We start from the raw sequence: 72089 nt of genomic DNA, 5'->3' as shown, positions 1-72089 counted from the left end.
TATTCTTTTATAATGCTCCAACTCGAATAGACCAAAAGAAATGTGGCTGGAAACATTACTTTAGGCCCCTACTCAATCACAGTCGAAAAACACGTTAAAACTTTAGGAGTAATTTTCTCAGAAAACATGTCCTGGAATGAATATATTAACGCTATGTGTACAAAAAATCGCAAATCAGTTGGCGTGCTTAACAAAACCCGGCATTCACTTCCTGTCGGCATAAAAAAACTCATATACCATTCTCTTTTCCATTCTCATCTCTGTTACTGTGTGTCAGTTTGGGGAAATACGACGTCCCAAAACCTGCATAAACTGACTATTTTACAAAAGAAAGCAGTACGAGCCATACAAAATGCACATTTTCTTGAACATACGGAAGGATTTTTTCAGACACTTAAAATACCTAAAGTGGCAGACGTGTATAATAACAAACTACTAAGATGCTATAAAAGTGCAGTCCATGGAAAACTGGACTCATTTTTACCAAATGCCAACCTCAAACGCTCCCACTACGTGTACCCATATAGACACCAACCCCCATGGCAAATACCATTCTCACGCACAGAGTACGGTCGGCAACGGGCAAGTTGTACTCTACCTAAACTAATAAACTACTTTGATCAACTAGGTATCGATGTATTTACACTAAATAATCGGCGCCTTACAGAATTATTCTTGTAGGTAATATGCATCACATTTTACTAGACAAAAATGAATGAAATATTCAATTACAAGTGCAATCGTGTTTTTCTGTGTCTCTTGTGTACTGCATGCATGTGCCTTCCAAGATTTACATATTTGATAACCATGTGCTATTTCGTCACAGTTTTCTGTTCAACATATGTTATCACAAATGACAGATCTGAGTGGTATTTCTGTCTTTGTAACTCTTGATCAGCATCGATTACATGCTTTTTTCTTTTCTTATCAGTGTGTGTGCATGCGCGTTTTTTTTACATGTACTATAGCCTGTCGCTGCTCGAGGGGCGGACGGGGCTTTTGTCAAGCTGCGAAACTTGCAGCTTTTTCTCCGCCGCCCTTTTTCACCACCTGTACACTTTGTTGGTGAAATAAATGCTCGTTGATTGATTGAAAGTGGGGCGAGCGCTGCAAGCATTTAATAATTCAGATTCTGCAGCGCGCAGAAAGAGTAAGCCATCAGTATCAGCATCCTCGCGCATTATCTCACAGCCCGCTCTTTAGTTTTCGCTCAATAATAAATGAAAATATTGCCACAGATTTGCGCTGTGTTCACTACTGGTGGCTGACGGATGGCCTGGCCCTAACTGGTGACGCAACGGGAAACACGGGAAGCTCAGAGTGTGATGCTATGAAGAACGCCTGACGGAAGTGGACGATAAAATGTTGTCAACACAAGGGTGCAAGTTCAAGATTAAAGATTGGCAAAAACTATAAAGGTCAGTGTAATTTGTATTTAAAGAAAATTCGCAGATTTATAGATAATACCGTTAAATTTGACAGATAGCTTAGATAAATGCAAAGAAAAATGTCGAGCATGGTGGCATCTCCCAACACAAAGGGGACGCTCCATCCATCCATCCATCCATCCATCCATCCATCCATCCATCCATCCATCCATCCATCCATCCATCCATCCATCCATCCATCCATCCATCCATCCATCCATCCATCCATCCATCCATCCATCCATCCATCCATCCATCCATCCATCCATCCATCCATCCATCCATCCATCCATCCATCCATCCATCCATCCATCCATCCATCCATCCATCCATCCGTTGCAAATGGTACGACCGCAACATCATCATCATGCGGATAAATGGCGTGATTGCTTGTCTGTTGATTTCAGCAAAAAAGAAATTAAATCTTAAGTAGAGACAGGTGACTAGAACTTTCATGATTTAGTCATCGCATGACCGGTTTACGCTGCCGCAGCGAAAGTCGTTCTTCTGATCTGCCCTACATGAATATCTGATTTGCCCTTCAACTTTCAGCGCAGCCTATTGCTCCTGAATAAATAAAATGTGATCTGTCGCATCAAACCAATACACTTTAGTCCCTATATACCCGGTTTTTGCAGTGCCACGTCATGTTCAGCGTTTCGTGTCAGCGCTGTATGCCGGACCTCTATACCATCACTAAAATAGAGAGTTTAACATCGTCGTGCGGTAAATACGCTAACTACGGTAATTGTGACCATAAGGCGAACACGGCTAAGCAAGCACTGCAACAGCAGCAACGGCAACGTATAGTGCACGTTACCGTATTTGCCGTACTCGCCGTACAGCTGTGCTAAATCTCTCCAATGTCGGGTTGCTAAAGGCCTATAGGCTTACATGTTAATATGGAGCTGTCTCACCGAGGCAATAGAAAACTACATACCCATATACACTGCATACTTTAAGTGTTCTCATATCAACCTGTAATTCCGCTCGTTAAAAGCGAATATCTGTCTTCTGAGGCAGCTTGAACAAGTCGCATTGCGAAGCGAAAAATTCCCTCGCCTGATTGTCAGCACAAACGATGAAAGACGAAATAGGGACGCAGAGCACTTGGCGTCTGCCTTCGCTTTCAGGGGTTTCGGTTAGAGTCCATAGATGTTCACACTCCAGGGACGGCGTGTATATATATATATATATATATATATATATATATATATATATATATATATATATATATATATATATATATATATATATATATATATATATATATATATATATATATATATATAAAATATATATATATATATGTGTGTGTGTGTGTGTGTGTGTGTGTGTGTGTGTGTGTGTGTGTGTGTGTGTGTGTGTGTGTGTGTGTGTGTGTGTGTGTGTGTGTGTGTGTGTGTGTGTGTGTGTGTGTGTGTGTGTGTGTGTGTGTGTGTGTGTGTGTGTGTCGAGGGCTACGTTTAATCGACCGCCGCTCGACGAGGTATATACGACACTCAACCGTGGAACTTAACTCGCCGTTCCATCTCCGCGAGCATGTGCGCAACTGCATCTGAGAGGGAAAAGCCAAGTGCGCGCTGGGGTCAAGGGCACCCGCACGAGAAGGAAAGCAAGAACCGCAGGTTGTCGCACAAACCAGGAAGAGCGCCACGCTTCCCGGGCATGTGGCGCGTCCTGTCCTCGAGAACGGCGCGAACAAGTGTACATTGACGCTACATTGAGTAATTTCACCGATGCTCAGATTAAGGCTCCAGTATTCGAAATTGAGAGGAAGGTGTGTGAAAGAGGCGGTAATCCGCAAAACAATAGAGACATTAAGAGAAACCCCAAAATAAAATGTGCAGAATGCAGGTAAATCCCTTCGCAGCAATTTTTATTTAATGCATGGTATACAGAAGCGCGACGGCGAGAAGCCAGAAGCTGAATGTTACCTTCCGTGCCGCCGCGGTGGCTCAGTGGTCATGGCGCTCGGCTGCTGCCCCGAAAGATGCGGGTTGCATCCCGTCCGCGGCGGTAGCATTTCGATGAAGGTGAAATGCTAAAGACCCGTGTACTTTGCGACGTCAGAACACGCTAAAGAACCCCAGGTGGCGAAAATCTCCGGAGTCCTTCACTACAGCGTCCCTCATAGCCCGAGTTGCTTTGGAACGTTAAACCCCATAAACCAACCAAACCACTTGAGCTCCGCCTTAACGGTGTGACGCGATAGCGATAGTGGGTTGATGCCCATCCCAACACAAAACCTCCTCAAAATCTCCCAGAAATATCCCATGAGGACATTTGGAATCTCCCCAGGAGGGGCTCATTTTTCCCGAAGACATCCAAAAAACGTCCCCACAACTAGCCGTGTCCAAAGAGTTGTGCGTCCCGGGGACAGCCCCAAAAGGTTAATGCTCGCTATCTCCGTGCTGGCTCAATAAAACTATTTATTCTTTTGCATGCAGACTTCAGACATCCAAGCGCACATATGTACCAAATTTCAGGCACATGCTTACGTTACAGGTGGTGTAATACATCTGTCCCCTCGCGTGAATGCTTGCTGGCTAGGCCATTCAGACTTACTTGTTTCCATGAAATGTGCTTTAACAAGGTAAAAATTTGGGCTGGTTGGTGCATGATCTTGTGACGGGAGCAGCGCAGCACGAGACAAAGAGAGAGGCAGGACACGACGCTGAATAACAACCAGATTTTTAATGCATGTTCGTCGAATACATACATCTCGCTCGTATAAGACGGAAAAGAAAGAAGCATGAAAAACACATAAGATGTACACGTGGTGAAATATTAAGACATCGCACGCAGATAATCGATTTCTCTGTCACGAAGCGCTATTGAAGGTATGCAGACGCATACATCGCTCTTTTGTCGGATGTTAAAGGCTTCTTCAATCTACCTGGTTCGTTGTTCTAAATATGACGGGATGAACATTGTGTTGATAAGCTGCTGAGCGCATTCATGCTCTCTGCAATGTTTTGCTAATTCACTGTTGATGGCGCCCTTTATGGATCTTTTGTGCTCTGGAAGCCGTTTATACAAACAGCGCCCTGTTTGACCAATGTAGGTGCGTCCGCATGACAGAGGTATTTCATAAACCCCGCTTTTCACACATTTCACATGCTTCTTCCTGTGTTTTTTCTTGCATTGATTTTTTTCTTTGCTCGCTGCTGACTTTGGCGCAAAGCCTTCTTAACTTGTTGGTTGCGGACATGAGCACTTTTACACCAGCTCTTGCTCCTACCTTTTTGAGACGTTGGGAAAGGACATTAATGCAAGGAATGACCGCGTACGGCTTCCTTCATTCTGATGTGGTTGTGACATATTTTCTGCCTCTAAGTACTTGCAGAATCCCTTCTGCGACACTGGATAGCAGTCTTGTCGGGCAACCTGCTGCTTTCAGCCGACGGTTCTGTGTGTCAAAACTGCCTTGAACTTCATGATGACATGATCTCGTCCATGCGGCTCTCATTGCTGTTTTTTTCTACCCCTTCTTGATGATCTTGGAGTGCACAGATGTGTAGGGGAGCAGTCCCTTCTAGCTTCGTGGTCCGTACCGCCAGCATATGTGAGCGCCTAGAAAGGCTAGCGTCAAGTCAAGAAATCGCATAACGTTGTTTTCTGGGAGTTTACTCGTTATTTCTAGTCCTAGTTTTTCTAGTCCTTTAGTCATTAGCAAAAACTGCAATGAGATCCGAATTGACGAGATCCTGTCATCATGAAGTTCAAGGCAGTTTTGACGCCCAGAACAGTCGGCTGAAAGCAGCAGGTTACCCGACGAGACTGCTGTCCAGTGTCGCAGAAGGGATTCTGCAAGCACTTAGAGGCAGAAAATATGTCACAACCACATCAGAAGAAAGGAACCCGTACGCTGTCATTCCTTACATTAATGGCATTTCCCACAGTCTCAGAAAGGTAGGCGCAAGAGCTGGTGTAAATGTACTCATGTCAGCACCCAACAAATTAAGAACCCTGTGCGCCAAAGTCAACAGCGAGCAAAGAAAGATTAATGCAAGAAAAAGCACCGAAAAAAAAACATGTGAAATGTGTGAAAAGGGGGTTTATGAAATACCTCTGTCATGCGGACGCACCTACATTGGTCAAACAGGGCGCTGTTTGAATGAACGGCTTCGAGAGCACAAAAGATCCCTAAACGGCGCCATCAGCAGTGAATTTGCGAAACATTGCAGAGAGCATGAATGTGACCTGCAGCTTAGCAACACAATGGCCATCACGTCATATTTTGAACAACAGACCAGGTAGATTGAAGAAGCCTTCAACATCCTACAAAAGAGCGACATATGCGTCAGCATACTTTCGATAGCGTTTAGTGACAGCGAAATTGATTATCTGCGTGCGTTTCCCTAATATTTTACCACGTGTACTTCTTATGCGTTTGTCATGCTTCTGTCCTTTCGTTATAGCCCGAACGAGATGTATATATTCGACGAACGTGCATTAAAAATCTGGCTGTTAGCGTCTATTCCCGCCTCTCTCTTCTTTGTTTCGTGCTGCGCTGCTCCCGCCACAAGATGAAATGTGCTAGAATTTTACACACAAAGAAAATATAAATTCAAAAAGTCGTTCGATCCCGCCCATACAACAGGGAATAGCAGAGCAATACAGATGTAATTTCAGATTATTAAATGTGCTCTTTGCATTTAAATGAATACAAACAGGAGACGCATATGTATGCACCATTTAACACAAAATGTACGGAGCACTACGGCACCAGCATATAATAATGACCAAATTTTTCTCTAGCTCTGAGAAATCTGAAAAAATTAAGCAATAAAAGCATAACACAAGCTGAAAGTTGATGCACCTTAAGCAAACACTCTAAAGGGTACAGAAGAGTATATGCACACGCAAAAGCAAGCGCATGTAACGGGCAACCTGGGTGCCAAAAGAAAAGATATGGGCGTACAATACAGATACGCGGTTTCAGGTCACAGATTTTCTGCAGGGTGAAACCTCCCTCTCGTTTTACCTCTCGCATGAGCCTCGGAGTAAGCTTGAGCGTGTTATCAAATCAGGAAAAAATTAATTCTACTAGACGAAAATAAAAAACGAGCATAAACCAACATACCTTGACGACGTTGCCAACGGAAACCCGCAACTATATATATATATGACTTCAACGCAGCCTTCTTCTGTCCTGCGCCTTCTCACGGCACAGCGAACGCTAAAACATACGCGTTACACCCCCGTTTTATTTTCTTGTGTCTAAGTGTGGAGATAAGACTGCTTGGAGCCGGATGGAAAGGGGGGACGTCTTGAGGTAGGAGCCCTGGCTCGCCGCACCCATGGTACAGCAGACCGCGCGTGCGGCACAATACGGCGTGGAAGGCGAGATCAAGGTGATCAAGGCACAAGTAATCCGGTGGGGGTGGGTTGGGAGTCAGCGACGCGAACACAACACAAACTATACCGCTGCGACAGGACGGCAATGTAGGTAGAGCAGATTAATCCATGGGCACACGCAGCAAAAGTCTGGTGGGCCTTCGAAGATCTCTCCCGCCTATGACCGCAGTGGACGGCCACGCTGCCACCAACAACACGCCACAGTCGTCGGAGGCGCTGAGGGATGCAGAGTGCGCGCTAGGAGTCGCCCATTGCCTTGAAATCCGCTGCCGCGAACGACGCCTGTAAAAGCGCCATTATGCTGTAGGGCCGTGAAGCTACGCAAAAGACTTGCGATGCGCCGCGCGCCGCTGCATCAGTTCCAAAAGGAATTATGGGGGCACGCCGAGGTGTGAGGGAAAGCTGCCATGGATCCGTAGCTACGAAGTTCACGTCAGCCCAGTGATGAGAGCAAGAGCAGCCGCTCGTTGGGGCTTGCGCGTGAGCGGCTAGGGGCTGCGCGAATACGTGTGCGCAAGATGGCTTCCGTACAGCGAGGAAGCCGGGCGAGCGACGGGAGGCCACTACTGCGCCTCTGCTAGACAGTGGCGCAACGAGGACTGCTGGTAGTTGGAGATGCCTGCAGCGACCGCCGCACTGTGCTGAAGTTGGAAACACTATAGAAGACGGGCACGTTGGTGACCGCCGCTTCCGGCGGTGCGATGAAAAGGCAGACCGCCGTCACCTGCCTGCCTGCAGCATGGAGCCGACGGCCCACGAGAGAGATGCGGGGTGAACTGCGCTTCCTTCGGCTGTTCGAACAAAACTGTTTGATCTCTCAAAACGGCGAGTGCAAGAGCAAAATCCTCTCCCCGTAGCTTGTGGCACGAGAGAGAGGGAAAAGGGAGCGAGGAGTCAATTTGTATTTTTTATTGAAAAGCATTGGTCCCAAAAACGTTCTCCCAGTTACCTTTCTGGGACCAAAATGCTATGATTTGTTTTTGTTTCTGCTTAACACCCTCGAAAAAACGTTACTAGGTCATTAGTGGGCGCACTGCTCTTTTGCTTGTGTCTGTGTCCTGCCTCTACGGCCTGGAAATGTTCGATAAATGTTGTGCTGGGACTGGGACATTCCATCCTTTCTGGGCGCACGTGGGGAGGTACGTTGTTTGCTGGTATATATGCGGAATTGGTCATTCTCTGCATTACATTCATAGATCCCTGGGAGTCCTCATACCACTTCTGGTGCAGTGTTGCACTGGTTATGCTATGCTCCACTGCACTGCAATAACAGCTGCTGCCTTGCCATCGGTGGGGCTTGTGCGACCCAGGCTGCACTTCCAGAGCAACCTCTCGCGAGAAATCATTAATTTAACTGCCACCCCCTGTGGTGGCCAGTGTGCTCACAATGCGGTGGGCTGGTTGTGATTACGTCACAAGGTCACGTGACGTAACTGGCCCACCTGCTACCTGGGTTACATCTCTGGGGATTTTTCGGAAATTTTTCGCTCGCGGCCAACGACGCCGACGCTGGCGTTTCTGCGACACAGGAACCTTAACGCTGTCATGTTAAAAACTGGCTAAAAAAAAGAATTCTTCAAACGAAGCCGCCCTTCGCTGTTTGTACGCGGTTTTAGCTCATGTCGACAAAGAGAAACATGAAGGGAGCTCGTGCCACTCTCGCCCACTTCGGGGCATAGGTGCCGCCGAATCGCCTTTGGCGCAGGCTGCGCAGCGAAAGTTCCGGTCCCTTCCTAAGCCTTGCTGTACCACTGTGCACCATGAAATGATGTTCCATCTCCCTATCTAGCTCTACGCGAAGACGTTTCAGCAACCTGTTGATGCGAGTACCGAAATTGGAGCCGTCGGCGGTATTCATGGACGGCAAAGGGGGTTTGAACGGCTCCGGATCATTTGCGGTTATGGCCGGCACTTCACAAGAGATCAAGGTTTTCTCCGTTAGCCGTGCGCTTCCGATACTGTGGTAGCTGGTGTACGAGCGATCGTCGGTGCGGCACTCAACGTCCTGCTATTCGCCACGGCCATAGAGCGCCGTTAAAATTTTACGCAGCTGAGCGCCGTCATCGATGGTATCTCCAAGTACAAAAACTCTATACTTGACACCAAATAACACGCTGGTGACAGAGAGGAGCTAGTGAAATCTACAGCGCAGGTCGGGTACGAAGCCATCGTTGCCTACGACCGGGAAATTTTGGTACTCGTGGTGCACAGACCACCACCGTTATGGTAAAGGTGACCGCCTCATACCCGTCCTGATTCTTCACTGTGCTGTCACTCATGTTTTGCATCTTACGACGGACCCTTTTCTAAGGCCCCGTATGTGTTTGCGACGCCTGGCTATCGTCGAGGACTGTGCCGGTATCTTTCGTCTCACGAAAACCCTTGGTCTTGACGCGCGTGATTCACTTGCAACACCTTCCAGCTGTGTCATCGAAGGCGCACACGAACTCACGGACCAGCTTCAACACCTGCTTAGCAATATTGTCCGAGTCATCTGCCTCACGGTGCAGCCTACTGATGATAAATATTCAGGGCTTGAGCCATATGGCCAGCGCGATGTTGAAAGACACGCGAAAGAACTGCCGCTGCCCAAGGCTGCTACTCGACTCTTTCGTGCTACCTTCCGACTCTGCTGCCAACACAACCGCTGCGCTCTTGACACCTGGCCTCCGTGGTGCTATAGAATACAAGGAAGAACTTGTGCACCACCCAGAGAAGACGCGCCACGGCGGTGGTTCTGTTCTGGACGTGTTCGATTCTGACCTGCTCTGCTCTGCTGGGAACGATCAGCTAAGTTTCGGGTGGCTTCTCGTTTTGTGGGCTTTAAGCGCGTGGTAAGGCGGTAAGCCCGGGCAATGTCTACCCAGTCTCCCGGCCAGGGGAGCTCCCCCTGGTCGGCTTCTCTATCCCCTGATCTCCTGCCTTTGGAAGCTTTTTTTGCGCAGCGGCGTCGGCAGTATCCCTGTTGCGCTGGTGCCTCAGGATGGCGGTGCAATCAAGATGACCAACCCTGCAGCTGTTCGGGCTGCTGTCCAGTCAGCCACTTCTCATTATGAGTCAATCTCAGAGGTGCGCTAGTTTGGACGCGGCGGGATTCTGTGTAGATCGCCAGACCTCGGCTATGGACTCTTCCCTGTCTCCAGCAGAGATCTCTGAGCTTCTGTCTGTTGCAGGTGTTGTTGCTGTGCACCGCTGTAGCCGGGATGTAAACAACATGCGGGTGCCTACCGAATCTGTGATTGCCACCTTTGTCGGAACTTTCTGCCCCTCTGAAATCAAGGCATGGCCTCTAATTTTTCGGGTAGACCCTTTGCCATCTAGGCCTCTGCAGTGCAACAACTGCTGGCGCTATGGCCATAGCGCCGGTGGTTGCAAATCCAACTTGCGGTGCTGCAACTGTGGGGATGGTCATGCAACGAGCACCTGCACTGAGCAGAACGAGAAGTGTTGCCTTTGCGGTGGGGCCCACTCGGCAAACTACTCAAATTGTCCCTCCCGAGCGCAGGAAATCCAAATTATAGAGATAATTGACAGAAAACGGTGTTCGCGCCGTGACCCTATTACACAGTTGAAAGAACGTGCCCACGGTTATGCAGGTGTGACCGCTCGTCAAGGAGCCATGTTAGACTCGACGCTGTCAAACGCAATTGCGGCTGCTGTGGAGGCTTCCATGTCTAAAATGGTAGAAAGGATTGTCGCAAGTGTATCGGAGTGCTTTACAAACGTTCTAGCGACTCAGCTTACACATGCCGTGCAGGCCGGTTTGCCCCCTCTCTCTACAGCAATTCCCTCTACTCTTACCCGGTCTACAATTCCTGAAGCACCTCAGCCCCATGAACGTACTACAGCCCCTTCCGCGGCACTTACCTCGGGTACTTCGAGTGATGATGGCATCATCTATGATTCCGAGATGATGGAGCCTGATTGGCGGGTTCTCAAGCGCAGCGGGTCCCCCATATCTCATTCGTCGTCTCCACGTGTCCAGCCCAAACCAAAGAAGCAACAGCTCGACACCAAGCCCAAGGATACCATTTTGGGACAGGCAGTTGCTGCTGCTAGGCTTTCGCAACCATAGCGTCGTTGCGAGTTCTACAGTAGAACTGTCGCTCTATTTCAGATTCCACAGATTTACTCTGCATTTCTACCCAGCTTAATCCGGATGTCATAATTCTGCAAGGAACCTGGCTTTCAACCGACAACCATTTTCATTTTAAAAATTACCGTTCATTTCGCATAGATCGCCGGTCAAGAGGAGCTGGTTTACTAACTTAAGTCTCTTCAAAATTTTGCCACTGCAGGGCTAAGGTATCTTTTCAACAAATGTCTCCTGACTGTGAGATTTTGGCACTAGACTTGGTACTTCCTGGGTGCTCTCCGTTTTCCATAGCAAATTGTTATTTCCCCAATGGAGTCCAGGATGTTAGACCTCTGGATTTTTTACTCGTAAACTGTAAAAACCCAGTTCTCGTGGCTGGGGACTTCAATTCTCACCATGTGTCTTGGGGTTTTAGGACTAATTCATGTGGCAAGCGCCTTTGGGACTGGGTTTCTGATCACAACCTGATGTGCTTAAATTCAGGATCGGCCACTTATCTTCGCGCACGGACTCAATCCGTTTTAGATCTCACGTTCACTAGTCCTGGATTTGGTGTGACGGATTGGTCGACTGTTGATTGCGGCACCTCAAGTGATCATATACCTATTCATTTTGATATCGTATGTCGTGTAACTCCTGCGTCTTCTCAGTTGCTGCCACATATAAATTATGACAGATTTCGGACGGCGTTGCGCTCTGCCCTTGCGTCAGTGTCTAGCATCGCCGAGGCCCACCAGTCAACAAGCATATGTCTGGCTATAGAAGAATGCCGTAAAAAGACGGAGTTTCTGGTGCGGCCAACAAAAGGGAATTCTTCTAACTGGTGGAATGCGGACTGTACAAGAGAGAACAGGCGGAGGAAGGCAGCATGGAAAAGTTTCTTCATAACCAATGCCCAAATAACTAGTGATTATAAATTTTTTGCAGCCACCTTTAAACGCACAGTTTCTCGTGCGAAGGAAAAATATGACTCAGAACATTTCGATTATCTTTCGAAGTCAGGCAACCGACGTGCACTATTCGGCTTTCTACGGTCCATAAAACTGCTCACGTCCTCTAGTTATTTACAGTCGTTAGTTATGTCACCTAAAGAAGCTATCCAGGCGGATGAATTAATTTACACGGGCCTGCAAACGCGGCTTTCGTCTCTACTGCCTTTGCGACCAATATTGTTTGCGTCAGTGGTGCCAAATAATAATGCCTCACAAGTTAATCTATCGCAGCTTTCCCAAGTTGTACAGAGATTACTAGCGGCTGCTCCTGGCCCTGATGGTGTCACTACAAAGATGCTCAAGATTCTAAGAGGAGTCCGCTGACTTCTTATTGCACCTCATAAACTACTCTATCAAACACGCTTGGATGCCTCCTGAGTGGAAGCTGGCCAAGGTGATCCCTTTACATAAAAATCAGGGGGGAGGCTATGAATTGGATAATATTAGGCCAATTTCTTTAACAGAAAACGTGGTAAAATTAATAGAAAGGGTGTTACTAATTGGGGTGTCTGCCTTCGTGGACAGCAAAAATGTACTCAGCCCGTGTCAACTCGGATTCCGGCCACGGTGTTCGATATGGAATGCACATGCTGATCTTGAGAGCAGAATTCTCCTTGCTCGTCGTCAACGCCAGGTCACGGCTTTGGTTGCGTTAGACGTCGCCAAAGCTTACGACAGTGTAGAACACTCCATCCTAATGCATAGGCTACAGTCTCTCCAGTTTCCAGATTATATAGTTGCTTGGATATCTGCATTTCTTTATAATAGGGAATTCTTTTGCGTCCATAATGGTGTCCATCCAGAGAGGTAGAAACAAACGAGAGGTGTACCGCAAGGAGCTGTTCTTTCTCCTGTGCTCTTTAATATTCTGTTGAGCTCAATTCCTCTCCATCAACATGTACGCACTTACTTCTATGCGGACGGCATTGCGTTTTTTGCGGCTGCGCCGGATATACATTCCCTGCATGGTCTGTTGCAGTCATATCTGAGTACACTTGAGCGCTGGCTGAGCAGCTGACACCTGAATTTTAATGCTAGCAAGTGTGCCATCCTTGTTTTCCCTCTACAGAATCCTGTAGTGGTCTCTCTCACTTGCCACTTACAACCAATACTGCAGGTTCAATCCCTAAAATACCTAAGGGTCATTTATGACGAGAAACTCACCGGGCGACCCAACATTGACCATGTCGCGGTGAAGGGGCCTCGGGCCGTGGGCATGTTGCGTAGATTGTGTAGTCACCGGTACGGCATGCGAAGAGATGCGCTATTAAAGATCTACAAAATGTATGTCAATTTTGGATTTTAGATCTGTGTTGTTTTCAGGCTCGGCTACATACAACTTCGTCCTCTCGTCCTTTTGGAGAGGGAAGCACTTAGGATGTGCCTCGGCCTCCCAAAATTTGTGGCTACCAATGTGCTGTACCTTGAAGCCCGCATTCCCTCTCTCTTATCTCGACTTCAATTTTTAACTGTGCAGACTTACCTAAGAATCCACGAATCTCATTTCCACCGTTCACAAAGCATTTTCTGTTGCCAGCCGACCTCCTTTTTTAGTGCCCTCTGGTCTCGTTTTCATATCCCGCAGGTAGTGTTTGTGCAAAGATCACTTGAGCCTTTAGATGTGAAGATTTATGACATCCTTCCTGCGCTATACAGAGTGCCCGCTGTCCACATTGTTTTCGACGATATTTACCCCCAAAATGCAAAACTTTTGCCACCCTGTATTCCAAATGGTCTACTGAACGATCATCTAAGGACCCTACCTACAAAAATTGCAATAGCAACCGACGCAGTGCAATGAAAAGGCAAGTGTGGGAATATTCTGTTCGCATTTAGACTGGTCTTTTTCACGGCGGCTTCCAGATTTCACCCCTATTTTTCAAGCAGAGTTTCTGGCAGTAGTACTTGCTCTACGCAAGCTAGACCCCTCTATTACCGCAGTTGCAGTAATTACCGATTCTTTATCTCTGTGTTCGTCCCTCGCTGCGCATGTTGACGCTTCCATTTTCAACACATTCTTGTCCCAGCTTCCACCGCATTGGAGTCTTGTTCATTTAGTATGGGTTCCCGGTCACAGCAGTATGACAGTTCATGAGATAGCTGATACTCTCGCGAAGGCTTCCCTAAGCGGCCCCGTGTTGCCTATCATCCCGGCTACAGCCTATATGACAGCATCTAGGTTTCGGCGACGTGCGTTTTTAAGCACGCAAGACACAAAACTTATAACATCGGCGGATTATCAGCACCTCAGATATTCTTGGAACAGGCAAGTTTGTCGATCTCGGCAGCTTGAAGTATCTCTGACAGGCTGCGGTGCCGTATACCTCCTCTAAATTTCTATTTCACAGGTTGGGTTTGGCGCTCTCTCCACTTTGTGCATTTTGCCATGAGCTTGAATCCATTGAGCATTTTTTGCTTTATTGTCGCCGATACACCTGATTGAGAAGAAGGTTGCCGGAGGAGCCCTTGCGGCCCCTTGGTCTTAGTTTAAGCAGCCCGCTCTTGCTATCATTTGGCGCCACCTTATTTGGGTTCATGCACAGATGTGTTTGTACCGCTGTTATAAATTTCCTGCTAGAATCTTACCGACTTCCATGCTAAGGGTTACAAAATTTTCTTTCCTCTCAATTAGTAAATTTTGACTCAATGACTATTTCCAGTCCCTGTCTTTATTATTATTATTATTATTTATTATTATTATTATTATTATTATTATTATTATTATTATTATTATTATTATTATTATTATTATTATTATTATTATTATTATTATTATTATTACTACTACTACTACTACTAATTTTGAAATCAAAACTTTAATCCCTTTTCTGTTCATGAGGAAGAATCCTCCAGTGTTGCTTTCCAGCGTGCTTTTCATTTTAATTACCTGAATACACGTGAATAGTCACCCGATTCTTGGCCGATCCCCCAGTGTGGTTATGTGCCATCCTCTGATAGGCTAACAACAACAAGAACAACAAGAAGACGCGCGCCACGGTCGCCTTCATTCATGGCCAGCGGGGCGTTGGAGGCATGACGCAACGGCTGCATCATGACGTTGAGTTGCAGCCGGTGTCCCGTCTTCCTCGCAGAGACTAGCCAACGCAGAGTGACGGGAAGACGAACGTGAGGAGTGGCCGCATGTTGTGTTATTTTCGAAAAACATTGTAGTCTTATGTCATATCCTTGCCTCCACTCACCCTCACCAATGAACTTGGACTTTGTCATCGGCAAACTAATACTACTTTCTTTTTTCGTTAATTGATCATATGTTCCCCTTCTATAGCCAGACTTCTTTTTCAAATATGTGCTTGAAATTTTAGGGCCAGGGTATACGTCCTGGCCTTCTAACTTTTTTTTTTGCTTTTTGCTCCGCTAAGTTTATTTCTGCCGATAAGTATTGACAACATCTGCTCCGACAGTGAGCAGCAGAGTGCACCGCCTAATAAATCATTGTGGAGTAGCTATGGAACGGTATTTACTCGCTTCCGAGCGCTGTCTGACGATAGAAATCTCGCGTGATGTAAAGTGATGCGATCACGTCCAGAAAAGCCTCGCAGATCATTTGAAAATCTGCGAAAGTTAGCCTCCCTCAACATGAAGACCTCCTTTACCATGGCGGCGCGGCTTGTCCCAAGCAAGGGCAGAAGTTGGGTGCAGGGCTGGAGACAAACAGAAAGACTTATGCCGTGCACGCACCTGGCGAGCAGCAGCTTGACACAATTGCTCTTCCCTCCGTCGCGAGTGCAACACGCGGCAGGTGGGTTGCACCTGCCAAGCAGTGACTTGCCAAAAGAGCGCATAACCCCTTCACTGCGAATACAGCACACTGCAGAAGTGTGCACGAGAGACCCGCGGAAATATTTTGTGACCAGAAGTTGCTAGAGCTGCACCTAATTTCTGTCCGAAAAAAAGAGGCCGGGTTGCCATGTTGAAGGGGTTCTCGCTGTGCAGGGAAACTGACATCCAGAGTTTTGCAAAGGGTCCATTATTGACACGTGGATTGGAATCGGAGGTGCAGGTTCGCAAATGTCGTTGATGTGTTCTCTTTGATGTGTTTGATCGGCCCGTGAGGACTTCTAGCGATAGGCACTTATCCAAAAGCTTGGAAAATTAGAAATTGCATAGCACTTTTTTAACACCTGGCCTGTGCATTGAATTTAGGCGCGAAAGTACAGATGCCTAATAAATTTAGAAATGTCCGCGCAAAGGCAAGCTTTGAATAATTCTACTTGATCTTCATTCAGCCCCACCAGGTGACCTCAACGGATGTTCATTTGCGAAACAATGTTGCGTGAATATCTGAGCTGTTCCTTTCAACTTTCAAAGAATTCTATAACACGTGCATTAAGCGTGTTTTTCTTGGTGTGCAGACATCTAAGAGTGCTGCGGCTGTACGTCACCTCTTCCGGTGTCGAGGGACAAAAGATATACAGGATGTTATTATATATATATATATATATATATATATATATACATATTTCTCGTGTTTCAAACCCGTGAATTTTACTTTGCATTGTATACGCGCGACAAGATCATTTAACTGTTACATACCTTTTTTGTTTTGTTATTGTTCTCTTTTGTCAATTTATTCTTTCTCTTTTGACCTTGATTTTGCTCCCCCCTTATGTAATGCCTTCGGGTCTTTAAGGGAAAAAATAAATGAATGGAAATGAAACATTTCCATCCTCAGAATGCGGCAATGGTGCTTAAATCAATTTTGAAATCTGCGGTTATTAACAACTCGCAGCTTATACTAGCTGAAACACTCTTCATATCGAGTATACAAGCAGGAGCATGTAGGTTTAGGGCAGGAGATTGTATGGCTGTAACTTAAGCTGTGTAGTAGTGCGGTCTCCAAGTGCCTGTTACTTGCTGCTTTCGCAATGCTGGCAGAAGGTATTTGCTGTAAACTTTGGCGATCCCGGTTATAAAATGTTATTCAAAGCTTAAAAACGCATCATAGAGAGCGTGAATTATGTTTCAGCGAGATCAGGAATATGACGGACGGCATATATTATGAATTTGTACCAAAATAAATAATTTTATAGCATTCCGGTAACGTTTCAGCGCCAAGCTGTAGGCTGCTACCATTCAAGGTCAGTGAGTTAAGGTACTGGATAGACATTAAATTTTCGTTCGAAAGAACGAATGAGCTCAGTTGAGTCTAACTGCCACTCTGCATTTTGTTTCAGTTTTAACGCGGTGGCCAATTTGCTATCGTAAGTCAATAGAAAAATTCAAAACCTAGTCAATTTATTATCAAAGGGCTCTAATGAGAAAATTGAATTAAGCGTCAACTTAAACTCAAAATATTTTTGCAAGGGCTGTCGCCGATGAAGCAAGGATGCGCCTCTGCAATAGTGCACGTTAAAGCACTCAATTGGGCGACTTCTTTCTCAATTCAAGTGGCTTTCTCAATTCATTATTACAAGCGTAATAGTAGATACAGACAGAAAACGATAATACTAGCCACTGTCCTGACGTTTTGCCTCCTGAACGCGCCTACCATTTCGCTGCTACTCATTGATTTAGAATGCTGCAGTGAAGTAAAATATATAGATCCCATATATTCTAGGTAGCTTACTTTGCCGCTGCCGAAGTGTGGACATTGGAAAAGAAGGTTGTCGCGTAAGCGCTTGCGACAGAAGCCTGCTGTTCGTATTTGCTTGCTTCTGTTGAAGCAAAGCACTGCCCCTGATTGCACACAACGAATGTTTTAACTGTTTCTATGCTGTATTCGCATCATAATAATTTTTAGGCACTGTTTTCATAAACAGCGCTTGTAAACGGCCGTATAAAACGTCTTCTGGACAAAACTGTGTCAAGCGCAGAGTTCCACATTGCAAAGAGTCAAATCCAAAGTTTACATGCTCATATTGACTATATTATTTGCATATATTTCAATACATCGTTGTGTAGAGCTTCTGTAACATGTAAACCATACCATATAACATCTTGGATAGCGCTACTGTTTGTGCAGATAACCAAATCTCGTCCCTTTCTCGGTTTTCGTATAGGTGGATCTGGCTCATTTGGAAAAAAAAATCTTCATATGCTTTCGCACATTGAGTCTTGCAATGAAGAAATTTGCCTGCAACACTCAAAAATGCGGACAACTGGCTTTCGTTTGCAGCAGCAAGAACACAGCTACCTTTTCTCCCTCTATACATAAGCACAGTTTATTCACAAGTGCGTGATCACGTGATGTGCTCTTGACAACAGGACGAGGTTACGCACGCGGTGCTGGCAAGGGTCAGCAAGGGTTTATTTCTTACTCAAGAAGTCGCTGGCAGCTATAGCGTCAGGTCTGCTTCATCGCATTTAACTGCGTGGAAGTCAATACGATGGTTGAAACCAGAGCAGGCGCGTACTTTATTACGGCTGATTGGTTTTTACATGCCAAGACAACACTGTTGGTCACCGGTATAATTTCGTCCCCTTAAATTTCATTAAAGGGTCATTCCACGCCAGACGCGCCAGAGTTCGTGCTCTACCCTCACCGATTTCTTCCAGAAAATTTATGGCTCTTTATTGCACCGTCGAAAGTGAATATTTTTGCGGAAAAAAATTCGGTCACATGACAGCCCTTTGAATTTTCCAGATAAAGGCAAAACCGTAGGTAACATTAAAAAATTAACAAAATAGTTATTTTTCTTTCACAGCTCAAAATTTTCCCGAACGATGTATAAACATTGTACCTCAGTATCAGCTAGCAATAAACTGCCAGAAGAAAATTTTTTTAGGTACGTTTTGTTCATTATTTTAGCACAAAAATTACCATTTTTAGATTTTTTTTTTCAAAAAGTAGGCGACATTTGTGCGCAACATAAACCGTTTCTTCGGCTGTAAGGTTGATGCAATATTCTTTTATAATGCTCCAACTCGAATAGACCAAAAGAAATTTCAGAAAAAATTCTGAATTTGCAACAAAGCGCGTTTTGCCGCATACTCAGCCCGAAAATCTATGCTGAGGTGCCACTGAGGCGAAATGAGGCGCAAATTGCACCTAATTTCACAGTAATATCATTTCAGTTTCGATCAGCGATTGTTATTGCGGTGGTCTTTGTTTTAGGCAGGAAAAAAAATTTTGATTTGAACGCCACCTCACTGCACAATACGGCAATGGCACTGCTCGAAATCCTAATCTGCCGCGCACTCACGGTGTGCCGTGTTGTCGTTCGGGCGTTCCTGTTCCCACGCTCTGATCGCAGCAGGCACCGGCGCTCCTCACGTGCTGTTTACACGGGCAGTGGTATGCGCGCCTGGCATCAAGTGACTCGGCATCTGGCGCAGCGCGTCTGGCCTCCGCTCTGCTCTGCTTTCGCTTGCTCTCTCCCTCTTCGATCGTCCGGAGCCGACATATTTCGTCGGGCTCCCATAATACGCAACAGCAGTTGTTCGCCTATTGCAGAGCAGACGCAGTCCAGCTCTTATCCCAAATATAAAATAAGGCAGTTTGCTGCTGAGGCATGTTGTACTATAGCTAAGTTACAACTAATAAACCTTCCTCAATGCCACTAGTTCGGTCGTAGTGAAGTAATAAAGTCGCCCCAGCAAATATGAAGAATATCATGCGCCGAACAAGCGGTCGTTGGATGATCGTCCGGAAATTTATTGCGAGTCTTTCATTTCATAAAATTTCATAATAAATTTCATAATAAATTTAAAGCCCACTTTTTGAAACAACATGCGAGTCGACAGCTAAAGATGTGCACGAAAGTAGCGAAACGGCCGGTTAATGCTGACACTCTCAAATCACACGAACCAATCTTCTTCGATGGTCAAAGTACGCAGCGTATGACAGCCACATTGCTGCCATTATCAGAGGGCCGCTTCAGGGGCACAACTCGCGCTTGGCCCGCGCAGTTTTGGCTCCAATACGCTTACTCCTCTTCACTGCGCCATGTTTACTCAGTTGATGCGATAAACCGATGCGCCGTGAGTCACGCCTGATTTTTATTTTTTTCCGCTGGCCCACACGTTTGCACGTTTGATTGCCGAAACAGAACCCGCGAACTTTTCCTCTCTGTTCAGCAATTGCTGCGTGCACTTGCCATGGGATGTGGCGCCCAGAAAAGTAAACTTCTAGCCGTAAGTTACAGAGGCAGAAAGACGCAACCAGGTTTGTTATATAAACGCGCAAACATGCCACCTCTATATCCAATCTGGCGGAGCTACCACTATTTCTGGGAGCAGCCTATAGGTAGAATCTTGCTTGTTTTCAAACGTCACAACCTCGCGCTTTTTTGTTAATGTTGGCGACCTCCTGTGAGCCAGTCCTCCGTTACTCGCGACGACGGTGCAAAGCGACTAGACAGAGATGAAGAAGAAATCGCCGCCTGGCACGTAAAAACGGCAGGCGTGATTGCGGAGCCATGGACTTGGACGCGCACTTTGGAAGAAGTTTAAAATAATTAACATCGTCATTGGAGACTTGTACAATGGGTGAATGACAAAACTAGAAGCGTATTTTATTTTTATTTTTTGCCTCTAGCACTTCTGGTAAGCAAGACGTACTGAGCTACTGCCATGCGGCTTGCGCAGAAAATAAGGCAGAGACATTCCCATTGTCGCATAAGTTTTAACTGCTAAAACTTCCTCTGCTTCGCGTTTTTTCGTGCTCATAAATTTCAATGACAACGTGATACTTCAGATATGAATACATATTTTTAATCACGTCTACTGTGGAAAGCGAGAACAATATGATCGCCTTCCCCGCGCACTATTTATCTCGGAACAACCACGCCTTGCGCTCTCTATTTGTTCATAAGCAGTGGATGCAAGGCACGTAATTGATAAGGTCACTCTGGCACAATCTTTTCGTACGACTATATTAGGTTCTTACCATCCACCCGTCCGAGTGCTTGCTTCCAGTCACAGCGAATGCATGAGCCAATAACGAAATACAAAAAGAATTACAAAAAGAATCAATATATCATCCCCTTCCCCTTTCTCTCTACGGAAATAACAAATCCTCATACACGCACGCCGCAATAAGGCCTTCCATTACACGGACATTCATGCATAAAACACCTCGCGCTCCCCTTGGTTGCGTGCGCGCAGCAATGGCTGTTTACAAACAGCGCCTCGTATTTACATAGGTCCACGCAAGTCGTCTTTAGAAATAGTAGCTGACGACAACTGCTCTGTCGTATGGTGCTGTAAGCGCTCCACTGCACATTGTGCAAACTTCCTGTCCCCATACTCTCTGCATTGCTGACAAGCAGTGACATCATGCGGACATCCACGTATAGCAGGGCTCCTAAGATATATTTTTGCAGCAATACCCTGACAACAACGTACCAGTGTACCGGCGAACCACTCACGTAACGGAGGAAACAGCCTATTCGCAGCCGCAGCGAAGGAGAAATTGAAGTTGGCTTGCGTCAATAGAATGCCAGCTCCTGAACACAAAAAGACCACTCTTACTGAAAACAAAGCTCTCGTAAGGTAGGAAAGGGCAAGAACTAACATACAGCTATCGCCGTATCGCCTCCACAGGCCAATCTCGCAAGCACAAGGTACAAACGCGATGGTAAAATAGCCGAAACACAGCACGGATCTCTGAGGCTGACAAACGTGCATGAAGGTTACACGTTTGGATACTGAAGTATACAGGGTGTCCAGGCCAACTTTAGCCAAGAGTTAAAAAAGAAGATATTTTAGATAGGTCAGGGAAACCACTTACATACACCTACCAACCGGCTTGCGCATCATAGGCAATTTTTTGTATTGCAATTAATTAATTAGCAATTAAGATCATTTTCCTAAATGCGTAAATATTGACTTTAGAAAGCAGATGTGAATAGCAAAGTTAGCACCGTCAGAAAACCCCCATTCCATTTATTTGCGATAACGAAAGCCTCACGTGTACCTTTTTTCTGAGCTCAAAAGAAAGCCCGCGAAATACCAAAAAATCACGTGACAAGCGCATCCGAGCGCCACGATTGTGGTGCTCTCAATCCTGGCTTGAGTGAATGAAATCAGCTGCTGGCATGACGCGACGACACCATTGCTCCGGCAGACCGATATGTCGACGGTGGTTGCACCGTCACGACCCCATTGTTCCGGCAGGCCGATATGTCGACGGTGGTTGCACCGTCACGACCCCATTGCTCCGGCAGACCGGTATGTCGACGGTGGTTGCACCGTCACGACCCCATTGCTCCGGCAGGCCGATATGTCGACGGTGGTTGCACCGTCACGACCCCATTGCTCCGGCAGGCCGGTATGTCGACGGTGGTTGCACCGGTCTGCCGGAGCAATGGCGTCGTGACGGTGCAACCACCGTCGACATATCGGCCTGCCGGAGCAATGGGGTCGTGACGGTGCAACCACCGTCGACATATCGGTCTGTCGGAGCAATGGTGTCGTCGCGCCATGCCAGCAGCTGATTTCATTCACTCAAGCCAGGATTGAGAGCACCACAATCGTGGCGCGCGGATGCGCTTGTCACGTGATTTTTTGGTATTTCGCGGGCTTTCTTTTGAGCTCAGAAAAAAGGTACACGTGAGGCTTTCGTTATCGCAAATAAATGGAATGGGGGTTTTCTGACGGTGCTAACTTTGCTATTCACATCTGCTGTCTAAAGTCAATATTTACGCATTTAGGAAAATCACCTTACTACTTAATTAATAGCAATACAAAAATTGTCTAGATGCTCAAGCCGGCTAGTAGTTGTAAGTGGTTTCCCTGGCCTACCTCAAATATCCTATTTTTTAACCCTTGGCCAAAGTTAGACTGGACAGCCTGTATAAGTATCGTTATGAAACAGCTAGAGAACTTTTATCACACGAGAAAGGCGGTAAAAAGTTAACCTGAATGTTGAAGCCAAAGAAAACCTATACTTGGCGGCACAACAGGTGCAATAAAATTGCGACCCATTAATGTTTTTTTTGTCGTTAAAATAAAAATGGACTTGTACTTTCGATTCTGGTACTAGTATTGTAAAAGGCATTGGTTAAAATCTGAGAAAATTTTTATTTGCTTACGCCTAATAGTTCTTGAGAAAAAAGTACACGAACTTCCAGAAATGCTATTTTGAGAAAAATGCGGATGAAGCACATCTGAAAACTCGCACCTTTCCGTTCGACACGATCACGAAAAAAGATCCAAAAGCATTTCCGAAGTCGCAAATAGCCAAGTGTAATATATTTGCTGAACGCTAATAACGTGCTCCGTTAGAAGGCCGCCAAACCTAAAAATTGCAAAGAAAGTGAAGTGAGAAAAATGCGAATAAAACCTCTAAAAACTTCCACCTTTCCGCTAGACATGACCACAAAAAGGATTTAAAAAGCATCTCTGAAATCGCGAACACACAAGTGTAATATATTTTATGAAAGCTAATTAAATGCTCTATCATCAGGGTGCAAAATCTAAGAGTTGATAATATTTTGAAAAAACAGTCTCTTCCCAACTCAAGCAGTGGAAAAAAAATTGAAATCGTAAGTACCTAGCAGACGATTTTTCCATAATTCTTTGCATTGTCTTCGGAAACGCATTTCACCCGTACCGACATTGAACTCGAATCTTCACATGCACAGGAAGGAACGAACTTTTTTTCTGGAGCACAAAACAGCCGGCCTGTGCCTCTTAGGATCTGACGAGTGTGCCATGTGGCGTAGTGGCAATATGGGACAATTGCTGGTGGCATTGAACTTCAAATATTCGTTTCTCGCCTAAAACAAAAACAACAAACACTTCGATAAATAACGCTGAGCGAAATTACGATAACATCAGCTATCAAAGGGACCACAGTCTGTATTTTTACCTGGACCACTCAGTGTGGAATTTAAGGTGAAAACGCGACAAATCGCATCATTTGCAACTTCCAATTTTTTTTCGTGAGATTTATTCTGTTCTATTCGAGTACAAACATTTTAACAGAGTAATGCATGTTTATGTCCAAGAAATCTGATAAAGCGGTTTATATTGTTCATGAATGTCGCCTACGTTCCTGAGGAAAAAAATGATAAAAATGATGCTTTTCGGGCTATATTAATGAACTGAAAACACATCAAGGTTTTCTGCTGGCTGTTTATTGCTGACTGATACTAAAGTACAATGCTTCTGCATTGTTCGCAAAAACTTGAACCACAAAAGAAAAATTTCTTGTACATTTTTTTAATGAGTTCTAGTCTTGCATTCGTCTGGAAAGTTCAAAGGGCTGCCGCATGACAGGAAAAATTTCCGCAAAACTATAGAGGGAAATTACTTTCGACAGAGCGATAAAAAGCCGTAAATTTTCTGGAATAAATCGGGAGACAGTTTGGCGTGGAATGACCCTAAAGTGCGCAGAAATATTAGCACATGAACGTTTTCGCGTTTCGCTTCCCTCAAAATTCGTTCGCGGTGCACGGCCGCGATCACAACCCGCGACCTGCTATTTTCGTACCATCTCCGCTGAATGAACGGTTCGGGTATAAAAGCATGTCGCCTTTCGGGTATAAAAGCATGACCCCCGAATGGGCAGAAATGACACCTTGCCCCGTCTTCAAAAGAAAACTCAAAAACGGATATCTGCCGCCTTCGTAACAACGAAAGCTTCCGTCTGCGGTGTTCGGCGTATCACCCCACACGCACAGGTCATCTGATCGCGTGCGTGTCACGTGCTCTGTGTCGCAGACCAAGTGACATACGCCGCCGTGTTGGCAATGCGCGCTTCGAATCACCGGTTTCGGTTTTACGCGTCGGGAGGCCAAAAATTCCTTGCGCCGCAGCGGCTTATGGCTATTACTAACAGCAAGCTCCAAAATTCTGATTAACAGCAGGACGCCTAATATTTAAGATGTTAGCTACCACATTTTGCAACTTAACATGCCCCGACTGTTTTCTGATGTCATCCGTCGGGCATACTATGGCGAAGAAAGCGTCCATTTAGTAAACAAGCAATTTTTTGTATATTACCAAACTAAAATAAAAATACCCAGTTAAAATATAAAATAAAATAAATAATTGAAATAAATTAAAAACAAACGAAATATAAAAATAAAAATAAATTAATGAAAATCCCCAGTTTTCCGATGCCGCTCGGACACACCTGCGGAAACGTTTCGACGTATTGCCACTTCAAGCGCGAAATCTGCTCTCGGCACTGAACACTCCGGTTGTGTTGAATGCTATATATTTAGTATAACACGCTGACATCAGAAAACGCACTTTACCAAAGCAAGGTACCGCACGTATATGCCGCGTCACGCTGGAATATTGTAAACGGTCTTTTGGCAATACAACGCCGCAGATGCTTGTGCACAGTAAGTGCAGCCTGTTTATACCGAACAACCTAAACCTGCAGCGACACGAGGCTGAAGGAAGAACACTTGTGCTGCGCCAATGGTCCGCGGTACTGTACCACCACCTTAACAATCGCTAATCCCTACCTTTACCACAGCGTACGTTTTGAAAAAAAAAAAAAAACCTTTGGAATCACTGGAGTCCCTGGAAATAGAGCGGGGAGCGGCGTTACAGCGCGATGGGGCATGGAAGAGAATCGAGCGAAAACGACACGCACAGCGCGTGAGTCGATGCGAGTCGACCTTCAAGAAACTGCGCAGAAACCACGAAAGGAAATGTGAAAGAACTAGGTCGTGAATCAAGAAAGTCTACTGAAGAATTTCAGTGAACAAGGAAAAAAAAACGGCATGCCATGTCCAAAATCTCTTACAGTCAGTGTGTGGTCAACAAAGAGTGCGAAAGAGAAAAGAATAGGAATAGCAAATGAAGGGGGATAGGTAGCAGGCAGCGAGGTCTCACTAAAGTGCGAGGTGCCGTGGCAGGGTTGCTCGCGTGCAAGAGTCCTCCGCTCTATTGAATAAGTAATTCCAAAACTAATGGACTCGCGTGTAGGCAGGCGGCAGCAGCCCAGTACTGGAGGGCAAAGCTCTCACATGCCCAGCCACCTGAACGATCCAAGAAATTATACCGATCGGCCTGCTGAATTGATCGCCCGAAATTCGGCAAAGTCGATACAACGCGTGTGCGCAGTTTTCAATAATGGATTTTATTTTTCTTGAGCTCTGTAATTTTTCTGAATGCCTGCGCTTATGCAGCATAAACTCGTAATCAAACTATGGACTGCAACCTCAGCAGGTGGCCTGTAATCCAACTCCCTGCACAACCATAACCAAGCTCCCACACCATCCATTCGGCAAATAAGTCAGTTTTATGCACGGAACCTAGTTAGTTAGGCAACGTAAACTACAGGATAAAAATAAATAATAAAGCCAGCACACACTAAGGAAATACAGCTGGGATAATACAGCGGGCAGCGATCTAAAGCAAGCAGAAGCATTTTTTCATTTCACACCAACTTATTAGTAAGGATTTTTTCAAACCACTGGAGAAATGTGCAAACTGCTGATTAGTAAGTTGCAGACCAGTACAAGACACTGCAAAATGGTGCCACGTACTCTATATTTCTACAAATACAGGATTATTCCGGATCTATCTTGTTTTTGAAGGAAATGCGTGAAACCCCAAAATGAAAGAAAGGTGTGGGAGCCCCGCAGTAGCCAGTGTGGCTGGGCAAACTTGAGCGCGCCATGTCGGCAGCCACCAGGGCAGTGCTGCCAGTTGCACAGCCCACACATTGGGCACTTCGACCAGAGCGCAAAGAACATTTCCTTGCAAATGCCACAACATACCTGGTTTCTTTTGGCGCTCGACATTAGGCAGAGTTGAAAAATGCTGCTGTTAGCCCTCAACAACCCCCAATAATACTGCTTGTGTTTAATTTCCACAATCTGTAGATTTTTTTTTTAAAACCCTTGGCAGCCTCCAATTCATGGGACACTTTGTATATACTATTAGAAATGAAGGAAAGTAATTATTTTGACCAATAACTCTTACAAAGTGCAGACATTTTGTTTACCCTTAAGGTAAAACAAAGATCAGTTTAACATAAAAGTGTCCAACTGAAGAATGAGTTGGTGCTTTAGAACCGTGAAGGGTAGCATGACAAAACAAAGACTGTGGGGTGGAATTGTGAACGCTTACTTAGTGGTAGTGCTAGTGTGAATCCCATCTTTATTCTACTGTGCTACCCTTTTTCACTGACCCAGAAGAATCTATAACGGGGCTAATCACGGAATACAATTTACCAACACCACTCTTCCTCACCTTGAAGCAGCATTCAGCCTAATGCAGCCAGTTGATTATCTTTAGTGTGGCGACACAGCACATGCTTAGAGGTGCATCAAACCTGAAACTATATAAGTCTCACAATAAACGCACATTCTGTGTGATGGCATGGCTTAGTGCACCATTCACAGCACGACTAAATATAACTAAACATGCAAAAGCGTACAATGGCCTGACACGAGTAAATTTTTTCAGTGTTGACAGCTTATTCTACAAAAAAAAGGAAAAATCCCAGGATGAATGGCCAGGGAAGCTCTCAAAGTAGGGTCAGCTTTATGGCACATGTGGTCAGAGAAAATGACGTGTAAAATAAGAGAACAGTGCCTAATGATAAGCTTCCAGACCTGTATGACTTATCAAGTGCACTGAACTGAAATTCAATTCTGAGAACATGTGTGGCTTTTTGCAAGTGTGTTACCAGACAAAAAGCACAAAAAGGTATCCCCCAATCTGCACCAGTCCTGAAAATAAAATGCCTTAAAACCACTACACATTTTGCAATGCAAATATGGCGTATATACATGTGATAACTGAATACTGCAGAGCCACTGTGGCATGCAGCAAGTAGTACTCAGTGCCCACCATGCAAGATACAGAGACAGTGGAATGCACAAAATTAGGAAGTGTCCTGTAATGAACAGAACACCAACTTTATTCTGCAGCTGTCAAAGGCACTCGTCTGGACGGATGATGCCAGAATGGCAACCAGGTAACAGGTCTATAAAAATCTCAGTTGTAAAGATGCCAGATACAGAAGCACACACAAACTAACAAATGAAAATTCAAGCACAGGTGTAAAAGAAAATGGCTGTATAGTGCCATGAAAACATGATGCCAGTCTGTTTCATCTGTAATGCAACAGTGTCTTCAAACAGTGTGAGATCTGTTTCTAATGCAATGGCTCCAAATTGAGGTCCAAGACACACAAGTGTTGCTTCCATATTTCTAAATGACAAAAATTACACAGGCCACTGAAAAGTGCACTACTCTTGGGAACAGGTTTCACCACTTAGTAAAAAGGCAGAAATACAGCTTTGTAACCAAAAGCAAAATCTCACTACGATCACACTATGATGCACACAATTCGCACACCACAGCACGTAGTTTTCATTAGTATAGACAGTTTAAGCTTGGAAGTTCACTTTTAATAAACAGTTATCATTGTGTGTAGCTGTGCACACTTCCACAGCAGACCGGGATTTAGGCTCAGGTTGAATGAAAAGCAATAAATGATTCACAATAGCCATACTGGACATCAAACAGTCATTTAGCTATTTTTCTTTGCCCCCTATTCACAGAAAAAAAAAATTGCTGTGAAGCTACTCAAATTTAACACAGACAGCCAGCATTAAGAGCCACAGCACTAAGAGCTAAAGGGGACAAAACTGTGTGCTGCAACCATTAAGGGAAGTGTGAATGCTATTTATCATCCGAGGCATCAAAAAATCCTGACTTCCCACCCACCCCACCCCATCTGTTCATAACTGGCACTTAAATTTAAATCATGCAGTGTAGCTACACCTGCACTTTTACAGTGCATTCCTCAAAATATGTCAGCGTACAATAATGTCATAAGAGCAAAAATAACTTCCATTGCAATGTTCCCTTCAGTAGTGTTGCCTAAAATTGGAAGTTTTTTGGTTGAACAAATCCGGCAGCACAATATTTATTCAACACATTACCAATTATTACTGAATCCAATTTTTGAACAGATGTGAACCTTTCATATGCACAGCATGTCGCCTGACATGAACAGCAACCGTTTCCAATCCACTACAAAGTAAAAACATGTAAAGACTATTAGTACGACAAACTTGCAAGCCTAAACACTAAATAGGCATCACATTGATTATATACTTTTCCCTCAATGCTAAAGACAGAAATGAAAGCACACATTTCCCACTGCATAGAAAAGCACGTTTCCTTCTTGAAATGAAAGCACCTTGAAGATCGTGGTGAAATTCCTAAGAGCTGTGCACTGCCTGTAATCACAATTTACATCAAAATTCTGCATGGCACACAATTGGTAGCAGTTGATGATGCAAAATGCACTATGCTATTACAAGAAAAGTAAAGTCAAACATATCTGTGATGTCATGAAGTACAAAGTACAAATTACACAAATGAGCAACATTTCCTAAAGCAAGGCAGATGCTTCTGGTTTTATAAACTTGACTGTTCAAGGCTGCATACAAATCAGCAGTATATGAATATCCAAAATATGTGTCAAAATTCACAGACCTCTGCATAAAGTAAACTTATTACTCATAAAAATATGAATATGCCAAAGCATATCACTCTTGGTTATTACTAGCACCTCTATCATGAATCATTTGAATACCTGAGCACTTGTCAAATGACACAAAAGTGTTGCTGTTGCACATGTTATCACTACAGAGTTAAAATGCATTTATCTATGAATATAAAAATAGATTGACAGTTGCATGTCACCAAAACCTGGAATGTATTTGATCTTTGCTCACAGGCAACATCCCATGCAAAATTCTGCAAGGTACCTCTCGTAAAACCACACAAGTACAGATTATAATTAAGCGAGACCTCCCAATCTCGTTCATTGTCTCATCTGAATCATTCTTGCCAGAAAAGCAAAACCACTCACATTGTTAAGACAAGCCAAACCACAGGTACTCCATGATATTAAGCATATAATCTTTCTACCAATTTCTCCTCTGTAACATAATCCCGCGCCAAAGCCACGCATTTCGCTCAGCCGAGCTTTAACTCACTGCTCAAAGTTGCACAGAAAGGACTTCTTAGCTCAGCAGCACACCATTCATACAAGCGACCGAGCAAACCCAATTCATTATTCGTGCATTCATATATAAAGCAAGCATGTACATTATTTACCCACATGCTTAAAAGCATCATTTCACTTCTGCAAATGAAGCTTGAGTCAACAAGTAACATAAGCTAGCTACAGGTTCAACTGTTTCCCAATACCATCACATCTGCTGTCTTAAGGTACGAACACATTGGCGAAAAAACGTGCGGTAAGCCGCTGGCGGCACAGGTGGCGAGGAGTGCGCGGGAAAGCGCGGCCGCACAAAGCTCCTTTCATGCCAGACCGGTCGAGGTCCCTGCTAGTGGAGGAACACGCGTGGCTTCGCTGCAGCCTGTGGAAGGCAACTTTGCTAGGAGCTAAGAGGTGGTGGCACTGACGCTCCCCACGTGATTAATTCGGGCGTTCATCATTGGTCTCCCCGGTCAGTGGCACGTGGCAAGCCGCCGAAAATGGCTCCTCGACCTATCCTTTGCGCGGCAGATCAATCCGCTGCCGCGGCAGGTTTCGCGGAAAGCGGCTTGCCGCCACTGGCGTGCCGCCCACGTTTTGCCGCCAGTGTGTCTGTACCTTTAAACCTGTGTCTGCAGCATAATGTTACCAGAAGAATATGCAGGTCAAGCCTCTGGGCTATAGTACAATACTACTGCAAATGATCTCCCCAATTTCATTTTTCTGTCAAATGTACTCTAGTGGACTTGTGGCACTGAAACATATACATCATAAGAGTAACTCACCAAAATTTGATCTAATGCGACAAGAGCCCTCTTGTCTCTTCACAAAAGGTGCGTGGTGATACGTGTGTGTGCGTGTGTGCATGCGTGTGCGAGGTTTTTTGAGACTACCATAATTTAATGAACCTTATACTGCAAATTTTTTTTCTTGTCCTAATTTTTTGATTTCCCACCAAGATTGGTAGCCATGTGACATTTCATTCTGGCACAAATTGATTTTAAAGTTTGCATTTCCGCGGCCTCAGTTCAGACAATTTCTATGAGCAACACTGAATTTTCAACGTCACAAACATGTGCCACATGTTAATACCCGCTCCCTGCTTCACTAACAAAGTTTTGCAAAGCTCATATTAGGTCGTCTCAGGCATTTTATGAAAGGATTCAAAGTCACCAGCCACTATTTCAGCCATACAACATGCGTACAAGTGTTTTCCTAGTAATGTTTATGGCATCATCACTGCTTCACGTGGAGCATCTTCCCTGGCCATGAATTGAGTTTGGGTTTCAATTTGTCATTTTAGCTGTTTTAAAACTGTTCCACTTCATGTTTTTAAACATGGTTTGTTGTGACGGAGAGAGGGGACCTTAAGGAATGTGATGCGCCTACCAACTCAAGACGTTCAAGAAACGTTTTGAGTTGCCCTTTAAAATCCATCCATATTTACGTAAATTAAACCATACAAGTTGTACAGCGCTGCACTGGGCCTGCCTCAGTCAAAAATCCATACCTTATGCACTGGCTTCAGTAATTGTGGCCTCAGCATCAGTGAAAAGACAATTACTGTGACATGTGTGCCATGACAAAGGCATTCGTATTCCAAACTTGTTGCTTCACATCAAATCTAGTTGAGTTACTCTTATAATCTTCGCTCGTTATCACCACAAGTCCTATATCTTGCATAAAAATGAAGGATAATATCAGGTCATTTATTACCTCTTCTAACAAAGTCCCAAATATTTTAACAAATAACACGCCATTTGAACAGTCATTAGTAAGCACTAATGATGTTCGCAGATTTAAAACCATTGCTTATTTTAACAACAGAGCAAGAAGAGCACAAGCAAAGAAATCAGATGTGCTTTCACTAGCAAACACAACATAGACAATGGTTCAACGCACTGTATCTAGGTCATCTCACTGGGACATTATACAGATAAAAAGTGCAACAGTCAAACATCATCGTGCTCTGCATGGAACCGGATGCAACTGATATGATGTACTATAAGTGATATGTATGTTTATGTATTGCAGGTGGCATCACCGGTTATACACAGTGGCAAGAAACCTGTGTTCACTCCACACATAACACAAGTCTACCAACTACCCTTCATGTGAGGAGTGCACACATCTGTGTGTAATCAAAAGGCAAAATCAACAAACAGCTTCAAAATGGAATGCACAACACACGAAACAGCATCTGATGTAAAACAATGCTGCTCAGGCAGCTATCTTTGAGATTCCTCATTTGGCCAACAAAAGGTCATCAACTTAAATGCCTGAATGCAGTACTTAAAACCTCCTTTCATACTTGTCACAGCCAGTACAGCCTTTCAAAGGCAAGATATCAAGTAAGAGGACGGAATTAGAATGGCTATGGAAGGCACTCTTTGGGTGCCAACACAAGTAGCATGAAAAAAAAAGGAGGAAAAAAAAAGGGGGGGGGGCGTAGTTACAAAATGAGACTCATTCATATTGAGTTATGGCATCTGCAAAGTACACAACCACAACTAAGCAGTAAAAGCAACACACAATCTCAATTTTTTTTCTGAACACAAACTGCAGGAAAATTGCAGTATTTAAGCATGTACCTGATTAGGATCAGCCTGTTATCTAAAAGAATGTTCTCAAAACCTACTACTTCCAGACCTTGTCTTTGCTTTTGACAAAATTTGTTGGCACAGGCCAACTAAAAGACACCCTTGGCTTCAGCCATAATGTTTTCAGAGGGCATCGCTTGCCAGCACGCTCGCAAAAAATACTTCAGTATACCCATGAAATGGGCACCCACTGAGGTTCTGTTGATAGTGAATCAATCACATCCTTGAGCTGTTCAAAGGTCTTTTCAAAGTTGTTGTTTACAAGGATTGTGTCGAAATAGCGTTCATAAGCTCTCTGAAGCTGGGCACTTTCCTCAATGGTCCTCTTGAGATCTTCATCCTGTACAAAAAGGCAGGCTTAACTCTGGCTACAATGGTATTCATGGCTTATAATCGCAGCTCAGTGATTATCATGCCCTCTGGCAATAGCAGCTACTATTAAAGACGCACATGTGACTGCAAAAATTTAGAAAACTATTCTTTTTTACACTTTGCAGTGACATTAAAAGCAGTCTTTATTAAACAGCAACGTTAAACTAAACGACAAGGATTGTTATCAGTTCTTAGCCTGGCAACTTGGAGTATTATTAAGTTATTTAAATTCATAATAAAATAATTTGTCACCTGCAGTCAATGCTCACAGATCAACATCTCGCAATTCTCCCTCTCCCTAATAAGTCAATTGTAACAAGAACGCTCTTTCAAGAATTCTCAAGGATTTTTCATGTTCTGGTTCAATAGCTTCGGCTATAAGGAAGCAAATGTCTCCACAGTGAACTAATTTCGGCAGACAAATGTTTTTAAGCATTACAACGTGCACAAAAGTCCAGCCACACGAATGGTATGGCTCCACAAAAGTTAAGAAATACAACACAAGAATCAGACCAAATAACTGCACTGTCAGCTACACTGCAATACATGAATGACGTTATAAATAAAAGGAAATTTTTCCAACATAAAGCACCCACTAGGATATCTACGCATGTCTACAGCTATGATACATACTCGGCCCTTTTGCTGTCGAGAATAAAAATGCATGCATCAAAACATAAGAATGAAAACAGAAATAATTGCAATAAAAAAACTGAAACTACTACTACTTTCTACACTACAGTGAATACATACTTTTCCCTTTCTCTGCAAATAGAAAAAATTGTAACATGCAACCATAAACAGTCAACTTTCAAAACAAAAAGCAGAAGGCATAAAAAAAATATAAACAGAACTTGCACAGAAAAAGAGCTTGCTAATTCAGTAAGATTAATTTTATTGCACTTCAAAGTACCAGCAAAAGCTTCTTTTTATAGGCTCAAATACACACTTTTTGCACTGAATCAGATCGCAAATTCTCTGAATCAGATCGCACAACATGGCTGTATTCAACTTAGCTGGACACAACCTGGCTGGAGTGCACTAGAAGCTGCAGGACATACGCGATCCTTTAAATTATCAGTGGGACCAAAGGCAAACAAAACTTGTTTTCGAGATAATGGTATGGTGACCAAAAAAACACACATCTCTGCGTAGCACCGCTGCATTTAATCTGTAAACCTTGCACACTACGTGAAGAGGCATAATAACCATATTGCTCGCTATGAGAAAAATTCTTGATTTCTTCTCTTCTGCAATATACACAACCATGACAGGGAAGCACTACTTGAAGCCCCAAAAAATTTCCTCTGCTTAGTACTGTGAAATAAGCACATCATAATCTATAAGCTGCAAGCAGAATATACTCGAAAGATTAATAGAGTAATAGCAGCACTATGGTCAAGTGCTATGCTTGAAATTATAAACTGAAATGACCTTCCTACAGACTATCCAAAGCAATTACAATCAGCGATGCACAATTTCAGGGCACTGAATTAGCTATAGCGTAACAGCCATGAAAACTTCATAAACCTGACCAGCGATCATAGTGACTGGGCTTGAGCAGGCATTTAGTAAAAAGCCTGAATTTGAGCCCAACAGTACCGTATTAACTTGCATAATTTGCGCCCGCAAGCATTTTGCACGCCCTAATTTATTGCCTGGATTTATAAAAAAAAATGGTAGGGCCTTAACGCAGTTAAAGCCGAGTAGGACATGCGAAAGCACTTGAGACAACACCGCCTCAAAGGCAACCACATGCAAGGTCTTATCGTCAGCCATTATTGGCAGCCGCGCGTGGGGAGGGGGTGATGGTTCCATGCGTTGACAGTGCAGCTGCGCAAGCAAGACCTCCACCACTGGTGCTCCGTCAAAGGTTGATGCTTCACACACATCTCGGGTTTTTCAGCTTTGCTAGTGAAGTAGCGCTTTCGCGCTAAAACTTTTACCGGCACATTTTATGCTCCCCATGTTTTCCGCTGTGACAGACCCCCAGCATGCACGAGATGACGCAGGTGCGCACAAGGCAGGCTTGGGAAGAATGGTGTGGCCGCTTTGCCATGTGCAGCTGCCAAAGGTGCAAGTGGCGAGGGGACAAACTGCACACCGTTTACCCGGCTCGGCAACGCTGGCGGTCACTTTCCCGGATGAACAGGTGCGCATGCGCCAGAATCCGAAACTACCAAACCGGGCTGCATGAGAGGGCGCTGTTTTATCGCCTGTTATCTCCACTTGCCTTTGACTGCTGGCTTTGATAGTATTGTTGTGAATTTATTGCACTGAGCTGCACACGCACTGTCATGCCGTCCCGCAGGGAACTACATAAAGTAGGTGGAGCAGGAGCAGCTCTGTGTCTTATATTTGGATTCAACTTTTTTTTTGGCCAGTGAGGGGGGAGTTATAGTGTCGACGTAAAGGCGGCAAAATACAGTATATATTGTGTGCTATGACCTTTCTAGTTTTTTAGGACGTGGTCACAAAATTTTTGCATAATATGCACACTCCCTGTTTGAAGCCTTATTCAAAGACAAAAAAAAAAAGTGCACAAATTATGCAAGTAAATATGGTAGTTCTCTCATGCATAGACATCAGGGCCACCAAACTGCTCCCACAGGCAGCTGCTGAATCAATTTGAATGAAATACGGCGCATTGAATGAGAAAGACTACTTGTAATATCTATTTCAGTACCTAGCCACTAACGGAAGCATAATTTCAATCTAAGCCTAAATTTTTACTAATACGTTGCCAAAGGTTACAAAACTTGAAGAAAACTTTTTAAAATTTCACATTTACGGCTCTATAGCGTTGCAACTTAAAAACAGACCTCACAATGCTGTAAACTACACCTGTTAGAGCACATAAGCATAATCAAAACTGGCATGTTAAAATTTATTCCACGCTGTGCAGTCACCTATAAAAAATAATTTTCAAACATGAAGGACGGAAAGGACTCAGGAGAGGCGGTTATGCCTAAGTTTTTGAAGCCGCACGTGAAGGCTCCCTCCTGCTCTGCCCCCCCCCCCCCCTTCTTGGCTGCCATCTCAGCGTGCTCGCGCATGCACAGCAGACAATGCAGCTGGGCCCAATGTTACTACTGCTGTGCCGATGGCCAATGACTCCCAGTAGTCCTTGTGAAAGTGCATGACTTCCAGCACACCTTTTGACATGCAGCTCAGATAGCGTGGGCCTCTCTTGAGGTTTTCTTCCTCCATGTTTGCAAATAACACCCAACGTCGTAGTTTACCACAATGTAATTGAAGACGCCAATCTCGTTTCCTCTAAACATTCTAACAGGTGCAATTTACAGCAATGTGACATGTTTTTTTTTTCTCATGACAAGATCACAGACTAGGCCAAAAAAATATATTTTTGAAAATTTCAATTCAGTGCGTTTTTGGCAATTTTTAGAAACATGAGAACTTAGGAAATCCCACTTCAAATAATTTGATTCTAATCTCTTCTTTCAGCATAAAACCAATTATGTACAAATAGTGCAGCGACTTTCTGATGTGAGCATTTCTACGTTCTCCATGCGCCTGAATATGAAAACTAAAGTTGAGCCTGAGCTAAAGCTCCTTTTTGAGCAAAACAGCTACAGATGGAAAGTTGTGTAAGCTCCGTTACTCTTATATTGGTAGGACAACCAAATTTCCCAACATTACAGACAGTACAAAATATGTAGCAAATGGCATTTTCAAAAGATTGTATGTAGCATGTTGACTTCTGAGGAAGGCACAAGAAAGACATGACAGAACTGCTCATAATATTTAGTACCACCTGAGCATTGAATAATTACAAAGGTGGTGGTGAAACACCTTTATTGCCAATGCCCCTAGTCTGGGGTTAGTTACAGTGAGTTTGGTCAGTACTGTGAAGTCCAAATGAATCTGACTATACCGCATAGAAAAGAACACCTTTGATTACCCGGAATAGAAGGAATCTGACACAATAGAAGCCACAGAGCTGTTAACTAGTTCTCTGAGCATTAAATGCCAGGTGTTTCAGCAAAGCCCACCAGTGATTTTTATTAACTGGCTTCTTGCATTATAAAGATAGCATTTGAAGCATACGAGTATTAGTTGTGGCAGATGTCAGGAAACAGGGTAATCATGTCAACTAGTAAGCTGAATACAAAATTCACATGATTAATTTTTTAACTATTACGCTTGGCACATGGTTGTAATTAGAGATCTGTAGGTGGCTATTAGTAATGGCTATATCAGTTTTTACAATATAAAAATACGATTACGCCCGGCACTCTTCAGCAATGAATTTTGTCTTACAGCCTGCGATTCAGCAGCGGTATGGCTGTGGAGTGCACACAGGGATCTCAAGCAGTACACGTCATTCGGTGAAGCATGTGTTACATGAACTTTTATGTACTGCCCTGGCTGGTGCTCTCGAGCGGTGGCCGTGGCAGGACAGCGAAAGTCCCATGACACGCATGCCACTGATGAAGTAATACTGACATCTGAGCTAGTTGGTACAGCATCTTGGAAAAAACAGCGCAAAAAGACGATGGACATAGAAAGAACAGACACCAAAAGAGCTGATTCGCAACTGATCTTGCTTTGGAAGACCCATTTCAGACATGAAATTCTTTGGCTGTTGTGGATTACCTTAGACACCAGAACCATGGTGCAATCTGTGCGTTCAGTATAGATGTCAAGGACCTTTTCTAGTTGCCTCCAGCAAGATACTGTGTTGAAAGGTTAGCGACTGCATCACAAATAACGATGAAGAACGCTAATGTTAATGCCTGTGATATTTCAGTTGCTTCTTCTTTAGAGTTGTTAACTTTTTATCTCATTTCTACCTTTGTTGAATTGGACGGCTGTCTGTTTCTTAAAAAAACTGGCGTATGCATTTGTTCAAAACTAGCTCCGATACTTAGCGATAATTTCCTTTCTAGGGTTGATAAGTGCATTGCTGAGACTTGAGCAGCCTTTCAAAAAAGATTTTCAGGTACATTGAAGACTATCTGGCATTCGTAGACAGACCTAATTTTATCAAGCACGTTGTGCATGTAGTCAAAATATTTAAAGAAAGTGGATTTGGACGTGCGTTCACCTTCGACAGGCCCACTGATGACCATTTGCTATTCCTAGACATTAAACTCCGTTTTCAGCAGGATCATGTGTGCTGGAAGTATTCCCCAAGGTCAGTGAAGCTGCTTTTAAATTTTCAGTCAGGAAATTATAAAATTGTGAAATGTGGCACTGCTGCGGCTTGCCTGGGATCATCTTTGCACAAGTCAGGTACTAACTCAATGAATGACAATTTCTGTGAACAAGTTGGCAGATTAAGGCTGGCTGGGTTTCCTGAGGATGTCTTGTCCCTCGCCTCAATAAGGTGCTTATGAAAGTTAAAGATACCAAGAGGTTATCACCCACGATTGCTGAAGTGGGAAAGAAAAAGAAAAAAGTAACGGTTCATCCATGTGTTTAACATTTCACTCAAATAAAAAAATGACGGTAATAAGTACAGTATCAATGTGCTATTTTTGGCCCCCAAAAAACGTGGCAGAATCTGCGCTATGGTCGGAACACACTCTGGTAGTGAAGGGCATGGCAGGGCTAGGGGATGTGCAGTAAACCTTGTAAACCAGCACGCCACTTGTGAAAAAGCGGTGGTCTATAAAATTCCGCTCTCCTGTGGTAGTACGTACATTGGACAAATTGGCCGCTGCTTAAATGTATGACTGCAGGAGCATAACCTATCTCTGAAGAAACTGCCTTCTTCAAAGTAGTGAAGCATTGAAGTGAATGTCGTGGGTGTGAGCCTTTTTTTTACCAAACCACAATTTTTTTTCGGCATCATAATCAACTAACAAGGAAGGTGTTAGAGGCCTACCATATCTGTAAAGAACAAGCACACATGTGTTAGCGACCCATCAGTTGTCCTGCATGAAATGGAGTTGTACCGTACTTACTCGCATAATTTGCACACCCCCAACTTATTACCCGGATTTTTGAAGAAAAAAAAACAAATACTTTTACCCATACATTTTCACTCCCTGCTACGCAAGCACACCAGCAGGCTTGGGAACATAGGTGCGGCTGCGTCACACGCGCAGTTGCGAAAAGCGAGTGCGTGGCGTCAAAAACAGTCGGTAATCTGTTTGTAAATTGCTTCTAGTAAGAAAAAGTAAACTGTGCACCGTTTACCTGGCTCGTTCACACCAGTGGTCAATTTCCTGTACGATAGGCTGCGAGTGTAAACTTCTGGTAACCTACGAAGCGTGAGTTGCATCATAATCCATAACTACCAAACCATTGGCTATTCTGTTTGCCACTACTCAGCTGGGCCGCATATGAGGGCGCCGTTTTATCGCCTTTTGTCTCCATTTGCCTCGGACTGCTGACTTTGCAACTGTATCGTTCTGGGTTTCTTGCTTTGAGCTGCACACGTGCCGTCATGCCATCCTGCAAGGAACTACATAACGTGGAACGGGGCGAGCGCGGGGGGTTATGCGTCGAGTTATGTTTCGAGTCAACTTTTTTTTGACCAGCGTGGGGCGCGAGTTGCAGAGTCGACTTAAACGTGGCAGTATGCCATATAAATTCTGCGTTATAACCTTTTTAAAGTTTTTAGGACGTGTTCGCGAAATCTCCGCATAATTTGCACACCCCCATTTTGAAGCCTTAATTCTAGGAAAACAGAGTACGCAGATTATGCAAGTAAATATGGTATCTAAATGCACCTCATCCATATCTTCTCTTTTGTTGTTCTGTGAGTATACAATCAGTTCAGAGTCAGCGCTTGTGGTGTCTGTTCTTTCTACGTCCATTGTCTTTCCGCGTTGTTTTTTCCACGATGTCACTGATGATATGTACTGGTAGGCCTCCCTGTGTACGCTCCACAGCCGTGCTGCTTTTGAATCACATTTTTTGAATTCTAAAAACTGATATGACCATTACTACGGCCAACTACAAATCTCTCATTGCAACCAGGTACCTAAGTGTAATACATAGTTAAAAATTTATCTATTAGAATTTAGTTAACCAGCTTACAATTCACATGATTGACCAGCCCCCTTGACATCTGCCACCACTGGCATTACTATGATGCAAAAGCTGTCTTTCAGACTATTTTAAAAAATTAGTGGCAGGCTTTGCAGAAACACCTGGTATATAAAAATAGATTTGCATTGTGCTCGACATCACAAACGTCATTGATAAATTGTAGCAAAAACAGTCAAAGCAAGAGCCAATCCCTAATTTTCCATACTGTATTTTGGTTCTATACCCTTCAAAGTTAGCTCTAACTCTGCACTACAACGGCTCTCATAGCCTAACTGTTGCCTCATAACAGCAAACTTCATTGATAACCACAATTCTAAGTGGTATAGCTTATGGCAATGTTGCAGCATAAATCTACTATACTAAGGGAAATTATATATATAAAACAGTACATTACCTCCTGAAGAGATGCCAAGCTTTCAAGAGTCCTTGCCCGTCGTGAACCATGTCGACTCATGGCTCTATCAAACTAAATTTATGAAGAAAAAAAAATAATCCAAGTTTCACTCCAAGCAAAGAGCAGCAATAGTCAAGAGCAAAGAATTAAACTGTGAAGGAGCAAGAAGAATGAAGCATAAAAACTGCCTTACTATATGGTTAAATTTAATCACTCTTGAGCTGCACTGCTTGGTCCCAGCTGACTAATATTAACTACATGACAGTAATTAAATGAGAAGTTTAACCATGGAGAATAAATAACAAGAAAGCTTTTTAATATTGCAGCAAAGAAAGAAATCATACCAAGGAATAAAGTGCGTAAATTAAAAGATAACTAATCCATGGTCTTCTGCATCACTTGGGCCAAACTTTGCTGCTTGCAAAAACAAAAAGGCGTTGGCCCAAGATAACAGCAGCACTGTAGCTTACAGTAAGAGAAATTCATATAAATGTACACACCCTTTGTATATATAAGCACATATATTTAACTTTAAACATATATGAACTTGAATGAATTCGTAACCAAACTTGGATTCAGGGCTGCTGGTCTACTTGGGAGTAAATTGCATACACTCTAACACCTACTCGAGAGGTTTGCCTGGCCTGTTAAATAAGCCACATTCAGGGCTGCTGGTGTAGACAAGCAGCCCTGTATGTGGCTCATTTAACAGGCCAGGCAAACCAGCAGCCCTAAATGTGGCTCATTTAACAGGACAGGAAAACCTCTCGAGTAGGTGTTAGGGTGTATGCAATTTACTCTTCAGTTTTAAATAGTTTCCCACATTAGCACTACCATTATGCGATACACATCCTACCGTGAGATTGCGGCTGCTTCCATATCCATGATGACGCCCATATTCATGCATCTGTCGGAAGTGCTCCAGCTGAGGTGCAGCAATGAAGACCAAGTAAGGCATGAACTCTGGTGTGTTCAGGATTTTCAGATACTGCAAGAAGACATTGCCAACTATGAGTTCCTAATGATTCGTGGTGCAGCTGAGCTACTTCTTTTTTAAATGACAAAAGATGGGTCATAGCACACATAAGGTGCACTACTAAATGACTAGCACTCTATTCCTGCTGCTGACACTCCTCACTTAGAGCATGGTTGCAGCATCAACCTTCCCAACATATTCCTGCTGAACAGAAATGCACTTGGCCTACTTGTATGGCAGTTTTTACCAGCTCCTGGGGGGCACACTGCAGCTACTCCTTAGTCTAGTTCATGGACAACCATAAAATGACATACTTGCACATGTCTGTTGATGGCACCATTTCTTATTTTTTTAATTCATGAAATTCTTATGTCCTGCACTTGCACCTAATCTAAGAGGAGCACTGTATTTCAGAGTTCCACGCGCACTTATGTACATGCTGGTGGCCTGGCACAGCAGACAGCACAAAATTAGGGAGTAAAAGTTTTTTTTTTTTTTTTCAAAAATCCAGATAAAAAGTTGGGGGTGCACAAATTATGCGAGTAAATAGAGTAGTAAGGCAACCCATTCCAAGGTACTGCTGCATTGTTGTTTGCCTTGGTCACTTGTTTCTTTTAGCGTCACAGCATTATCGCGCACCGGCTGAAGTCCTTCTCTGCAATAGTGTATATAACGTACGTAAACCAACTTATGAAAACCACTGCTTATACATTACTGAGATGTCTAGCTCTGCTGCTTTGATAATCACGCTTTAGCACCGTGCTACGCTAATCAGGAATCGTGATGTGCAGCCTCCATGCAACGGGTGCAGGTGTGCACCCAGCATGGCATGAATGGGGAGTAAGAAAAACAGTTCCGACTTGGATTCACCTTTCCCTGCAGGACAAACCTCAACTTGCTTGATTTTTTTCCTTTGTTGAAAGATCTATCTGTGCCTAATTCACAAAGTACCCATCTTGTGCAGGCATGTGTGGTGTGGCGATGTCAAAAATGATTCTTGCCACCACCACACATCTCATTTCGAAGCGACCACCAGTTCAAAATTTCCCGACTGATTTGTACAGGACCCAGCTCCTGGACTGATTTAGATTGCAACTATTTCATTCCAAAGCCTAGTTCAGACTGGAGGCACCGCCCCATTCAGTCACCTTTATACCTTCTTTCCAAAAGATCCAATTCGTACAACAATGTACTTGATTTTGTTCATCACCTTGTTCAATGTTTTTCACCTACTAGAGTCGATCCCACTTTAACGAACCCGACAGAAATATGGACTATGTTCATTGTATCCGATGTTCGCAGTAAGAGGACTCTGCATATTACAGCTAAAGATACTAAGTTCATCAAAAATAGCATTTATTACTTTAAAACTATATCAAGTGCATCTATTTCAAGATAACAGACCCTAACTAGGGCCCTTAGTCTTTGGGTTTTACCCAATTCTTGCATCCCGAAATTATTTCTTAAAAATTGGGGTAAACCAAATTTCTCCCCAAAAATGAGCCTTCAAGATGATGTTGGTTTTCCAGTTCACAGAGCTCAAGAGACCGCAATAAAATGTGTGGATATCTAGTGTTTACTCCTGAGGGGTGCCTACGGTCAACTAGGAATCTTATGAACTTCTTTTAACGCTCATTTTTATGAGGTGGATGAATTATAGGATAAGTTCCAAAAAGGGCGATTTAGAAGTGAGAGGCCAAAAGCATGGCTGCCGAAAAGGCAACTTATCGGAGTCACTGTATGAAGCTTTGCCAAAGATATCGGCACCCTAATCCCTAGACCTTGTGTGTTTAAAATTATCGTTGTGATACTGTTCTCACACTGTACGCATAAAGGCAGACTGGTCTTGCTCAGATGTGGCAGTGCTTCGTAGGATATTGCTAACGTACGCAATGAAATATTTGTAATAGATTAAGAAGAAATTTTAATTCGTGAACAATTTTTTAGTGGAACCTGTGAATTCCTTATTTATGAAATAATAAGCAAAATATAGGGCATTTTATGCCTAGCAGAAAAACAAACCGTTGTATTAAACTTTCCTACGACGGAAAAAAGACGCCAAAAACCCCGAACTACGAAAATTTTTCCTGAATAACCCGATTTTCCCCAATATTTGAGCTCGAAAAATATTGCCTGATGTTTACCCCCCAAATTACGGAAAAAATAAAACCTCTAGACCAAAGGCCCTAGGTACAACTGATCGTGGCTGAAGTGTGCTAGGCAGCTGGTTGCAGGTCGACCACCTTTATTAGATTTCTAGCGGTAGGAGAGTGCTCTCACACTTTGTGCACAAGGGCTTCCTCATAGTATGGCTCTGCAATGTCGTTCAAGTGAACGTTGTCATCGGAGGCAACATCCAACCAGCTTTGCATCAATGACGCATTGCCACAAGTCTACGTGCATCTGATCAAAAGAGTTTTCTACAGTGTCAGCTATCGTTTCTGGGCCCTTGCACCTGCAAAAGTAGAACACAGAGCACATGCCTACAGAATCAGCTGCACTGTCTGTTGTCTGGCACTGTGTGCATGTAGTAGCAGAACAAAAGGTGGAGCTGACTTGGCAGGCGATGCATACCACGTCACCAGCATGGCCAGCAAGGCATTAATATTTCTCAGATCACTGCAGTTAGCTGATCCACGACAATGCACAGTAGCTTCAGTTTTGACACTGCCACCGTCTTGCACCCATCACCCTTTTGCTTCCACTTAAGATGTTTTGCCCCGTTGGTGCACGTGCAAGCAATGATCGACCTGTGCATGAGTTTCAATGCTGCCTCTTCAGTCATTTTTTTTTGGGCCTTTTTTGGATCGACATGTTCTTTTTGTAGCGTGTCATGGGAGCTTAGAGGTGCACTCCGGTGTTCCCCACTCGCTGGAAGAGCCAGTTTTTCAACTTCGGGGCAAGTTTATGGTGTCTCCTCGTTTGCTGTAGCTCAGTGGTGTCACCACAGTTGTTCGTTGTATCTGAGACGAATTGCCATAGCCCTAATGCATATTTTGACGGTAGCACTGTACTCCTTCGTAATAAGCAAGCGTTCTTTATATATCTGTGGATGCTATTATAAGTGGGCTTGACTGTACAGTAAAAGCTCGTTAATTCGAATTCCACGGGGCCGCCAGGCCAGTTCGATCTAACCAAAATTCGAACTAATGAAAGTGAGCAAAAATGGACGCGTTTGATGCCCGGAGGGCACGAAAAACATTTATTTAGCAAAACAATCTGTTATCATCTTCTGCTTCTTCTCTCTGAGGGCTACCGTAGTCACTCGGTCTTCTAGCACGCGAATGCGACGCAGGGAATCCCTTTTAAATGTTACTGTTCTGTCGGGCTGGAGCTTATAGAACAAAGCCGTCTCATCAGCATTGAATATATCTTGTGCCGAGTAGCTTTCTAAGTACTGCTGCAGAGCACCGCTTCGCCACGTGGCACAAGCTTCTGCGTTCACTTCTTTGGCTTCTCCGGACAACACCCGGAAGACAAGATTATGTCTGTCTCGAAAGCGGTGAAACCATCCTTCGGAAGCGACAAAATCTTCCACATTCATGCGCAGGGCGAAATCGACCGCCTTCGCCATGATAATTGGGCCGCTCAGTGGAATGTCTGCGCTTCTCATTTCCTTCACCCACGTGATCACAGCGGTCTCAATTTCCGGATACTTGGTAATCGGAGCCTTTTTCTGTTGCTGGCGAAATCTTCGGCTTCGTAGGCATCCTCGATGGCCTTCCTATTTCGGACGTAGGTCGACAACGTGCTTGGTGGAATCCCGTGCTTCTTCGCGATTTCCACTTTGCTGGCCTTCCGTTCGTCCACCTCGCGTAAGATTGCCACTTTCTCCTTCACCGTCTTGGCGCAGTATTTCCCACGCGAACACATCTCACGGACACAAGCTCACAGCAAGCGGCGTGCAAAACGAGGGCTAAAACACTAAAAACGTCGTTCCTTGAAGCAGTCGGGGCAGGAAAGACTGGTTAGTACTTGTTCTAGCACCCTAGCGGCGCCCCGATGGTCGTGCCATCTATCGTTCTGCCGTGAAAGCTTCCAACGATGGTTTTCAACAGCGGCGCTTGGCGGCGCGCAGTTCGAATTATGGGTGGCCGCATCAATTTTTGAGTGAATTAACAAGCTGTTACGCGCATAGACTTCTATGCACTGCGGACCGGACCACGATGACTATTTCGAATTATCCAAAATTTCGAATTAACGAGTTGTGAATTAACGAGCTTTCACTGTATTCTGTTCATGTGTACCTTCACGCGATTTATGGAAATGCTCGCCAGCATTTGCATCCACAATGCACTCCACAATACGCAGTGAAGTGCTGTACGCATTGATTTAGTTAATGTCGCTACACAAGTATAGGCTGCTGTATACACATGAAGGCCCTGACAAATGAGGGGCCATAGTGAGCAATCAATTCAAAAGGTAAAATCACTGTAGTGCACATACCACAGTTTCATTAAATGCACTTCAAAGCCATTGTTGCTAGCTATGTGCAAGTGTGATACAAGGTAAGTGGCCAATATTCAATTTCTGCAAATTACAAGAGCATCATGAGCCCATTTGGAATGAATATAGTGGCCTCAGCAGTAGCAAAACATCTTCGTCTATCAGAAGGTACCACAAGAAGTCTCACAGTAATCTTTACATACTGCAGAGAACAAAGAAAGCATTAAAACATCTGCAAAGCAGGTCGAAGAAATACAAGCCATATATTTGAACTAAAGGTACTTTCCACATGCCCCTTCCTTGGATACCTGTAAGCTGCGGGCTAAAAAATTGTTCTAATGCTTCACGAATAGCCAGATTACTTCAGCTTAGTCATAATCGGCATATTATGCTCCAATTCAGAAGGTAGTCCAGCAAAAGTGTCAAAGGCCTTGGAGACATAGAAACTATGTATGACAGCACAACAGTAAATACACGACCTTAAGTTATTCTCAAGTGCAGCATAAGGGGCATACCTGGGGGCTGCAGTCCACCACGCACATCTTTCCGGAGCGGATGACTGCGCGCAGGGTGTCCAGTTTGGTGCCATACAGATGACCACTATGCTCACCCCCCTCAAGGTACTTGTTGTCAGCTATGTCTGCCTCCATTACCTCACGTGACACAAAGTAGTACACTTTGCCATCCGTTTCTGTCTCCCGGATTGGGCGAGATGTATCTGCATCGCCACATAATAAAACAGTTTTGTTAAAACCTGGTAAAAAAAGTCAAACTGCCATGAAAGTGAGTGGGTAGCCAAGTTTACATAGAGTACCTTGTATGTGAAACAGAAAAATCATGTATCATCACAATCACGCTCGATACTGAATTATACTTGACAGTGGAGGGTAGTTAACATTAGCACAACCATTTCAGACACTGCTAGTGACCATGTAAAAAACAAAAATGCTTAATAAAAGCTCTTAACAAAATTACTAGCTATTGTTACTACTGTTTCACTTCAAAACTGAATTGAACATGTTTCTCATGGCCATAAAGAGCCTTAAAAACTGCCTGCTGTTATGAAGATAAACATATAATGTGTGTAGATACCTTCGTTACATCTTTTTAATTTAGGTCAAAATTTTGGTTTGGCTAGTTGGTTCATTGCATCCTATCTTACGTGTGCCTTCTCATATCCTTATTTAGTTCTGCTTGCTTCATATGTATCCTTGTAATTTATTCAGCTAGTCTATAGTTCCACATACCAACCCATCAGAGGCATTACGTGGAATAACAATTCTTTTTACCCTTAGACTCTTGCTCCCCCTCCCAATTTACAATGAGCTAAACAAGCTCCTTTTCATTTTATTTAAATAAAGACACAATGATTTAATACGACACACTGTAACATAACAACAATAACAACTTACTGAAAAATAATGCTATTGCCCATGTAAGGGTGGTATGTTTCCTATGAACATAAGCCTGAATGCATTACAACTACTTGATGAAAGACACGTTCTAGCCACAGCTTCTACAGCCTGTTAAAGGGACACTGAGGAGAACTCTATCATTTTTTTTTTTGTTAGCAAAATCTGATACTTCGACATTTCATGGCTTTGTTGCCGCTTGTCGGGCGCGAAAGATGCATTTATTTCAAAGAAATTTGGATTCGAAGTTGAGAAAGTTTTTCCCGCCGCTCTGATTCAAACTCGAGAACTCTTATGAGGACACGGAGAACTCTTATGACGTCACAGAACGGAGTGACGTGATACGTGACGTAAACGCAGACTCCGTGATTTCTGACAGCTAGCGGTGCGGTGCGCAACCTTCCTTTGCCAGTCTCAGAGATTCGTGGCTTCCATGAAGTATGGAAAATTCCTCCAAGGTGGCGCCTCTTGTCCTAGGAAGTCATCACGCTTGTACTTGCGAGATTGGCCTGTGGCGGCGACACCTGTATTTTGGTTCTTGCTATTTTCTACATTACAAGAGCTTTGTTTTCAGTAAGAGTGGCGTTTTTGTGATCAGGAGCTGCTATTCTATCGATACAAGCCAACTTCAATTTCTCCTCGGTGTCCCTTTAAGCTCCTTTACAGCTGCATACTGTACACACACAAAAAAAAAGTTCATGCAGTTTCACATCCAACATTCTGCCAGGCACTAGTGGAACATGGATAACATGCAGCCTTCTTACCTGTAAAAATCTTTGAATCCATTTGTCTCAACATCTCCAACCGCACAACATAAAAGTGGCTGTACTCGTAAACAAATTGTAAATTATAAACTGTGGTGTTTAACATCCCGAAGTGACACATGGGCTGTGAGGGACACTGTAGTGGAGCACTCTTGATTAATTGAGACCACTTAGGGTTCTTTCTTTAAAGGGACACTGAGTTCCACGTTCACGAATGGTGGCAGACCACTTCGCAGCAGGCCTCCGCAATGCTGTGTTCGTGTGGACTTTCTCTGCTAATTTATGCAGGGAATGAAATACTTGCTGCACTTTCAAAACACCATTCTGAACTGTCTTTTCAATTACTGAAATAACTGTTTGAGAAATAGTCCCAACACTACTCAAATATCCGAGGAACTATTTGTTGTCTTCCTTGGCCCTGACTGGATGAGAGCGCTCTACCTTTCACAGTGATGCAAACAGCTTGTGAGATGAGGTATAGGCTACTCTATCGTGTAATTCAATATCGTGATCAGGGAGTCCTTTTCCGTGTAGGGCGTCGTGAGTTTAAATTGAGTGGCGGGAATATTTTCAATCTAATTTTCTCAGTAATAAATGCACCTTTATAGCCAGAAATAGCCACAGAAAAGAATTTCACTGAAAACAAAATTTTGATGCAGCTGTCCTCAAGTGTTCCTGTGCCCTGACATAGCAGAGCACATAAACAGAAAGCAACTTACGAGGAAGTGGTGTCCCAAAGCGTGTTGGATCGTAGCTAATAAGCTTGTTCTTCAGTGAACGTCTGCCAACACCCCGTGCTCCAACGAGAACTACTGTCTTCCGCTCAAAAGGCGGCATCCGGGCAACCTCTTCATACAACAGCAGCTCAGCTTTTTCAAACTCTAAATGGGCAAAAGAGCAGAAAGAAATAAACACAAGGACATCACACAAGAGTTAGAGACTATAGCTGTAGTTAGAAGTAGAAATCAATATCTTAAGTGTGAACTAAGTAATTTTTTAACATATTTCTCTAATACCTGTGAGACTTGAGACTTCGAAGACAGCCTAATGCCATGATGCAACATGTCATTGCAGCAAACACAGCACCTTGTAAAGGTGAAGTGGTACGTTAAGAAGCATTGACAAGTTGTAATTGAAGGGATGCTGTCTGCAGTGTAGTATGCTGTGCACAATACTGACGACACAGCATTGTAAACCCAGAAATATGTAGATCTGCTGGCAGCTTGCATTAATTGAAACTTGCTGCAGCCAGAGAATTTTGTTCACCAGAATTTGAATTACCCAAAGGATCATGCAAAAGGGGTCTAATACTTGCCACACAAATAGGTCCCACATGCAGTACATTTCAGCCCTCTCACAATTGCTTTCAGGAGTTAAAAATCAGTATCCCTGGTGATTTCATCCCAACACGCACCATATTTTTCAGAGTGATGAAAGTAGGAACCTGATATGGTATTGATGTCTTTTAAAAGTCTCGGAAGCTAGCAAGCACATGTCCTACAATTGCTATGCAAGCTGACTGGGCAAAGATGATGCCAGCAAAAGATGCAATACAAGTAATATCACAGGAAAATTTTTCACCAGTTCTCAAAATGTGGCTCTCATCTTGCAGAGGGTCAGCCAGGAAGGTATAGTCACGAAATATTACAACTAGTGACGTGCCCCCAAAGCAGTGGATAGCAACACTCGGCACTGCAGTTACGAACATGCCGATAACAAAAGTGCCAGGTGTGTCAGCAAAGCACAGTGCCGCGCCATCCACACACTGATTTTCACCGCTCTGGTGATGTCATTGTGCTGATCTTTTTTACTCGCGACTGTATGTTAAGGTCGAATTATTAGCATTCAGCGCCACTAAAGATGACAAAAATATGCACACTTCGCAAAGTTTTACTGCAGCTACTCATGCCATCCCATGTTTCATGAAGCTGAGATTCTTACACAATCACCAAAACCAATGCGCGCAATTGATCCTTGAGGCTTACCCCACAGCCAAAGAACAGAAAGCAATCTTTGGTGGTGGCTGGCAGATGAAAAAAATAATAGATGATTTAGCACGGTTGGGCCAAATGCAAATTAGGTGCACTAGCGCTTGGTTTTCACTTCAGTGTCAGTTTTGGTTCGAGGCATATTTTTCAACGTCAAGCAGGCTTCAGACAAAGATTTGGCGAAGTCAGTGAGTGGCTAAAAAATTATGGGGCCGCTTAATGCACCTAAAGAGGGCAATGCGATAGCAGTGTGTTCTGGATCCATTGGGCACGGATGGAAGTTGATGAAGAAGATGACATCCAAAGCATGGCGTGAGAGACTAGCAGTTTAAACGTGCGGGATGTTCAGCTGCGGCTATGGCGTAGTGCTCTAATGCAGTGGCCAGAGTTGCTGATCTGTTTGCATTGCTGCAGATTCGAAAGCCACTCGTGGCCATAAACTGTTTTATTTTAGTTCATTTTATTTCAGGTCAAGAAGGTTTCAAACAAAGATCAGCGAAATCGGTGAGTGCTTAGTACTTAGTGCTTGCGCACTAAAAGTACCTTGCCTACACCACCATCAACGTTGTTGACCTTCATGCCTTGTACGCTGCTGGAACTTTGCTTTCTTCCAGTCTGCACATGTTCTAACATGCTTACACTTTCCACCTCTGCCCCTTGTGAATATATAGAGGGTGATATTTTGAAAAATTGATTTCTGAGGAAAGAAAAATGGCGTAGCAATTGTCTCACATATCTGTGGACACCTGAACCGCTCTGTAAGGGAAGGAAGGAAGGTGGGAGTGAAAGAAGAAAGAGAGAAAGAAGTGCTGTAGTGGAGGGCTCCCGAATAATTTCGACCACCTGGGGATCTTTAAACATCGCACAGCAGACGGGTGCCTTTTGGTTTCGCCTCCATCAAAACACAGCCACTGCAGCTGGGTTCGACCACGGGTACTGACACGTCAGTGCTGTTTGTGCAAGTGGATTATACAGCAAGGAGGACATTATACCGGGTGTCCCAGCTAACTTCAGCCAAGGGTTAAAAAATAAATTAATAGAGCCAGGCGAGCGAAACCAGTTGCATATTGGCAACAGCCATCTTGCGCACCACAGGCAAATTTTCCCACAATTAATTAATAGTTTAACTAAGTTTAATTATCTAATTTAAAAATACTGACTTTAGATAACGAACTGCATTTGAAGAGTTGTAGAGCATGTTCAGAAACCCTCATTTTATCACTTACGATAAGGAAACCCCCACATGCATGTCTTTTTTTCCCAGCTCCAAAGAAAGCCCACGAAATACAAAAATAAACCACATGACTAACGCATTCGTGCGTTCACGATCATGCTGCTCTCAAGTGTGGTTTGAGCAAACGAAATCACCTGCAACTCTGACCCGGCGGCCCCTCAGCAGCGACAGGCCGATATGTTCGCGGTGGTTTCTCGTCTGCGTTAGCCAGTTGGCACACATGACGGTGCGAGTTGCCGCCGCTAACATATCGGCCTGCCGCTGCTGCAGGGCCGCCGGGTCAGTGTTGCAGGTGATTTCAATTGCTCAAATGACGCTTGAGAGCAGCACGATCATGGCGTGCGAATGTGTTAGTCACGTGGTTTATTTTTGTATTTCGCGGGCTTTCTTCGGAGCTGGGAAAAAAAAGACACCATTGAGGGTTTTCTTAGCGTAAATGATAAAATGAGGGTTTCTGAACGTGCTCTACAACTCTTCAAATGCAATTTGTTGTCTAAAGTCAATATTTCTTAAATTAAATAATTAAACCAACTATTAATTATAAGCAAAACAAAAATTGCCTGTGGTGTTCAAGATGGCTGTCACCAATATGCAGATGGTCTCACTCGCCTGTCTCTAATAATTTATTTCTTAACCCTTGACTCAAATTAGCTGGGACACCTGGTATACTTGATATAGATCAATAATTAGATGACTAATTAACTATAATTAGTTGTTTTTATTTGATTTCAGGAGGCAAGGTTATACTACAAAGCTGGAGACCACCAGCATCTAAGGTGAGTCTTGTTTTTAAATTTTCTTAATTGGCAATGTGGTTCGAAATGTCGAATGTCAAAAATATGCACATGCAATATCGTTGAGTTGTCCTTCCATCAATGCATGTTTACTTCGATCGCATTTGATGCGTTTGTGTATTTGATACTGTAGAAGTTAACTTGATTTCAGCGACGATACCACACGAAGTGACGCCATTTTGTAACTATGCAATTTGGGAAAGCCAACTCAACAAGCTTTCAAATGTGTATTTTTGATGTTCAAGTTTCGGACCACACTGCCGATTAAGAAAATTTGAAAACAGGGCTCACCTCTGATGTTGACAGCCTTCAATTTCGCAATATAACCTTGCCCCTGATTATAAAAAATAAAAGTTTATTAACTAATTTTAGTAAATTAGTCTTGTAATTATCAATCCACATCAGGTACATAATGTTCACCTAGTTGTACAATTTGCCTGCATAGACTGCACTGACATATCTCTTACAGTTTTAATTTAAAATAAAAATCTGTAAATGGTAAATGACCCTTCAGTTGATAATCAATACAACTCGTGTTCTCATTTTTCAAATATAACACATTTTCCTCTGATTTTGCCATCCTGCACGACTGCTACGTGCTGTGCTTGTATTAGCGAAGCTCTTTTTCAGTACAAATGACATGCTCACTAAAAAAAACTATTTATTTATTTATACAGGTTCCTACAGAGCCCTCGTGGGCATTAGTGTAGAGGAAATGCATGAAACGAGTACAGACATTCCGTGAGCCTTCAAAACAACTAACAACGCCAGGACATCACAACTGCACCTTAATTTTTTCTGCAACTTGGTGTGAAGAGAGTAGCAGATAGAGAAAAGGGAGACCACTTGGTTTACCCCACATGTGCACACTGTGCATAAACCTAAATCAGCCGCTTTTATACAGACCCCACATGGTGGCTCAGTAGTTAGGGCGCTCAGCTGTTGATCCAGAGTATCCGGGGTTCGAACTCGACAGCAGAGGCTGCATTTCGATGGAGGGGAACCCGTGTGCAAAGATCCCCAGGTGGTCGAAATTATTGTGGAGCCCTCCACTACGGCACATTATTCTGGAGCCCTCCACTACAGCACCTCTTTCTTCCTTTCTTTTCTCAGTCCCTCCTTTATCTCTTCCCTTATGGGGCCCATTCAGGTGTCCTCCGATGTGATGTGTGAGACAGATACTGCGCCATTTCCTTTCCCCAAGAAACCAATTTTTAACTTTCAATTCTCAATTTTTTTTTATGCAGAAAACTAACCTCGATATGACAATATACATAAGGTGAGAATTTTTTTTCTGTTTGCTTTGGCCATGACTGTTTTTTCCCTTACTATGCAAAGCAGTTCTGCACCAACAGCCGTGGAGGAAAACAAAAAAATCAATGCCAGATATGTTTCACTGTCTATGCATTTACGATCACAGGTAAAAGTCAGAACAAGGAAGCGGCTGACAACTGCTGCATGGTCAGGCAAGCAAATACTTTACATACACATACAGGCACATACAGGCATATTCTAGATGCATGCTTTCTGAGCTTGTTGGGATGCTTAGAAACTACTCAGTGGGGTCAGTAATGAGCTTCTCCGAGTCGACGATGACAGCGAATTCTGACTGAACCCATAACTCACAGTTTCTTGGCTTAAGAGTGAGCATAGTCAGACAACAGCGCAGTGAATGAGATATGTTAGCATTGCTTGCAGATGGAAATGGCAGATGGTAATAGTCAGGCTACAATGTGTGTACCACCAGACAACAGCTATGTGTTCACAGGCACTTGCAAGTGCTCCAGAAATTCACAGTGCATTCTTGTTGCGCAGTATCTCAAAGCATATATATATGAGCAATAGGAATGTGGCACTTTCACTATAATGGTTCCAGCACATCAGCCAGCTGAGCCGACTGTTATGATGAGTACGTGAGTAAACAATACTGACAAAACTAGAAAATCTGATCGTTATAACCGATTATCGTTATATTTGTACCGGCAAAAAAAAAGCAAAAAGAACACACCCAAATTATTCTCCCATGCATTTATACACATAGGGCCATTTACATCCTGTAAGCCAAAAGGTGTTGCTTTCAACCACAAAAAAATACCTGCATTGCCAAAAAACAAAAATCTTGACTCTAAATCGCCATTTTGGTGGCCTTTTCGAGGGGCGGTGTGACTGAATCATATTAAGGTTCCGTGAGTATAAATTAAAAACAAACACAAGCAGAAATGCAAACATACCTGCTGATGCCTTGCTCTCATACATTGTTTTTCTCTTCTTTTTAGTAATCTTTGTACCACACATTTCTGGAAAGAGATGGATACAGATAATATTATGTCAAGCACACATTTACTACCTGGCTACAGAAACTATTTTTGCATTAGAACAACGATAAAATTAAGCAAGCTTTACTTCACAGACTACTACTGGTCACACAACTAACATGTTATAAACCAACACTTCTGTAGGAAATGGCCCAAAATATGTTGCACTATCACATAGAGACAAGAAATAAGCTTAAATAATACTGCAAGTCTACTGGTGACATGAGTGTGTATAAAATGCACTGAAAACAAAACTAATCAAAGCCTGTGGTAGAGTGCTTTCAAAGACACAGTGTACATTAACAAGAAACCGCAAGGCATACGCTTACAGTATCATGCCCCAAAAGTTTGATTTGTAATGACCAACATCAAAATTGAGCTGTTTGCTGCACAAAACTCATACATTTTTAGTTTTTCACTGCTTTGATGTTCATAACATTTGTACACTGTAAAAATAAAAAATGACAAAAATATCTGCAGCAGCTCCTTAGGATGTTCCAAATTTCATATTTAGATCGCCAAGGAGCAGCACCTCCTTTTCCTCATATCCCACACAAACATCATACACAGCAAGCCAACACACTGAAACCAAAGTAAATAATGCAAACATTTAATAGTGGTACGATACACTAGAATTCTATAATTTCAATATTAACAGCTGTAAGTATATGATGAGAATGTACTCCACCAGAAATTATCTACCAGAATAAGTTCTGTCTACAGGAAATTAGCAATTTCATGCTGAAATGAAAGTAGAAAACTTGCAAAAGAAAAGCATAACTAGGAGCAAGGAAAGTTAACTGCAACCTATTTCATACAACATTCATGTTTTTACAAATGGTATAACTCATCACTGTCAAAATATTCCCTGCAAATGTATCTTGAATTTATTAGTATCTTTTTTAACTTTTTATGTTTACTACATTTCTCTACCTCATCCCCGCACAAGTCACAAGTGAGAACAAAAAAGCAAAAATACAAAACAAATATTATAAAACTGCCCAAAACCTCACCAATGATATATGCAGATGCCGACACAAGTCTTGTTCATTGCATAAATGGACGGGCCCTCAGTACCACACATAAACACTGCTGTTTAAATTCAGTACAAACATCATATGGCATCTGGTACCCCCCCCCAAGAAAAAACTTTTGTTCTCTAACTCTCACTATAGAGTCTGTCCAAATTTTCTCAACGTTTTCCATAGCAACCATAAAGTTGCTAGTGCTCAAGTATGAGCACCCCTTCCACGATGGCATTTAGGACAATGAATCACAAACCACTGTGATGAAACAGCGGTCACTGAGAGCAGCAGCTCAAGCAACAACATGAATCAATCTAAAGAGGAATGGCGTCAATGACTGCTCATGCTGCAAGCACATGTTTTTAACTACATAATACTGCAATGCCGAGCTTTGGTTTGGTTTATGGGGATTTAACGTCCCAAAGCGACTCAGGCTATGAGGGACGCGCAATGCCGAGTTTTGCCTCTGACTAAAGCACTGCCCATGTTATAGCAATTAAATTTAACATTTTAAAACATCCTTCAAATCTGTGCATACATCCCCATTGAATTTACAACCTTCAGGTGCTTAGATTGTAGTGAACAAAACATTTGTACCACAAATAAACTGTGCAATGCAGTATCCTTAGCTTTCCAAAACAATAAAATACTACAAAGTTTCGCCATGTATTGCTTCAAGCACATTTAGACAAATATTTTCATTTCACCATTTGTTTGCGATGCTTGACCCAACAGAAAGGTAAATGCAAACATAAAATGATATAAAAACCAAACCAATGTGGCCACAGTTGAGGCAAGTTTAACACTGCACACTCCTTTTATAAAGAAAAAGCGTGAAACAAACTTTGCCATCATGCTTGCTCAGAGCACCTGTCAGCCAAGCTCGAACTAGTTGTAAGGTGGTCTGCACACTTGAGATCCAATAGCTGTCAACCAGAAACGGCAGAGCTCCAAACCACTGAAGTGCAGTGGTGACACACCATTGTAAAACACTGGCAGCTGGCTGAAACCTAGCAATGAAGCTTTCATTGTCATGCAGCTTTAGCTACACAACAATAATGGATTCCCCTCTAGTTTGGGGAACTTGAGTGTTAATTCTACACCTATTTAAAATCACAAAAATCCTTACATTACAGGAGGGAAACTGGGAAACATTGCAGTTATGCAAAACACACAACTACCTGCCTATAATGGTTAAAGCCTGCTCATGTCAAAATAAAGTACTGCATGACAACAGTATGCAGTCCAGCAAAATGAATTTAAATCTAAATGCAAAATCTTGACTGCGAACAGGCTCGTGCGAGCAACAAGTTGACAATACTACTTAAAACAGGTACTATGCACATGTGAAATTAAAATGCAAAAATACTTTCATTGCAGTCCTCAACACCTGTGACATATCTGTCTCATGAAAAGCAGCAATTAATGCATACTTGTCTTTGTTGCATAGTCATACTCTGGCCGCACAAAAGCTCGTCTTCGTTCCTCAAGTTCCTGAGATGGGATAAGGCCTGCCGGACCTGAAGCAGATACTCTTCTTGCCTGTGTAAGCAAAGAATGACACATGAAAACCTTCAGGCTTTGTAATCAAACAAATATATTAAAATTAGTCACAATAAAAACAACTACAAAAATAATGAAAATACAATTCAAATCTAAGCCAACAAGCTGATAGCATAATTGTTTTAACAGAGATACTTTAATAAAGTAGTAGATTCAACCTGATGACACTTATCAATTCAAATGCAATTAAGATCCGCTTAAGCTGGCACCACGAAACCTCATGCCAGTCTGCCTGATCTTTGACATGTGCACTTTGTTTATTAAGACTTTAGAGCCCAGCTAATGAACTGATTCATGATGCACTGCAGAGACAAAAAAAAAAGTGAAAGCTTAGCCTCAGTAGTTCAGACATGTCACCTATTCTAGAGTCATTGTGGCCAAAAAAAAACTGTTGTGCACATATGAGTTGTGAGTGTTGTGAATAAACCAAAATGCTCACTTCAGCACGTTCCCTATAAAGCACTCACTTCTGTAGTGCTGCTGCTTTTCTGAAATATTATGTGGAATTTTAGCAAACTACAACAATCTAGCAAGAATAAAAGAAACTGCAGATTTAAATGAGCTCGTACGTATCACCACCTGATGCCTGACATCTGACGAGACATGCATCACTGGCATGCTGGTGTCTAGCAGAGTCGTTGCATTGTGAAGCATAAATGCTCAAAAAACTCTGGAGGCAATCAAAGCAGCAGCAGTTTCAGCACTCTTGTGGGCAGATTACAGCCCTGCATGTATAGCAAAGGGTAAAAAAACTGTTTGCCAGGAAGCAGCGTTTTTTATTTTGCCTGATTCATCATTGATTATGCAATAAAAAAAAAGGAAGATTAAACCAAGCAAAAAAATTGATTGCTGGCTCACTTGTGACCAGTAGATGTGCTGAAAGAGAGGTGCATGAATACTTCAGACTATAATTTTGTACCTACCTGCCACCAGTTTGGATCCTCCTGATTGAGCACTTGCAGGATGTCACCCTGCTTGAATGGCAACCCAATTTCTTTACATGGTAGAAGGGTATCTTTAGATGGCTCATATGTGTACAGTGCTTTCACAAAACACTGCAAAATAAAGTACCATTCAAGCACACACACAAAAAAAAAAAAGCCTCACATTTGTAATATGTCAGTTGATGTCACAGACACATACCTGAAATGTTGGCAGGTTGTCGTGATATGAGGGGAGGATTTTGAATGCAACACTGCCTTGGGCCTTTTTCAGTTGCAGCTGCAGCTGCTCAGGCGTGTGAACTGGCACTCCATTGACCTCCAAGATTGTATCACCAACATGTAACAACCCTGAAATATAAGCAAGGTGTCCACAATACTAAGTTGCATTCCCTTTAACACAACAAAATGTGCATGTTCTGAAAGTTCCTTTTAAAAGTAACCATGAGGAAACACAAACTGAATGTTCTAAATGAAATAACTAGTACAGACATGCCTTCCTCTGTTGAACATTCAGTGTATGTCATGACATGAGGTTTATACTTAGCATGCCTTTACCACACTTTACAGTTAAGCATGCTTTGACCTTCACACCTCAACCTATATTGAAATTGAAAACAGAAAATGCAGTGAGGGCAAATTTTTTTGGTAAGCTTGTTCATCTCTTTCCTCACAGCAGGGTTCAGATGTCCAGTAAGACATGAGACCATTCCTATACCTTTCCTTTCCTCAAAAACCAATTTATTTATTATTTCAACATAAGTAACCCCTTGAAAAAAAAAAAGTCACAAGAACTTAAAAAGGCAAAATACATTATCATGAATACCACTAAAAGGCATAAAACACATATCCAAATCAGAAAAGTAGCTATGATATTACTTTAGTTCTTTAGGGACTAACAGACAGCAAATACTACCATTCTGGTATTCATTATTGTTCCACAAAAGGAAAAGATTAGAGCTAGTAACAAGTAGAAAAGAATCCTCAAATCACATGAAACCATATTGCACAAGGAAGGTCGGGAAGTCTGATACTGCCATAAGCATCACAATCAGTCAGTCAAGAAATCTACTTCAAATCCTAGCATCTAGTGAAAAAGAAAGCTTGCACTCAAACTCACCTTGCCTATCAATGATTCCACCAGCAAGGATGCGAGCTATCATCAAATTGTCATCCTCAGCTCGTACCGTTATCCCCTGAAAACATTAAGCAAAAGCACCTTTATACCACATGTGTGCAGAATAACAAAAGCAGCAAGCTGGAAATGAAACAGCCACTCACCAAGGGTTCATCATCATTCTTTCTGATTCCCACCATCCTGATAGTGTCATTCAGGGTCTCAGGTGCCATTGCTGGTGCCTCCTTCTCAAGTGCTAGTGGTTTAGCAGGTTCATAGCTCTTTGTAGCTACAGCATCATGGGCGTTGAGCAAGGCCTACCATGAACAAAAGGAGAACCATCAAAAACAAAATACAAGAACTCACTGCAGTCTAACTCCAAATGCTCATTTGGTAGTAATTTTTATCCCTCGAGCTTTCACTGTTTTCCTTGATGCATATATTAAGAATGGTAAATTTATAAGCAAGGTAAAGTGTTTTACAATTTTGATCTCAATAAACCTTGAAGACACATATGACACGATTTTCCAGTAGCTTTTTTTACAAATTCTACGGCTAATGCAACACTTATTGCAGAGAATTGTCAACACTCTGTTATTTAAAAGATGTGAAACAAAAGAAACCTTGCAGGTAGATTTATTATGTGAACCTATAAGCAAAGGTAAAAACCCCCTTCTCTGCTTTGAACAAAATTTTATCCCTGAAGTGACAAATCTGTTATATTAATTACATCTCTTTCACTTAGGGCATTACTGAATGACAAAAATGAGTAATAAACAAAGAACGTCAACAGATAACACCAACTGGGTCACTACTGAAGTTTGAAGCTGAGGAGGCAATACATTTTTATCACTCATGGGCATACTCAAAAAACAATGCCAAACACCCCAAGATGCACCCGAAGTGACCGTCTAATGAATTAAAATTCATAATAAATACAAGGGTACCCAACCAACAGGTTATAACTATTCATGGTGATACAGCAGATTCAATTATAGCCCCTAGCAATAACTGAACATACCAAACATTTTTCATATTGGACAGACAAGTAAGAGCCCCAAATTAGTTCCTGTGCACTCCAAAGGTAACAAAGTGCAGTTTATCAAATATGAAGGGCTAAGCAGTCATGGAGACTGCATTGTTCCAATATTCTCTAAGGTTCTCCATTTTTCAAATAAAAAAAAAGCGAATATAAAAAATTTCCGCAAGGAAGACTTCTCACACATATTCAGCATCGCTGCAAAAGTGGCAGAGCTCACACTCAAAAGCAGGCACAACACTACATGTAGCATACAAGCGTGGAAGAAATGGCGGAACTTTCGCAAGTTTTTCCCCAACACTGGCCTCATTTAGAACACTGCGCTCGGCCACATTACTGGTGGCTCACGTTTCTGGTTAAGCTTGCGGGTGCAGGTGAAAAGTCTATTGACTGCCGTTGTAGTCTGTGACTTTGTGCTAGCACCAGCCTTTAAAGCCAGTTTTACACTTAATTTTTATAGAAGAAAAAAAAAACAAGACCCTTTCAAAAATCTTTTTAAGCTTCATTAGAAAACCTGCTTATCAAAAGAAACAAAGATTCACTTCTTGCTTACCTTGGCCATGAACAACTGCCATGAATCAATTCAGTTGGTCTATTTACACTATTGCAACAAAAGTTAAAAAACGCCCATGTGCAGTTTCACCACAGCTATCCACAGGCAATGCCAGGCCACAGAGGACAACACCAACCTCAAACACACAGCCCACTAGGCTTGACAAAAGAGTGTGAAACTAGACCAGGGGTAAGACATGCAATATATATTTTTCACTGTTGTCAATAAGGCCAGACACTAAAGAATAATTTCAAGAAAGAGCCATACTGAGAAGTGAGGACCACTAAGAATGTTGGCGAGCTCTTGGGCGTCACGACCACTGACTCTACGGCAAGCCTGGCAGACATCCCGCAAAAGTTCTACATTGTTTGTGGAGACAGGCTTGAAAGTGATAGTTTTCTCTTCAAGATGATCTTGGACCTGGTAGACAAAGAAAGAAAATTTAACTGAATTTATCAACTTTACATGTATTTCACAGCAACAGAACCGACCAACTTTTTTACGGCTCATAATGGATGTCACCGTAACACCTAATAACCAAATATTGATGCTAAAGATCAAAACGATGCCAAGTAATTGTGCTTTGTTTTTGTACCGTGATACACCAGGAACTTCTTCATGTAAGGTTACAGCTGGAACTTTCATTTTAAATAACACGCTGGGGTTACCTCCTCAACTCATTTTGGCTAACCACTCACCTGAATACCATTAGCACTTCAAATGCTATACATATCCTCAGTCAGCATACAAGGTATCACATTGATCAGTGCACATTTTGTTGACATCGACCTCCTCCATAAACTTTTTAATATTAAAAGTCGACCAGTTCTCATTACACTGAAAAACTATGCAAAAATAAATATACCATGGTACTGGCTCTTACGCCAAACTGCGAATACCAGTACGCCAATGTGTTTCTGACATTTCTAGACCTTTTCCGAATCAGAAACTCTTAACAGTGCCTCAGAAATTACATTGATGCTATTTCTGAGGCACTGGCCCCACTCTAAAATTAATTTTCTCATGACTACTGTCTGGTGAAAGACTCTCCATATCTATGAATGTAACATCATGTAAATGATTTCAACAAGTAACTTCAACCTCATCTCAAACACAGAAGGCAACATATCAGCAAAAGGGTAAAAAATAGCAGAAAAAAAAATGAATGCAAAATATTTTTCTACCTGCTGTTCACTGATGTCTTATTCTTCTGCACAACTCCAGAACAGTAACACATGATTAGCACAGCACTACATAAAAAAATACTCAAGTGCGCAATATAAAGTCTTCACAGCATAAAATGAAAGAAAAAAGCAAGAGGAACACACACGTCTTTTGCCTTCATACTTTTGTGCTGCAAACACTTGATATTATGGATCTTAAAAAACTGGTCCAAGCAACTTTCCTGCTTGAGTACAATGATGACAGCACGTTGAGCTAGCAAGCACAGGATGAAAACAATGTAATTTGTGCCTCATCAAAAACCTTATTACAATGCTGAAATGCATTCAGAATGCCTCCATTCTATGCAACTAACTGGACTTAGCAAAGATCAGTAAAAATAAATGAATTAGCACAATGTACCTAAATTGCTCACTAATAACAACCACAGCGATGATGTAGACAATATGACCATGATAATAAATGCCATGCCAATTACACTCTTTTAGCTTTCTGACAGAGAGAGGGCAGTGACTCCAATGCCTTGTACAACATGCATAGATGCCCAGCTGCAAGGGACGTTGCTATTAACATGCAAAATGCCAGCCTATGAAGTTGCAGAACGTAGCTATTTTCAACTTCCTCGAATTTCGCTGATCACTATTCCAAGTTAAACAAAAACTCGAAAGTAGTAATAAAATGTCCAATGCCCTTATGATGATAAACGACAAGATTTGACAAAAATTTATGAAAGTGCCATACCTGCACTAAGCAGCTCATGACAGGCGATTCCATGAGACCTTTGAGAAAAATGAGGTCAGTGTCCCGAACACCCACACGTCCATTGAGGTCCTCGATGTTTTCCCTGACATGCTGAAAGGCAGCTGAAGAATGAAGTAAAAAAGACTGAATGACTGCTTTAGCAACTCGAGAACAGGAAAATTTGTTAAGTTTTCAGCAGTGGTTACAAATGGTTACCAAGGCAATTATCACAACACTATGTGATAATTATAGCAAAAGACAGATTTTACACCAGAAGTGAAGAAGATATGAAGCTTAGATCATTTCTTTTTCATTTGTGGTTGTCATCCTAAATTTTTTTAATTCATTGAAGGAATGGAAGGAAATAAAAGGAATGGAAATAATGGAAGCGCCATAGATTGCCTTTAATGTATCTAGCTGCCATAATGTGCACTACATTCACATGCCACATGCACTTTTGCACCTGACCACCACCACATAACAGATTGCTATATTCATGAAATGAATATATATCCAGCCTAGGATTGGATTGCAAAACATTTATTTCGTCAGAAGGCAAAATGCAGATGATCCGTGCTAGGTGGCTATCAGTCCATGGCTGACAGCGACCCGAGTAGCTCATTCAATGGTCCAGGAATACTCTAGAATTTTTTTTTTTTATGGGATTTAACTACTTGCTTCAACGGTTCTCATTTCACCTCCTACTCCATTTATTATTTTTTTTCACCTTCATGAAGATTCCAAAAGCATAAACACTGTCCTAAAAACCAAATCTCTCATTGTTTTCGCAGCATATTTGTGAGCAACGTTGAAATTTGTTGAAATTGAATATTTGTGGGCTTCTATAATGAACCTAATAACTGCACAACAGCACTAAGGTCAAGAAGGATGGAGGCCAGCCACATGCCCCCATCCACTTCAATGAGGCATTAACTACCGAATAAAGAAATCGAACAGCTTTCCATGAAAAAGACTGAGATAAGCCACATCTGTGCCTTGCATGGGCAGGATCCAAGACACTTCTAACACTTACTCGTCAATTCCCATCTTTATTGAAAGTTTCATGACTCCTGCTACATTGAAGCTTTTTAGGCAATTTCACTGCCCCTCACTACATGTGGTTTTATGGGGTTCAATGTCCCAAAGTGACTCTGCCTACCTCGCTACTATAAAGATTCCACACCCAAGACAGAAGTCTCATAGTATTAAAAACCAGCACTAAAAAACACAGACAGAGGACGAGACTAGACACACAGAAGGTGCTGACTTACAACTGCAGTTGTAAGTCAGCGCCTTCTGTGTGTCTAGTCTCGTCCTCAGTCAGTGTTTTTTAGCGCTTGTTTTTAATACTATGGATCACCACACAACTCGCCCAATCCTCAATTCTTCTACAGAAGTCTTCCCTGAGTATTCCTAGACAAAAGAACGCCACCATCAACGATCTTCCTTTGTATTCAGGATTGTAAAGCAACGGATGTAATTTTCTTTAACTGCACCATAATGAAACCTGTACATACCCATTCAGCTATTATTTCTCCTTGAGCTGCATAAAAATCAGGCACCCGACACAAAAGAATTGCTGGCAGCTATCATTTGCAACAAAGAGCCTTGGATCACACTGATATGCCTTTGTTAGTAAGGGCCCAGCCATGCATGTCCTCATATAAAACATGGAAAGAATGCATACCTACCACGACGGTAGCATTGTTATACCATGAGAAAAAAAACATCTTCACATGAAGATGAAAACTGTAAACTTCCCATCGACATATGTGAGTATTCACAGCAGGCACCAGTGCAAATTTCTGCATTTATTACTCTGTAATGCACATCTCTGATAAGGTACACAGGTTATGGAGTATAATAAAGAATTTCAAAAAAATGAAACAACCTCGAAACTTCTTATTTTCAAATGGAGCTTCACACACAAATCAAACCACTCTTACTTTGTTGTATAGTAAAGTGCTGTAAATGTATACCATGTCAGTGTCTCTCTCTTTAAAAAGGTCAATATAAATTTCTAACTACAATAAAGAGCTAAACCACAGCCAATTTTTCTCGCGCAGCTGCACGTCGACTACAGGGCGTCTTCGCGGCTTTTTGGCCGGGCAAACATGTGAACAGCGCCCCCCTTCCCTCCCCGACGCCCGGATCTCCGTAAAAACACCGTGCACGAAGCAGTCGCCCCGACAAGGTGGAGAAAGCTTCGCCCGCCCCATGCTCTATTTATTTATTACAATACCTTCAGGGCCCCAGTGGGGCGTTACAGAAGGGAGTGGATAAAAAAGTAAAAACAATGCAGCAAAATGAAAACAAAAAGTAAATGGAAAATGTAATGTAATACAGCAAGGAATGAAAAAACGTAAGCTTGAACAAAATACAAATCAGATTACGTAAGAAAACAGCCTAGTCAAACACATAGTTTTCCGCGGCATTTTTGAATAAACAGGTGTCAGAAATGTCGGCAAGCAAGGTGGGCAGGTGGTTCCAATCGCTCGCCGTCTTGGGTATAAACGAGTTAAAATATGCATTGCTTCGGCAGTATGGAATGCGTACCTTGTGGCGATGATCCGTGCGAGGTGATATGAAGGATGGTTCAAATAGAAGATCCCGTTTTAGCTGATGATTGTGGTAGTAAATCTTGTGAAAAGTTAGTATTCGCGCGAGTTTTCTACGAAGGGAAAGGCTAGGAAGGTTCAAAGAATTTTTCATTGTAGTTACACTAGCAGTGCGGGAAAAATTAGAGAAAATAAATCGGGCGCTACGATTCTGTACTGACTCTAACTGATTAGTAAGAGTTTCAAGTCCCGGGTCCCACACAGAGCACGCTTATTCTAATTTCGATCTAACTAAGGTTTTACAGAGTAGCAGTTTTAAAGAAGATGGAGCCATGGAAAAATTACGACGCAAGTAGCCAAGCATGCGGTTAGCATTGCTAACAATATAATCAACATGTGCCTGCCATGAAAGGTTAGCAGTTATATGAACCCCTAAATATTTATATGTGGTAACCTGCTCAAGGAGAGAACCTGAAATATTGTAGGGAATAAGATTTTCGTTAGCAGACCGGTGTGAAATATGCATGACCTTACACTTGTTAGTATTCAGTCTCATGAGCCAAATATTACACCAACTAGATACCTTATTTAGGTCACTTTGAAGTAAGGATGAGTCTGAAGCGGATTTGATTACTCAATAAATAACGCAATCATCTGCAAAAAGCCTAATTGTGGAGTTGATAGAAATTGGTAGATCGTTATGTATATTAGAAACAATAGCGGCCCGAGCACGGAACCTTGAGGCATGCCGGAGGTAACAGAGCATGGTGAGGAATCAGCGTTATTTGCAGTGACGAATTGAGTTCTGTTACGCAAAAAACTCTCGATCCATGAAAGAATGTTTGGGTCGATGTTTAGTTTGCCGAGCTTAAAACAAAGTAGTTGGTGATTAACAAGATCGAATGCTTTCTGAAAATCTAAAAATACACAGTCAATGAAAAATCCCTTGTCTAATGCATCAAATAAATCATGGGTGAAGGAAATGAGTTGCGTTTCACAAGAAAATGATTGACGAAAGCCATGCTGACGAGGAAAAAAACACGAATGATTTTCTAGAAATTTAACCAGATTAGAATAAATGACATGTTCAAACAGTTTACACGGGACACTCGTTAATGATATGGGTCTGTAATTAAGAGCACAATGAGCATCACCAGACTTGAATATTGGTACCACCTTACAGTCCCCGGGTAGCTTTCCTGAATTCAAAGATTGCAAAAACAGTGCACACAAGTAAATGGAAGAATAAACACTTGTATTCTTTAAAAATTTAGAATTTATGTCGTCGATTCCCGAAGACGAAGAAATTTTGAGATTATTAATTAGACCTTCTATACCAAGACTGTCAAACACAATCGGGTCCATTAATGGATTCTGCACAGGCTGAAAAGAGGGCAGAGAAACAGATGATTGCTGTAAAAAAGTATTTGAGAAGGCGTCGTTTAGCACTTGAGGGCATTCTGATGAAGGAATGGCTGCGCCGCTTCTATCGTTCAGAGCTATTGCTTTATGCTTGGGACCAGAAATGATGTTCCAAAATTTTTTGGCATTATCAATCAACAAAAACGGAAGCGTACTCTGGAAGAAAGCCTGCTTGGCGCTTCTTAAGGCTTTTCGATACTCAGATGTTATGGCACGATACACATCCCAGTGATCAGGGCAACCGGTGGTTTTCGCTCTACGATAAACTCGTTTTTTTTTACTTAAAAGGCGTTTTAATGCGGCAGTGAACCACGGGGAACGTTGCTTGCCTGATATGACGCGTAAAGGTATGTGTTTTTGCACGAGAAAATGAACTTTTTCTTTAAAAAGGCGCCAGTTCATTTCCACAGTACGGTTATAAAAGTTTGGCATGCACTCTCCTAAGAAGATTTCGAGTTCAGCGTTAATCGACGGAAAATTTGCCATTGAATAAACTCTGATATATTTGGGATTCGGTCGCACACGTGTGCTAGTATCTTTAAGGTCAAACTGGATGAAGGAGTGGTCACTGAGGCCTGGTAGAAATGCCAATGAATGAACTAGCTCACGAAGCGTAGTTAGAACAAGATCAAGAATGTTAGCGCTAGTAGTGGTGATACAGGTTGGCTGGGTAATGAGCTGAGAAAAATTGAAGTCAGTGCACAGATTAATGAAGCCAATCGAGTCAGGTGACGAATCCAGAGTGGAAGGGAACGCGCCAGACCAAATTATTTTTGGCATGTTGAAATCGCCAAGTAAAAAGATTGGCGAAGAAGGAAACCTAACTAAAATGCGATTGAGCACATCATGAAGTTCACTACAGAAAGACGATGGAGCATTTGGAGGGCGATAGCATGCACAGAAGATTACGTCTCGATGATTAATGCGTATAGAGGCGCATACAATTTCTAGTGAAGAAACAAGTGACACGTGTGAAGAATGCAGATGATCAGTGACCGCTATCAGAACACCGCCTCCTATTCTGTCTCCACGGTCACATCGATAAGTAATGAAATCCTTTTCGCAGTTTAGTATTTCATTACAAATCTTTGAATTCAGCCAGGTTTCGGTGAGGACCAGAATGTCTGCATCGCACGTGTCGATCATCACGCTTGTTAACAACACTACGAATATTAGAGAACAAAACACATATGTCATTTGGAAGCTCATGACCACGAGCAGGTAGCTACACGGTAGAAAGATCGGCAGGCAAGGCACTACTATCAGGGCTGCGTGGGGATGCTTGGTTATTGATGATATTCACAGATGCTATCTGATGCCGAAATGTAGATGTAACACTTATTCTTTATGAACAATTTGTTCTGACGAATAGCGCACTTCTCTACACTTGCTTGTCCAAAGTCAAAAAGTTTACGTGCGTTGCGAGTTGATAAGCAGAAATCTTCCGTAACCTTTATCCCAGCATTTTTCATTTTGCTTCGGTCAGTAAACACGGCTTCTCGGATCTTAAAATTCGTAAACTTGACTATGACAGGACGGCATTTGTCATTCGAAAATTTACCCAGCCGATGCGCGCGTGCTATGGCCTCGCTGGGTAGCTCAAGGTCCATTTCAGAAAGAAGCTTTTCACGCACGAGCTTTTCAGATTCATCCCATGTTTCGTTTTGCGTGTCAGGGAGGCCGTGAAAAAATAGATTATGGCATCGTGACCTGCCTCCGAGGTCGTCGAGTCGTTTATGAAACGCCTCTGCTTCATTCTGTACAGCCTCAGACACTTCCTGGGTAATGTCAAAGGCGCTGGAGGCTTGCGAGGCAGCTACTTTTTCTTCGACGGCAACAAGCCTATCGTTCATTCTGGCCATCTGACGCTCAAGCTTTGTTTGTGTTTGCCGAACTTCATTGAGCTGGGAGAGTATTTCGCTATGGTTCTTGTCAATTTTTTCGTTTAAAGATTTTAACAGAGTGACTGCGTCATCATTGGACTGGCTAGAATCTTTTTTAGGGGGCCCTGGGTTCTGTTCAATGTCGCCACCTAGGAGCAATAATTTCAGCACATATACACATTCGCAGACAATGCACATGAATACGCTTGGGCATGGCACAAGCAGCAGGTTGACATTACTTGTGCGTTTACAGTGCAAAGAAGGACATGAACTGACCTGCACCAAGAAACAGAAGAACATTGGTCGTTGCTGCATTGCTGCTGCTGTTCCATGCCCACTGAAGGCGCTCGGTGATTGCCAGTGCTTAAATGGGCGCGATCAAGGAGGTTATATTAAAACTTGGCGCGATACACTTGATGACTGTGACGATGGGGCTTGCGCGGCCAAAGGTGCAGACCACTTGAAGGCGATGGCTTCTTCCGGTGGCGTCGGGCAACATTCGCTCATTCGTAGCGAGTCGGGCTTGAACTGTACAGGCAGCCGAAGAGGCGATACGGGGCGCTCAGTTGATGTCAGGTAGGGAACGTGCTGCCGGTCGCTAGAGTCATGACTAAGTCCGCTCCAAGATAGCATCTGCACCAAGAAACAGAAGAACATTGGTCGTTGCTGTATTGCTGCTGCTGTTCCATTGCTCCCAGCTCGACGACGGAGCTTTTGCCGAGCGGCGCACACAAAGTTACAGTGCACGACCGGTAGAGGGCGCACATCCAGGCGCCGGTTTTCGGCGGAGGATGTAAGAAAAGTTTTCTCTTTGAATTCGACGATGGCCACGCGTGCACTGCCGGAAGCCTGGGGAGAGTCGACGTCGTTATTGTCGCGAAAGCGGCCGAGGTACCCAGCACGGTATATACTGTCCCCTTCAGATCGCCGCCTCCACCGCGGAAGTGTCGCGCAGCAGCATTGCACCCGTGATTCATTAGTGAACGACACGGGGCTGATAAAACGCGTAACGCCTCGCCAAGCCCTGCCCACATCGACGCACTCAACAGCGGAGCGAATATTTTCGCCGGCAACTTTTTCCTTACGATAGCCAAGCAGCCGGCGTCCATTTACTCTCCGGCTCGCTTCCTACTGCTCTGCGGAGAACGGGGCTTCAGCCTGAATCTTACCAACTTTTTTGCGCCACCACTCATAGAGCAGAATGAAAGCAACTGATAAGAGTCAGGCGCTTTATCGAAATAGGTGAAAACGTAAATAAAACGGGAACTGGGCTATACCATAGAGTAGACAACAAAGTGTCCACAAATCAGTAAACGCTTTCAGTGTAAACAAATGCGGCCGGCCATTAGCTTCCATCAGGATATGCAGTGAGCGGCGGTCCTCGCCATTTCATCCAAAGCATTTCGTGCGGCTGTCCGCAGCCTGAGAGTGTGCTAGACGGTTCTTTTTTTATTCCTTCATTATTGGAGTTACGTCACATTGCCACCAAATTCAGAAACGGGCTATGTAAATGATCAGCAGAATGTTATAAGAAATTCAGTTGTATCACTGGCTGTTACACTAACATGCTATGGCCCGCGACGTGCATCGATGCACCAGGTATGGTAAAGGCTAGTTCGTACTGTTCGCTATATCTTCCCAATAATTTTGCTAGTTACGCATAGTGTCACGGCTATCCACCTTGGAGCATGGGATTTTAAAACTAGCTTTTGGGAGATCTGCATACAACGTTGGAAAATGCGTCCGCTGTCCGCACCGAAGCACAGCCAAAGCTGCGAGGCGAGGGCGGTGAGCGGTCAGGAACGCGTGCCACGCGCTAGGCTGCAGCTACTGAAATAATGATTGGTTTTTTGGGGGAAAGGAAATGGCGCAGTATCTGTCTCGTATATCGTTAGACACCTGAACCGCGCCGTAAGGAAAAGGGTAAAGGAGGGAGTGAAAGAAGAAAGGAAGAAGGATGTGCCGTAGTGGAGTGCTCCGGAATAATTTCGACCACCTGGAGATCTTTAATGTGCACTGACATCGCACCTACTGAAATAATAATAATAATTGGTTTTGGGGGGGAAATAATAATAATTGGTTTTGGGGGGAAAGGAAATGGCGTAGTATCTGTCTCATATATCGTTGGATACCTGAACCGCGCCGTAAAGAAAGGGTAAAGGAGGGAGTGAAAGAAGAAAGGAAGAGAGAGGTGCCGTAGTGGAGGGCTCCGGAATAATTTCGACCACCTGGGGATCTTTAACGTGCACTGACATCGCACAGCACACGGGCGCCTTAGCGTTTTTCCTCCATAAAAACGAAGCAGCCGCGGTCGGGTTCGAACCCGGGAACTCCGGATCAGTAGTCGAGCGCCCTAACCACTGAGCCACCGCGGCGGGGCACACACACCGTTCCGTTCCTGAAAAAAATATCTGGATTAGCTCAGCTAATCCAGGATATACAAAGCGAAAAATGTTGGCGTTCACTGTGTTCATTGGCGTTGGCATTGACAATGCTCTAGACGACGGTGGCCTTGAGCAAAGGGAGGGCGCATAACTGGCTTCCTGGACATGCGGACGCCTCATTCGTGCTTTGATACATGTGGCGGTGGTTAGAGATAGAGAGAGATGTGGCCTGAATGCATTAGCGCTGACAGCGTTGTGGCTGAGATGCGGCTCTGAAGCAATAGCTAGGCCGCCGCGTTCATTTGGTGATCAATCTCTCGCGATCAACCATTAACTGCATGCTACCTCCCAGGGTTGAAGGGAGGGCACGCTGCCTATTCAGTGTGCGGAACGCAATCAAAGGAGGCTTTTGCAGTTGGACACCAACGCCACGTACATGAAAGCGAGATTGAGGTCTCCACTGACTCACGGAGCCGGTTGTGCACCTTTCCTTTCGTGAAAATGAACGGCCTTTGCAAAGTTGTCCACCCCAATGAACTCTGTGAACGCCGTCGGCTTATTTGTTTTGTTTGGTTTTTGAGGAAAGGAAATGGCAGAGTAACCGTCTCAGATATCTCGGTGGACACCCGAACCGCGCCGTAAAGGAAGGGATAAAGGAGGGAGGGGAAGAAGAAAGAGAACCGAAAAGTTCAAGGCAGCCCAAAAAGAGGGAGAGAAAGAGAGCTGGCCTTCGCAAGGACCGTTCGCCGGTCACGGACTGGGGCAAGTGGTCCACGGCAGCAGCGCGCGGCCCAGCGTACGGCGCTTGTTGCCTGTATGATGGACGAGCGGAATTTTTGCGAGCGGTCCGGGTGCCCAACAAACAACGATTTACTGCGTCGTCGCCGGGCTCCTACGGCATACAGGCTCCCTTGTGCTGTTGTCGATATGGCTGCGAACGAGACCGCTGGTAGTGATCTGCACGACATGCCAATCTCCATTCAGTCTATCTATCCGCTTCGTGTACTCAAACCGGCGCGTAACGATGCCTATCTTTTGACACAGCGCTGCCTGTTATAGATAGGTTCGCCCGAATTCACATCGAACGCTGAACGCATCGTCACCTTCACGTGTCCTCGTGCCCCGGAAGGAGGAACAGGTGTTGGTGGAAGAACAACAACATGAAACGTATTTCAGTCGAGGCAGCATGGGCTCGACCTAAAGTAAAAAAAAAATTGGCTGGCGGTCACGGAGGAAGACTATATAGGAGTGGAAACTCCGCTGTCTGCGGCGACCAGAAAAGGTCACAAGCCCGCGGCGCCACTAACATGCTGGCGGCCTGGAAAGAAACTACTGAAACACAACGTCACGGCGTGCCCGCTGAAGCAAACACCCGTGTCGTCTGCTTGTCGTCTGCTTTGAGCGCGCACCGCCGGAGCCGCCTGCCCGGGCGCTGCATTTTTTTTTTTTTTTTCGCTGCGGCTTCTGCGAGGCGCCGCATGCCGCCGCCACTCCGTGCGACCCCGTCGGCGCATACAATTGTGACTTTTATCTGGTCGCCTGCGCTCGCTCGCGCTGACGGGAGTTTGACCTCCTATATAGTCTTGCTCCG

General features: G+C 43.3%; 1 protein-coding gene across 1 annotated transcript; it reads right to left on the bottom strand.

The window, feature by feature from the left end:
* Positions 1-30497: 30497 nt before the first annotated feature.
* LOC144113608 (protein PALS2-like) lies at positions 30498-68524 on the bottom strand. Its single transcript, XM_077646777.1, has 14 exons — positions 68391-68524; positions 62252-62373; positions 60596-60748; positions 58901-59053; positions 58740-58815; positions 57822-57970; positions 57602-57733; positions 56549-56657; positions 54007-54072; positions 48479-48640; positions 46099-46301; positions 41018-41149; positions 40162-40233; positions 30498-32712 (listed from the first exon to the last, which is right to left on the bottom strand). Exons 2-14 carry the CDS (start codon positions 62282-62284, stop codon positions 32536-32538), a joined length of 1617 nt encoding a protein of 538 aa, XP_077502903.1. The 5' UTR covers positions 62285-62373; positions 68391-68524; the 3' UTR covers positions 30498-32535.
* Positions 68525-72089: the final 3565 nt, after the last annotated feature.

The sequence above is a fragment of the Amblyomma americanum genome, chromosome 1 (assembly GCF_052857255.1).
Source record: "Amblyomma americanum isolate KBUSLIRL-KWMA chromosome 1, ASM5285725v1, whole genome shotgun sequence".
In the NCBI taxonomy this organism is placed as follows: domain Eukaryota; kingdom Metazoa; phylum Arthropoda; class Arachnida; order Ixodida; family Ixodidae; genus Amblyomma; species Amblyomma americanum.
Note: the sequence above shows the minus strand (reverse complement) of the source record. Positions and strands in the feature narration are given on the sequence as shown.

Bases quoted from the DNA above. Each gene is read 5' to 3' on its own strand.
- LOC144113608 (XM_077646777.1), bottom strand. From the start codon at position 62,284: ATGGAATCGCCTGTCATGAGCTGCTTAGTGCAG. The intron at 54,073-56,548 runs GTATGCATTAAT...ATCTCTTTCCAG, and splicing joins TGACTATGCAACAAAGACAA to AAATGTGTGGTACAAAGATT. The intron at 32,713-40,161 runs GTAATGTACTGT...CTTTTTGTACAG, and splicing joins GCTTGGCATCTCTTCAGGAG to GATGAAGATCTCAAGAGGAC.